Source organism: Bidens hawaiensis, unplaced genomic scaffold (assembly GCF_021521415.1).
Source record: "Bidens hawaiensis isolate Kalapana, Puna unplaced genomic scaffold, B.hawaiensis_p1.1 tig00013810_1, whole genome shotgun sequence".
In the NCBI taxonomy this organism is placed as follows: Eukaryota; Viridiplantae; Streptophyta; class Magnoliopsida; order Asterales; family Asteraceae; genus Bidens; species Bidens hawaiensis.
In genome coordinates, this window is record NW_027492181.1 from 153,134 (window position 1) to 222,326 (window position 69,193).

At 34.6% G+C, this 69,193-nt stretch overlaps 4 protein-coding genes across 5 annotated transcripts; 3 read left to right on the forward strand and 1 right to left on the reverse strand.

Moving 5' to 3' along the window:
• The first annotated feature begins 21,713 nt into the window (after positions 1 to 21,713).
• Positions 21,714 to 22,604, forward strand: LOC143545033 (protein neprosin-like). The gene is made up of 4 exons (XM_077036989.1): positions 21,714 to 21,736; positions 21,828 to 21,884; positions 21,963 to 22,109; positions 22,206 to 22,604. Exon 4 carries the CDS (start codon positions 22,230 to 22,232, stop codon positions 22,602 to 22,604), a length of 375 nt encoding a protein of 124 aa, XP_076893104.1. The 5' UTR covers positions 21,714 to 21,736; positions 21,828 to 21,884; positions 21,963 to 22,109; positions 22,206 to 22,229.
• A 4,333-nt stretch (positions 22,605 to 26,937) lies between these two features.
• Positions 26,938 to 29,374, forward strand: LOC143545049 (hypothetical protein At1g04090-like). The gene is made up of 2 exons (XM_077037002.1): positions 26,938 to 27,105; positions 27,725 to 29,374. Exons 1-2 carry the CDS (start codon positions 26,997 to 26,999, stop codon positions 29,308 to 29,310), a joined length of 1,695 nt encoding a protein of 564 aa, XP_076893117.1. The 5' UTR covers positions 26,938 to 26,996; the 3' UTR covers positions 29,311 to 29,374.
• Positions 29,375 to 36,762: 7,388 nt separating this feature from the next.
• On the forward strand, positions 36,763 to 42,247 carry LOC143545072 (protein SOSEKI 1-like). Of its 2 annotated transcripts, XM_077037020.1 has the most exons (6): positions 36,763 to 36,800; positions 38,702 to 38,871; positions 39,041 to 39,110; positions 39,897 to 40,015; positions 40,926 to 41,610; positions 41,977 to 42,247. In XM_077037020.1, the coding sequence occupies exons 1-6, from the start codon at positions 36,763 to 36,765 to the stop codon at positions 42,143 to 42,145; spliced, it is 1,251 nt and encodes a 416-aa protein (XP_076893135.1). In that variant the 3' UTR covers positions 42,146 to 42,247. The 2 variants fall into 2 exon arrangements, 1 of the variants encoding a protein (XP_076893135.1); XR_013137361.1 differs by lacking the exons at positions 36,763 to 36,800; positions 38,702 to 38,871; positions 39,041 to 39,110; positions 39,897 to 40,015; positions 41,977 to 42,247 and adding an exon at positions 40,045 to 40,776 and having other exon boundaries at positions 40,926 to 41,058.
• A 41-nt stretch (positions 42,248 to 42,288) lies between these two features.
• LOC143545073 (uncharacterized) lies at positions 42,289 to 44,636 on the reverse strand. Its single transcript, XM_077037021.1, has 4 exons — positions 44,502 to 44,636; positions 43,438 to 43,698; positions 43,278 to 43,369; positions 42,289 to 43,195 (listed from the first exon to the last, which is right to left on the reverse strand). The coding sequence occupies exons 1-4, from the start codon at positions 44,634 to 44,636 to the stop codon at positions 42,499 to 42,501; spliced, it is 1,185 nt and encodes a 394-aa protein (XP_076893136.1). The 3' UTR covers positions 42,289 to 42,498.
• Between the last annotated feature and the right edge of the window lie 24,557 nt (positions 44,637 to 69,193).

The window sequence follows — 69,193 nt, forward strand, 5'->3', positions numbered from 1 at the left end:
GAACTGACTTGGATGTTGTTTTAATTTAAATTCATGGCTACAACTAATACTTTGTTTGGATCAGGTTGAAACAAGTTGTTTGTGGTGACATGTCATCGAATTCGGGTTCAGATCATGTTGAAGGTTCGAAGTCACAAAGAGGTCCGACTATAAAATCAAAACCTAATAAAGGGAAAATTTTCATTAATTACAATAAAAGAGGGGTCCCAATTGGAGAAGGAACCAAAAAAACTTGCTACTTTCAACTCAAATGTCCAAGAGATTTTTGATAGAATTGTAAGCGGGGCAAAAGGGTCAGCATGTTGTGGGTCAATACTGAATGGTTAAGGGTAAAAGTATATTTTTACCTTGCAAATGGACGTTGAGTTTGTAAAAGATTTTGCAGCAACTCAAGTGTTTTGTTAATGTGAAAAGGATTTTGCTGCAACGTTTGTTTTCCACAAACTCTGTATAAACAATTTATCAACATTCCATTCCTAATAACCATATGATGAACCTTTTTATAAAATAATAATGATGATAATAAAAATAATAAATGAAATATAAACCTTATTTTGACAAATTCAGTTTTTGTTTGGTTAGTCGAGTTGTTAACAGGCTACGGGTCAGCAGGTTGCGCTGTTGCGGGTCAAGAAACTGAATGGTCCAGGGTTAAAAATGTATTTTAACCTTGCAAATGGACGTTGAGTTTGTTAAAGAATTTTGCTGCAACTTAAGTGTTTTATTAATGTCAAAAGAGATTTTGATACAACGTGCTTAAGTGTTTATTATAGCATGATTTGTTAAATGAAATATAAACCTTCTTTTGACAAACTTAGTTTTTATTTGATTAATTGAGTTTGTCACGGGTTACGGGTCAGTGGGTAAAATGAGTCAGCAGACTTCAGGTCAAACGGGTCAGAAGGTCGGTTGCGGGTTAGTGCGCGCGCATGTCAGAATTGTTAGTCAGTGCGCTGAAAAAGTGGGATCCAACAAGTGGGTAAAAGTCAACTAGGTTAGCAGCAGGGTGAACATTTAATTCTTTATTGAAATTGCCTTTTTTGTGGACTATTTTTTTTGTTAGTAACTGTGTTGTAATTCTTGTTTGAATTTGATTATAGATGAGATATCATATATTGAACCCAGACATAATGATCATAGGGTCGGTAATTCCTGACACAACTCGAGCCCGACATGAAAAATATAGGTTTTGGGTCGCCTAACACGGCCTTTTCTAAAAACAGGTCGGTAATAGTTCGGGTTAAACTGTTTTAAATACAGGTCGGGTTCGGTGGACCCGTTAACCCCATTAAGTTTAAATGCTTTAAAATTATGAAACAATGTACAGTTTACTTTTTAATACGAAAAGTATTATATTCTTGTTTAAAATCACTAGACAACTTAATTATATGTCTTAATTATTTTACTGTTTATAATTTTGTAGTGCCCGACTCAGCGGGGAAGTACCGAGTGCGGTTAGTATGTCTTAAACTTAATGAAGTTGGTCGCTAGTGAAGGACTTCAAATACTCGTTAATAACAATCTAAGTGTGACTTGTTTGATTATGTTTATATTGGTTTGTTAATTTGTTTTGATCCGACTACACTTTGTACATTTAATAAATGAGATGTTATAACTCATTTAAAGAGTATCCGGGTTTGGTGTAACATCCTAAATTTATAAATAAATAAAAGAAAGTTTATGATTCGAATCGTGTGTTAATATTTAATTAATATTAAATATAGAAAGAAGTATGGATTTGGATAATTAAAATGGATTAAGATGGTGGGATGGGCCTTAGGTCCATGGGCTTTAAGGAGTATAAATACTCCCTTAAACCACCCTAAAACCCTAAATCCTCATTCCATCTTTCCATATTATCTACACACTCAAAACACACAATACTCCCTACACTATACACGGCCGCGAGCTAAGGAGCAACCCGAGACCAAACCGAGCCTATATCTTAATAGATCTTGCACGTACAAGCTATATACAAGATAAAAGTTCATAACCAAGCAAAACCGTAGCTTTAAAACACGTAAATGTACGTTCTTGATTTTTAAAGTTTATGTTTTCATGAAAGATTAGACACGAAACTTAAACCTAGAGTAGATCAGGTATAAACGAGTATTAAAGTAGCAAACTTGATGTTAAAATGAACTTAACGAACCCGCGGTTATGAGATCGTTAAAGAAAAACCCTAGATCTAGTTTTGAACGTTTTAAGCCTAAAGGTCCAAACTTTATGATTTCCCCGGGCAAGTCTTATCCGAAATAACCATGGGAACGCCTGTGGGAATTGTTAAAATCATGTCAAAGGTCTGCATGTTGTTAAAAACAAACTCGTAGCTGCAGCACGCTAAGTTTGCCACATAAGTTCGTCTCCGTTATGTTCGCCTACATATAAGTTTCCTGCTGTTATGTTCGCTTACATATAAGTTCGCCTGCTGATTAAGTTGCTACTACAAGTTCCCCTACTTCTAAGTTCGGTTACATAGAGACCCAGATACTGTGACACCTGGCTAAAAATTAGCCTAAACCGAGACTAATATAATCTCGAATAGCAATAAAATTTCGTCATTATGAGAAAAGTATTCTTTATTAGTGATCTAGACGTTTCAAAGTCAACAAAAAGTGCAAAAATCGCCACGTAACGGGCCTGGCGTGGAATAACCTCGGGTAACGAGTCAAAAAGTAAATAAATCCTTAGCGAGGCTAAATGATCTCGAAAAATTAAAATACTTATTAAAGTAGTCGAGACAATGTATAAAGTTAATTTTAGAAGGCTCGAATCACAAAAATTTGACCAAGTGTCGGTGGACGACCCGGTGAGGACCCAACGTCAACTATTTCCAAAAATTAGTTTCTTAGGCTTGTATTATCAAGAATCCAATTTCGTTCAAAGTCTGAGAAAAATTATTAGGAACGGGATTCGTTTGATTAGCTAAAATTCGTTAGACGTTAAAACGGAAACTTAAGATTATTGTTTAAACACCTACTTACTAACCCAAACCCATGTGCCACCACCCATTGTTTTTTCAAAACCAATACCCACAGATGGCACATGTAATGATTACCATAATCATTACCATAACACTTGGAAGGCTTCACTTGTTAACAACACACCCATCCAATGACTGAACCTTCTAGAAGTTAATGTGTTGTATCATTCTCATCCACACACCTTTCATCTCCAATCATTACCCTAATCAATGTTGTAAAAGTAGGTCTACAAGGCCGAGTACTCTCTGAGTACTCGCTACAAGGTATGGTGCCGATGGGAGTTTCTTTAACTCCGCCTAGTTACTAAAAATTATTCATAGGTGGTCAACATCAGCCAAAAATACATCTAGTCGATTAACTTGGGTCTATTTTTACTCAAATATACAATATAATTCGTATTTCTATAGTATTAAAGAACAAATATCATTTTTTTAATTAATGGTTAACAATTTTAAGAATAATTTAGTATTTAAAAATTTATTTATCTTATTTATATTGATATTCACTTATTTTGTTATAAATATTAGTAAACTTATGATATTTGAAATATATATATTACCCAAAAATTAATTTTCTTTATATTTATCATGTCCGAGTACTCTCCGAGTACTACCCGAGTACTCCGAGTACTCCCTCCAAGGGGGTCGGCCGCCTAGGGACCGCCTAGCGACTTTTGCAACATTGACCCTAATCATTTCCTTTATGTGTTGGCATCCCCACCACCACACATCTTTCAACCTACTCACTCCCTTTCTCTCTATAAAACCCACACCACACCCACACTTTTAAACACACACAAATCAAATTTCAAACATAAACACACATACTAATTAAGATATATGAAGATCTAAATCAAAGAACAAGAGAAGATTAAGCTACTAGGAAGGATTAAGCTAGGAGGCACACTACACCACTCACTCTTAACACCATTTTTCAAAATCTCAAGAAACAAGTAAGTCTTATGTTAAGATTAATTAAGTATTGGTTATGGATATACAAGGTTTGATGTTCTTGAGTTGATTGAATGATTGAAAGCTTGAATAAGTGAATAGGTATGTGTGTGTATATGCCGTGGGTATGTGTGTGTGTAAATAGGATAATCAAACTCATTACACATACACACATTCATCCTAAAGATCCAACATTGGTTGCTAAGCTTGATTTTAAGTATTGTTGGATCTCTTGATTGTTTGTTGTAAACTTGAATAAACTTAATATTAGGATTTGATATTAGAATAGATTTTGGATTAATTAAGGAATTTGGATGGATTGTTGAATTAATAAATGATATATAATAGGCTAATTGAAAATAAGATAGGGTATATGCTAGAATCAATAGTTGGTACTTGAAGATTAACAAAGATTGTTAAAGTTGCTAATTAAGGAAACTTTAATTTAAGAAAAGTTGAAATTTGGATTTGATGTGAATACTTGTGATGAATGTGATGAATATGTGATTAATAACAACATTGAACTAAGATAGGGTGCATGATTAGAAGTATGGATTAGTTAACACCTTGGTTAAAATGGACAACAACTTACTAAAAATAGAAACTTTGTTGCTTAACTAATTGAAAGATCAAAACTTGAATAGAGCATTAGGGTGCGTGAAACTATATCAAACAAGTTGGATAATATAAACTTAAATCCATACTTAATCAAATTTGAAAGATTGAATTAGATTGAATTATCAAAAATTAAAAGTTACTATAGTAGGAAACGTTGTTAGTTAAACACTTAGAAAATTCATAATTTGATTGGTTAATGAACTACTTGAACTTATACATAAATGATATGATTTGAACCTGGACATTTAGGTAGTAATATGATATTGTTCATAAATAAATAACAAGTTAAACTAGTAACATTGTTAAGGTAAACAAAAAGGCGAACTAGGAACCGAAAAACTCGATTAACGTGTCTTATGAACATACATGGTCAAAACTGCTATTTATGGTGAATTATACGTTATTATATGTGTGTTTATTTCATAGGATGATTAGTATAGACTTGTGTAATTTATTTGACTCATCGGTAACTTAAACGGTCGAAAAATCGGCTTTTTAAGCAAAACCGACACAACTATTAGGGACTGTTTTAGAACAGCCCCTAAAGTGTTAAAACACCCATGTATAACATAAGTTAATATATGAGAAAATGACAAGATGATAAAACTTAGTCCTAAACGGTTCGTGTCGCGAAAACCGACACGAAAATGTTAAAAAGTTGCATTTTTAAGAAAATATTAACAAAAATGAAAATAATATATTTTCACAAGTTAACCTGTAAAACTTGACTAATATTTATGTAACAAGTATTTTCTATAATTTATAAGTTACATTTTAAACGAAAAATCGAATTAACGCATTTTAATCACAAAACCGACAAAATCGACGAAACCGTCAAGTTTTGTGAAAAATAAAAGATTAATATTTTCTTAAAAAAAATTCCAGCAACTAAAACTTAAATTTTTTTATTATATTATTTAATTAATTAAATAATAACTAACGGAAAACCGAACTATGTATATCCGCTTATGTGCTATGTGCTTATGTGTACATTAGAATAGGACTAATAAATTTAAAAGGATTTTTGTATAAAAACTAAAATCAAGTTTTTATTAACAAAACTTGTTCTAATATAGGACACGGGAATTTTGGAAAAGCTACAAGACAGTGAGTTTCTCTATCGAACCCCCCCTCGATTTTTAACTGGAAATATTTTCAAAACGATATTTAATTGTGTTTTGGGGGAAAAGCATATTCTTTATTATATATTATTTTTTTCGTTAATGTTTTATAAAGGCATTTTATTTTACAAGTTGGTGTACAATGCGGGATGAGTCTAGTTGGGATAAGTAACAGTTAACCCTAGAAAGGGGCACCGAAATATTGATAGATCTATTGGGGTGACGCCCCCCACTTCCATTCGCGTTGGGTTAAAAGTGGGAATATTTTGAGTATTGTATGTATCGGGTTATCAACTATGATAGTCATACGTAATGTTGTATTCTTTGCTCGTCTACAACAACTCAATTTGTTTAAGAAGTAAAATGCCTATTATTTTGTGATGTAATGACGGTAGATCATTACACACCGATTTGGATATAATTCGGGGTGTGGTGACGATTACACACGAATTGATATCGGATATAATGACGAAGTTCATTATATGGTTGTTGTTTTCGACTCATATATATATATATATATATATATATATATATGTGGACTATTTTAATATAAAGGGAAATTCACCAACACATTGTGTTGACCGATATTTTAATATGCTTTTCAGGTAACTTAAAAGAAGTATGGAAGCTTCGCGAAGTGTGCGGGAAAATAATGACGTGTGTTTGAATGGAAAATGTTGACTTTATGTTGAACTTGTAGTTTGAATAATAATCGTGTAATATGGCACGTGTAATAACTTTGATGGTCAAATAAAGTTCAACTTTCATTATAAATGTGTACTTAGTTATGATTGGCTGAAACGGCGTCTGTCACCACCCGAATGACTTGGTCAAAGTCTTCCGCTGTCTTAATTAAGATTTTCGGGGTGTGACAGATACATGGTGACCCGTACATGTATACGTGCATACACTTGATGTTATGCATTGTAAAGACCTAAGAAGATAAAATACAAGAATGTTAAAATAAAGGAACACTATAAAAATGCTAAGTAAAAGTAAGCTAATACTAGGCCATTAGAATAGATCAGACGAGTATTGATACGTGTAACTTATATACAGTTAGCCGAGCTCAATTAAAGAAGGGGTTAACAATTAACGGAGAAGGAAACAACATCCAGGTGAGTTTCTAGCCCCATTTCCTTGTTATGTTTTTGGGGCTATGTACATACTCAATGTGAATGTTAATACACCTACCTTAAATGGTAAGTGTATGCCTTAATGATGAATATGATATATTTATGTTATATGATGAAAGAATGTTTATCAGTACGTGAACGACCTTCGGGTATTGCACGTATTGTTAAGGGAAGTATATGTAATAAGCATGGAACGTGTATATGAGATAAGGTATGCATGGACAATATATGTATGCTATGTATGTATATATGTAAAATGATGTATGGTTGTATGGTAACGAAGAGGGAACCGAGCCCTAATAATACTCGAGGCAAGAGGGAACCGAACCCTAATAATATTCGAGGAAAGAGGGAACCGGGCCTAATAAACTCGAGGCAAGAGGGAACCGAACCCTAATAATATTCGAGGAAAGAGGGAACCAGACCCTAATAATACTCAAGGAAAGTAGAGTGTAATGCTCTTTAAAATGTAAGATATGAAGGTAAGTAAGTGCATGATAAAAGTATGATAGTATTTATGAGGGTCAACGGACCCTCTTGACCCTCCTGTAGTTCTGCCCCTGATTATATGCAATTTTGTTCCCGCATTGTTATGCATTTATGTATTTTTGTTGTTATTTTGTGTGTAATAGTCAATAGAGAAAATTTCAGTTTCAAGTATATTTATGCTTGTCCAAATTGTGCCATGTACTCTTTCTACATTCGTTGTGTGCTATGAATTTGAATTTGAATTTAAATGCAGTTACTTTAATTTTAGGGACAATTATACGAGGATCATTGAAAATAAAGTTTAAAACGTGAATTTTAAAGCTAATTTAGAATTTGTAGCATAGTTTCTTAAAACTTGAATGAGTTATGATTTTTTATTTTTGTTATGATACTGTATTTTATTATGTTTTAATAGTCTCGGCCTTACCAGAATAACAACCGACCCAAATATATAACGTTCGGTTATAGAAAATCTAAAAAAGAGGACCCAGATAGAAAAAAATCTTGGATCCACATCACTGTAGGTTCACATTCAAAAAATCAATTTCTACGAATAATAACAAATAACAAGAGAAAGTGATGCTATGAAAAGACAAACAAATAACAAGAGAAATTCCATCACTTTTCTAATTCTTTCCATATGGATTAAGACATTCAAGACTTGGACTTAATAATTGTTTGATTTTTGTTCTCCATGTAACACGTACTGAAATTGCATGTGGTTCCATTTCGACCATGTCGCGCGTCACGACTTTTCAAAATTCCAAGTGTAAGAAAAAGACAAATCTAGATATTAAACATCATTTAACTAAATTTACAAATAATATGATACCATTCCAGAAATAAGGAAATGGTGATTACAGCATTGTGTATTCCGCACAACTTGAAGAAAGATTACAAAGGGAATTAATAAGCTTTGAAAAGATTTCATTTTCGACTCGGAATGAGGACCTTTTATCAAGTGAGGATAGAAGGAAAAAAAATCTCATTTTTGACTCTTTTAGCTACTCATTTCGTAAATTACAAATAAAGATAGTAAAGTGATTTATGTTAGTTGCAGGACCGACTCTAGGAGATTAACCTCAAGCTAGGGTTTAGACCCCCACTTGAATTGCACCACCAATTTAGAACAAAGTTAGAAAAAAAACTTACTAAATAATGAAAATTACCTTTAAATTATTGAAAATACAAACAAATTCGTGGTTAGTTTTGTGCGTTGTAACAAAAAAAAAGAAATTCAAAAAAATGCCTTAAATTCTCATATCGTTTTAAATATACAATCTTGTATACCAAAAAGTTGATAAAATTATAAACAAAAATGCTCAATGAATTACATAATTCAAATACACACAAACAAAAAAAAGGTCCATAAAAATTATCATAACAAATGAAACATCTTCGCTTTCATGTGCTTACTCCTCAAAGTAAACATTGAAATCAAACCATTCTGACAAACTGAACCTCATTTCTTATAACAACCATCAATACGTGGAACATAAGAAACTCACTCGAAAATGTACAACAATGATAGCCACATCTACAACATATTAAGCACCACTTTAAAGAAACAGTATAAATCACTGAGTGATGAGGAATTTGTAAAATGATATATATATATATATACACACACAAACACACTAGTTTGATCCTCCCGTGTTACGAGGGTTTATTTAAGTTTTGTTTTTAATCGTTTTCTATTTTATGATGATTTATTATATTATATAACGTGGTTTTGTTTTAATTTAATACATAGATATTAGTTTGTTATTATATTTTTTAGCATTTGGGTATTTTCAATTGAAATGTGTAGGTTTTTTAGATGTTTAACGAACATACATAAACGAACATGAGCATGTTGTTTTTTTTAAATGAACAAACATGAACACACATATTTGTCTAATGGGAAAGGGGACGTTGATGTAGTTGACGATGGTGGGTAGTATCAAAAGTTAACCAGCGATGGAGATGATAGACCAACAACGGAGAACATTCAAAGGAGATAAATTAAATTAGGGTTTGATGATGAAAGTATTTACCAATAAATAAGACCTTATAACCCATTTGAGGGCTATTAGGGTTTCATAAGACCCATAACCCATGTAAATTATTCTTTGATGATTAAGGGGTTATTTACAAATAAATGAGAAGTTATAACCCGTTTAAGGGTTATCCGGGTTTGGTGAGAACCATGACCAACACAAATTATTTTTTAATTATGAAAGAGTTCCACAAATAAATGAGATGTTATAACCCATTTAAAGACTATCTGGGTTTGGTAAGACCCATACCCGCGATTTCGGGTTAAATGAATGAGAAACCTCAATTTGAAAATCAAGCCATCTGGTGGCTCTAGAGAATGTGGGGAACAACGTGAGAGTGACACGTAGGATTTCATGTTAAACAATAATATATATATATATATATATATATATATATATATATAGGGTAAGGATCCTAAGAGAACCCTTTGCAAATTGAGAACTTTGAGAACCATTTTAGACAACTAAAAACACCTTTAAAAAAATATTTTAAAAAATCATAAAACAAAAAATAATAAAAAAGTAAAAAAACCAAAATTCTTATATTTCATTCTGGTTTCATTAAAAAAAATTAAAAAAAAAAACGTCGTATTATACACATATGTATAATTTTATATAATCTTTAGTTACGTAATATACACATATGTACAACATCATTTATCTTAAATTATACACATATGTATAAAAAACATGTAAATGTACATATATGTATATATTATACATATGTGTATATAATTTAGCTAAACCGAGTTTTTTAATGAAACCGGGATGATAAAATAAGAAAGTGGTGAAAACACACTTTCTACACTTCTTAGGAAAAATCTATTTCTTATTTTAACCTTCCTATATATATATACGATGAGTATCATTACAGAACTCTTAAATTATTTAACAACTTGAAAGAACCCTTAAAAATTAATGTTTTCGATAAATTTTTTTGTATGTTAGTGTTCTTTGAGTGTAGTTATATTACTTTTTATATCTATAATTACGATTACAGTTATGAAAAATAGTTTTTACACATCTTTAAACTTTCTCTGCATATATGTAAATTTGCTATTACATAAATTTTACACATATGTAAACTTGTGATTTATATATGTAATAACAAATTTATATATAAAATATGGTAAAACTAGTCTCAAACAATGTTAATATATGAAAAAAATTAAAAAAATGTTTGTTTCTTATGAGTTCCTAGAAGTTCTTAATTTTTTTGGAGTTCTCAAATGATGCTAACCCTGTATATATATATATATATATATATATATATATATATATATATATATATATATATATATATATGATCAGGATCATGAGAGAACCTTTTTGAAATTGAGAACTATAAGAATCATTTTAGACCTCAAAAAACCCAAAAATAAAAAAAAAATCATAAAATAAAAAAAACACAAAAATCAAAAAAGTAAAAAACCAAAATTCTTATTTTATCATCACGGTTTCATAAAAAAACTCGGTTTAGCTAAATTATATACACATATGTATAATATATACATATATGTACATTTACATGTTTTTTTGTACACATGTGTATAATTTAAGATAAATGATACTCTACATATGTGTATATTACGTAATTAAAGATTAAATAAAATTATACATATGTGTATAATACGACGTTTATTTATTTATTTATTTATTTTTTATTTTATAATGAAACTGGAATGAAATATAAGAATTTTGGTTTTTTTACTTTTTTAAAATTTTTATTATTTTTTGTTTTATGATTTTTTAGATGTGTTTTTAGTGGTCTAAAATGGTTCTCAAAGTTCTCAATTTGCAAAGGGTTCTCTTAGGATCCTTACCCTATATATAGGAGTGGGATATAGAGAGAACTCCTCTAAATGAGAGAACTAGAGAACTCAATTAAATATCACTAAAATGCTGAAAATAAAGGGAAAGGAAAAGAAGAAACGTTGTAGGTTTTTTTTAAGGGGAGGGCAAAATTGGGATTAAACATATTTAACTTCCATCTACCTACACAACCTTCGTGCATAATCAAACCCTCCCTGTTACTCTGTTAATGATAACATGGGGTTTCTGTAAATTGGACGATCGATCATCTAATCAATCAAGAAACCAAGCAGAAAATTGAAAAACATTTGCAGATAAAGGTTCACAATCATTCAATTTACGCATAATCAGTGTTGATTAGATCTATACATTTATATAGTATGAATACCCTATTTTTTTGTTTGAACGAAGATCAACATAGTGTCGACTAACAATACATTTTACATTGATTATCAGTGAAAATTAGGAATGATTTGCATATGTAGTATTAGAAATTGATATCAATTTAGATGTCTTACATGATTAGTCGAATATTACATATATGTAGTACATAAACAATGTATTTTACTGCATATTTTTATTTATATTGCACATGTGTAGTATTGAATGTATTAATGTTAATATAACTAGATATGTTTTGTTATAATTCATATGTGTAAATGAACTCCTTTTAGTTACGTTGCATATATGACTGTTCCATTTTGGTGCTTAACTATTCTTTATAGGCTTAACTTATCGTTTGATTCGGTATACCCTCCAACTGTTTGATGAAATGTCTGAATGAACTCGTTTCGGTAATTACATGTTTAATCGATTATTATTTCCTAATTCTTATTTAAGACTTTAAGCTACTCATTCTTTATCAAAACATTATTGTTATAGTGAGGGTTTGTGTGCTTACTTGCATACAAGAAAGATGATAATTAGCAAATCGTACATAAAATTATTTACTTCATGCTGTCACTGCTTGAAAATGAATGTTGTTTTAGTAGTAATGTGCTTAATATATAGTAAAAGGCTCAAGGCCTATTCATATTCTCTAAGAAGATTAAGTCAGTTCTTCAATTTTCATTAGTTTCAGGCAAATCGGTCTTTGTCTTTTAGTGTGTTTTCACGGCCTAATACCCGAACCCAACCCAAGACCGAACTACCATGAACTTAGGACATAAAATAACACGTACACTATGGAACCAACCCAGATTAGGTAAAACTGGGCCGATTCTTTGGTTAATTTCGGGTTGAGCCTATAATACTAATGTATTACATATATGTAGTATTATTGTATCCATATCATTATTAAATGTTTGTTTTTTATTTATACTTAGGTGATAAAGGCATAAAGCGAACAAGCTATTAGTAAAAAGAAGACGCAATGGAGGAAAAAAATCTGGAGTTTAGAAAACAAAGGCGTTAAGAAAATACATGCTTTGAAATTGGAACTTGTTCGTCCCCATGTCAACTGTTTGCTGGTGTTAATGCGGTGTTAGATAAATGACGAGATATTTTTAGAAGATTAGGAGTTGAAATCAAATGTGTTTAGACAATATATGAATATTATGGCCTTTTATATGGCAGTGTTAATTATTGTGATGATAATACTAATACAACATTTGTTTAGGTATACTGCACATATGTAGTATAATGCATTTAACGGTATGGTTTATATAAGTTATAATTACATTACATGTATGTCGTATTATGATCGCATATATGCAGTAGTTCCATTACATATAGTTTTAAACAATTTAATATGATTATATTAATTACATTACATATATGTAGCACTAGTGTATTGCATATATGTAGTACTATTGTATCACATACATGTATTACTACTATATCACATATAAATATTAATTGTTTGCTTGAACTTATAACTAGGTTTTGATATAAATTGTTAAAAATGCACATATAGAATATTTAAAACATACATTATATGTGTAAAACAAACATATAAGCTTGAATGTAAGTTGTAATTTGATTAATAACCATGCTCCTAGTATGATTACACCATTAAATATTGACAATCAACTGATTTTTTCCGTCTTTGTCGGCACATCAAAGTTGACATACACATAGTTATTGATGAGGCAATCGTAGTTATAGTGCATATGTGTAACACATGTTGAACTCGCTTGGGCATTCCGTTCAATAAATTATGGTCTTTCCCTGGAGTAATAACTATTTCTGAACAAATACATGTTGATTTAGGATATATTAAGCATGTGTAATGTTATATTGCATATATGTATTTTACATTGTTGATCAACACCGCCTACTTGCAACGAAAACACCATTAGAATGTCAGAACTTGTAGTAATTTAAACGGATGAACTCGTTGGGTAAAAAATTCATATAAAAAAATGTAATAGTTAATATTAAATTTGTGTAATGATTAGGCAACATTATACATACGAAACCTCAGTATTACACGTGTATAGTACATGACTTGCTTGCCGACTTGTTGTTCGACACCCACAAGTTGCAATAGATTATAATGCATATACGTATTATATAAAAATAAGATGCTACCTTGTTGTTTAACAACAAAAAATTGCAAGAGATTACAAATAGAATTGCTAGAATTTGAAGCAAAACAACATAGGAGCTCTAATTAGGCATTTCAATCAAACATAACATGGTCTTCACTTCGAGTAATAACAATATACTGGTGTTTTATCCGCGCTTCGCTGATCAAGTCCTTGTTTTTTACATTGATTGTTGCGAAACCAGGACCTGCAAAATGTTGCAACCGAAATAAGAATTTATTTAGTTAAACATAAAGGGTAAAAAGTGACATGTAACTATAGTTAGAGGTGGTCAAAAAAACCGGTCCTCGAACCGGTTTGCCGGTTTAAACCGGAAACCGGTTTTTAAGAAAACCGGTTTTTTGTAAACCGGTTTGACCGGTTTACAAACCGGCGGTTTATATATCGGTTACACAATTTGGAGCCAAAACCGGTTTTATAACCGGTTATAAAAAAAAACCGGTTTTTTTTAATAACCGGTTATTAAAAAACCGGTTTTTTTAATAACCGGTTTTTTAAAAAACCGGTTAACCGGTTTTTTTATAAACCGGTTTTTGACCGTTATAAAAAAACCGGTTAACCGGTTAAAAACCGGTTTTTTCCCGTTGAGTAACGGCCATATAGCCGTTTTTTATAATTTTTGACCGTTTTTTTTTTCCCCATTTTACCCCCACAAACATCTATATATAGCTTAGGTTGGGTATTGGTTAGATCACACTCGATTATACAACTCCAAACGCTCTAAACGTTTATTACATACGCGATTATTTTGTTATCTCACGCTCAATTATACCACATTACCACTCCATACGCTCTTATTTCGTAGTCGATTATCATGGCCTCCCAAAGTGCTACTTCATCCGTCAACATGAGTGCCTCGAACACGGGAGAAACGGTCGTTCGGGTCATCCCCACGAAACGAAACCAAGATGTTTGGCAACATTTCGACCTATGCGAAATGTCTAACGGTACCCAAAAAGCTCGATGCAAACATTGTTTGAAGTTTTATGGCAAAGATGCAAACTCCACTTTAAGAGCGCATGTACAAAGGCCCTTTTGCAAGGCCTTGAAGGACGAATCGGGAAGTAGTTCGCAGCCGGAGATGACGAATCAAGGAACGGTGTTTACGTACGACCTTGAAGCGGTACGTCAAAAGTTTTCAAACTTTGTGATTCAAAATACACTTCCTTTCAACCACTTCGACAACCCTCAATTCACGGAGATGATGCAAAAGTATGTTCAACCACGCTACCAACACGTAAGTCGTTCGACCCTTAGAAGAGATTGTCTTAAAGCTTGGAAAAACGCTAAATCCGAACTAATTTCATACTTTTCAAACTTACAAACTGGTGTAAACTTAACAATGGATGTGTGGTCGGTACCTAATGGTTCGCCCGACTCATACATTTGTGTGACGGCTCATTGGGTTGACCCCGGGTCGTGGCAAATGATGAAACGAACCATTGCGTTTCAATTGTTTGATTACCCGCACACGGGTAGAAATATTTTTAAACTCTTGGATAAAGTCATTCGACAATACAAGATTGAAGATAAAATCTTTTCAATTTCGTTTGATAACGCGTCCAACAATACGGCCGCGGTTGGCCATTTAAAATTAAAGTATAAACCTATTTGTGATGGAGCGTTTTTTCATAGCCGATGCATTGCACATATTATCAACTTGGCCGTGCAAGATGGGTTAAACGTGATCGAAACGCAAAGAAACAATTTTAAAAGAATGTTACGAGATGTTTTTAGCAACAATAAAACATTTTCAAGATACAAAAAATTTTGTGATGAAGCTAATTGTCAATGGTTGGGGCCCAATTGGGATTGTCCAACAAGATGGAACTCGACTTGTGATATGTTTGAGAAAGCCATCCAACAAAAAGAATCACTAATTGCGTTTCATCAAATAATGTCAAGTAGGGGTAAATGTGCACCGTACGATCCTAGAAACTGGTTATTGATTGAGATCGTTACGGAGGTCCTTCAAATTTTTAAATCTTGCACAACTAGTTTATCCGGGGTTTACTATCCAACAAGCCCCATTGCTTTACCAAAAATTGCTGTCATGTGCACAAAGTTGAGTGAACTTCATTGTAGGGGTGCACCTTATTTTGATATGGGTGTAAAAATGAAAGAAAAATTTAGAAAATATTTTCAACAACTACCCGCTGTTTTGACATGTGCTGCTGCGTTAAACCCTTGCATAAATGTTGGTGGTGTTGAAGCTTTAATAGAAAAAATTTGTGATGAGCTAGAGTTAAACGACGATCAAAACCCCTATTATAACCAAACTTTAAAGAATGCTTTCAACACCACCTTGTCTAACATGTATGATGTTTACCTTACAAAATACGGGTCGTCTTCCCAAATTCATGACTCGTTAAGAGCTGTTGCCCAATCCCAATCCCAAACCGACCTTGAAATGGGGATGTACTACATGATTTGGGAAGACGCCGGTAAACGTCAAAAGGTAAATACCCCAAGCAGTGAACTTGGAAGGTATGGTGGTACCAACTTTGTGAAACACATGACTCCAGATGAATTTAGAAGTCTTGATTTGCTGGCTTGGTGAAGAGGTAAGGAGGATGAGTTTCCGATCCTCGCCGCCATGGCCAAAGATTTACTAACGGTCCAAGCTTCCACGGTAGCTTCGGAGTCTGCTTTTTCTGTTTCTGGCAGGGTTATATCGATTAGGAGGACTCGACTCACTCCACCAGCTGTAGAGATGTCTATTTGCTACAAGGATTACTTGGACTCTTTAGATAGGGCACAACATCAACGCTCACTCGAGGGGGAAATGGACTATGAGGCGGGCTTGTATGAAGACGAGGTCAATCAAGGACACACTCAACCAATGACCGATGAAGAAGCCGCGTACGACGATTACCTAAGGAATAGCTCGGGATCGGGTAGCGATGAAAATAATGAGTAAGAAACAGCAAGTTGTTAATGTAATCGTGTCTAAGCATTCTTTAATGTTTGTATTTTTGAGTTACGAATATGCGATAACGATTTAATGTTTGTATTTTTAATGTAAAAGCTATAAATGAAAGTTATGTATTTTTGAGTTACGAATATGCGATAACGATTTAATGCTTGTAGTTACCGGTTTGCCTTGTAGTTACCGGTTTGTTTATACTGTGAAAAAATAATGGTTATTTAAAAAAAAAAAAAAAAACCGGTTAACCGGTTAGACCGGTTATCAAAAAACCGGTTAATAAAAAAACCGGTTTATTAACCGGTTCCCAACCCGGTCCTAACCGGTTTGACCGGTTATGGTTTTCATACACAAAAACCGGTTATTAACCGGTCCGGTTATTAACCGAACCGGTTTTTTTCCTGGTCGAAAAAAACCGGTCCGGTTAATAACCGAACCGGTTTTTTTAAAAAAACCGATTTGTGCACCTCTAACTAAAGTCACGTTCAAAGAGAAAATATATCCAACATAGCAATATACCAAAGTACACATTAACAAACATCAATACTATAAGACACAATTATAGTTCCCGAAAAAAAGCATTTACTTGAACACATGGTATGCACAAATTTAAAAAAAATAATCCTAAAAGCAAGTGTCTACAACAACAAAGAACAAATGCAACATGCATATAAAATATAATAATAAAAAAAGTACGTTCATTCAAAAACAACTCCAAAGCGCACACTTCAATTACAAAAAAAAACACCCGGACATTTAGTCGCACCTGGTGTGATATTCGTAAACCGCCTTTAACAACAACAAACAACAAGGACACACAAACGAAAAATATATAGCTTCTTAGCCATTATAATACACGCATCTACACCATGCACTAGCAAAATAAGTAAAAGAAGGTTTGGCGGTTACAACGACTGAAAAACTCATGTTTCAATAACAGATTTCCGAACAGACATTTAGTCGAACACCTGGAATGCAGTCTGTAAAATACCGGCAATGACAACAAACAACGTCACGCAAAAAGAAAACGTGCAGCTTCTAAGCCATTAAAATACATGCATCTACAACTAAACAAAGAAGAACTCACAAAAGGAAAAAAAAAGCAAATCAAATTACTTTACCTGAAACAAATTTGCGACCAGTAGTCGACATATCAGACGTATGAAAACAAAATTTAACCGCACTCCTGTTTATCTACAGTAACTATAATACATGTAACTATCTATGAGATAACTGTCACTTCATGTCTAATAGTAATATAATGAGCAAATTAATGTTAATTAAGTATATATTAATCACATGCAATTGTATATTACTTATGTGTAACATATAAAATTATATTACATGTATGTAGTATATAAATAAATTGTAACCTTGTTGACTTACACCAACAAACTACAATATTATACCATTAGAATTGATAGAATTTGTAGTTACGTGTCAATTCTAATGGTATACTAGTTAAAAAACACGAATCAACAAAGAAGATAAACAGTCGAATAGGAAATACCTTCAATTTTCATGTTAAAACTACTGAAATTATGTTGAATCAATCTTCAATAGAAATCTAGATGTAGCAACGCACGAGTAGGGAATCGGTCTTCAATAATTAGGGTTAAGAATCATCGAGTATGATGTATATTGTGATCCGTTTGTTAAAAGCATAACACATGGATAGGGTTTCATTGAACAGGGGAAGTTAAGGTTCAATCTCACAGGGGAAGGAAGCAACGTGAGTACAGACCTATTGAAATGCAATTTTACAAATATAACCCTGTAGTTAGGAGTTCTCTAGTTCTCTTCATAACTAGGAGTTCTCTCTTGATCCTTCCCATATATATATGATGTATATCATTACAGAACTTTTAAATTATTTAAGACCTTGAATAAACCCTTAAAAATTAACGTTTTTTTTAAATTGTATGTTAATTTTATTTGATTGTAGTTTTATCATTTGTTATATCTATAGTTACGATTACAATTTTGAAAATTAGTATTATAAATATCTATGTTTTCTTACACATATGTAAATTTATTAGCACATAAATTTTACACACGTGTAAACATGTGATTAATATATGTAATTAAAAATTTATATATAAAATATATAAAACTACCCTTAAATAATGTTAATATATAAAAAAATTAAAAAAATGTTTGATTGTTAAGAGTTCTTAAATGATACTATACACACACACACACACACACACACATATACTAGTTTTTATCCATCGTATTACGGGGACTGCTTTACATTATTCGTTTTCAGTATTTATATGTTTTTTAAAGTTTATTTTATTTATTGTAAGGAAATTTATAATATACTTATAGTTTGATGATAAAAGGGTTTCATAAATAACTAAGATGTTATAACCCGGTTTAAAAGTTATATGGGTTTAGTGAGACCCAAGACCCGTTTATTTTTTTACTATAAAATTGGTTTTTTAATTATAAATAATATATATATATATATTTAAATAAATCATATTTTAATTTTTAGTATATCCCTACTTTATAGGATTTTTATATCAAATATTTGATGATATTAGTTTTTAATTTTATGAAATGTTACAACCCGTTTAAAAAATATATGGGTTTGATAAGACTCATACCCGTGAATTCGGGTCAAATGCATGAGAAGTCTTCATTTAAAAATCAAGTGAATCTGGTGACTCCAAAAAAAAGGGGGAACGACCACGTCGCTATCTACTTATACTAATAAAAGAAAATAATTCTGGACACATGACATTCTGTGGTTAATTTTCATTATCAAATTCCCGCCAAAATCACTTCTATTTTATTGATGGAAAAGAAAAAAAATCTTGGTTCTAAATATAATATTGATTTAAATTCAACATACCGTATTAATTTGTCAATCTCCATTGATTGAATTATTAATGCCATAAATTATATTCTGAACATACTTAATATAATAAAAAATTATATAATAATTACGTATCATAAATATATTTTCTTTAAAATTGAAATGTATATATAAAAGAGTTTATGTATAAAGAGTACATTGTTTTAACATTTAATTTTTTTAGTCATCTTCATATTAAAGAAAACTATAATATTTTTTTTTTCAAATATTCAATCTTAAAATATCATAGACAAATATTTCATTTTTTATATTTATTATAAGGCTATTGTGATAGTTGAACAACAATGTGTTTATAAGGAAACATGAAAGTTGTTCAAAAATGAAAATTTGGTGTCTCTTTTGTCTATGGCGGGATATGGAATGTATAACATTTTTGTGAAATATTTTAGCTACATTTTTCACATCGAAAACCTCATTATTTTAAATGTTTCTTTCAGTGCCATTGCTTCATCATTGTATCCCGATGGTAGAACAACTCATTCTCGATTTAAAATTCAAATATATTTGATGATATAAAACAACTATATTTATAATACACTTTTTTACATAATATAAAGAGACTCAATTATCTTTTTTATTTATATTAAATTATTCTTTGTAGTTTATACATTAATTTATCTCGTGTAATACACAAGTTTCTAAAACTAGTAATTAGTATATGCCAAATGCATCAATTTTTATCGACCTGGGAAACAAAGTAAAATTCTTTAACTTAAGATTAACGTGAACAAATAATCCTACCATAAACCTTTGGTAACATGTCTAATTTATTAACAATAATTTTAACTGGGTGGATTTAAATTAAATCAGCATGTTTCAATTAACTACGTGATATATAGATAAATATCAAAACTTTGTGACGCAATAATGTGATTGGTCCACATGGTCGACGTATTATTTTTTTGGCATTTTGTTTGTTTCATTATACTTGAGACCTTTCTTTAAATTTATATTTATATGATTTAGTGGCGACATAGCCAATACCGGCCGAATTCCCTTCCGTTCACGGTCACAACACGCGGATTTTGTTTTTATTGATTTTTTTTTCTAAATATGTTAAGTTGTTGTATTTGGACGTTAACTAATTTAATTTTTGGTTTAGTTTCGGTGTTGCAACCCGATACCGATTGTAAGTAATATTTATATAAAATTATAGATTATGATAGAAATAAATAAATCTTTTGTGTGTGTGTATATATATAGTTATAAAATAGAGAGAGAGAGAGAGAAATTTATTACATCATCAATAAATCAATAAATGATTAATGAGTCAAGCACGAACTTCAAAATCATATAACGAGCCTAGCATGAGGACAACTCATGAGCTGAGTTCAAGTTTCCATGGTAGAGATTTATGTGAGCCGAGCTCGAGCTGTCTATTAAATGAAGCGAGTCATGCTCGGGCTAGCTCGCTGGTTTACACCCTTACAAAATGATTTATCAGTTATCACTGTCAAAGTCTTTTGATACTATGCCAGATTTCAAGCCTATATAAACAACTTGCATGGGAAATTTGAATTGGCAAGCAACTACATTTCCATAGCCACAAACACATTGCAAACTAAGCTCGGTAAGTATGAAGTATCTATATTTTTCTTTCTTTCTTATTCAAGAGTGTAGATATTCAAAGTGATATTTCTGCAGGATAGTCAAGATGAAGTTAGAGCTATTTTTCCGTTTCGTGGTGGTGTTGTATGTGTTTACGACGGCACGTTTGTGTTATGCAAGTAGCTTTCCCGGTTCCATGGAGGAATTTGAGGTTCGGAAGCATCTGAATCGTTTAAATAAACCTCCGGTTAAATCCATCAAGGTCTGTTATCCTTCTTTGTATAATTTTATTAGTTTACCATTCTTCCAGTCATGGTCATCTCAATCTTTTTGGAAGACCTAAAGCACATAATAAAATTGAGGCCCTTTTTCATAAGAAAATTTGTTTTCAATCCTATACTCTCATGTCATTTATACGTAAGTATAATTATACACCAGAAACCCTATCGTCGAACAATCTCAAAACCAAAATTACCTACACATAATTTTTTGCCTTTTAGCATTTAGGGCCTCTAGAGAAGTGATTGCTTTATTTCACTTCTCTTGCGCCACCCTTGGTTCGAGTTCAACTTTAGCTAATGTCATAATTTGTGAACTTTTTAATAGAGCCCTGATGGTGATATAATAGATTGTGTTCATATCTCTCATCAAATTTGAATACCATTGAAGCTGGTTGGCACGTGAGTCCTCCTCCTTCACTAAAGTATAGTATCAAATAATTATATATTTAATTTAAAATTAAAAGTTATTCTAACAACTTTTAAATTACAGGTGGATCCGGAGATATATGGTGGAGACACCAACACGAGGCTCTTCATCTTCTCGACTGTAAGTTTATCAAAATTTGTATTTAGTATTTACCTTAGTTAAAAAAAACTGTGGTTTTACTAATTATATTTTGGACAGAATGATGGATATCAAACACCAGGATGTTACAATCTTAACAAGTGTTCCGGGTTTGTTCAAACCAACAGTGAGATTGCAATTGGGGGCAGCCTATCCACTTCACAAGTTGATGGTTCTCAATATGAAATCACCATACTTATCTGGAAGGTATATATTTCTTCAGTTGTTTCAAATTACATCATGTGTACAACTACTAAAGTATAAGGGGCAAGTTGCATAAGGTTTTTACACCATTGATGGTAGGACACAAAACAAGGAGATTGGTGGATGCAAGTGGATGGAAAGGAAGTAGGATATTGGCCGGCCACACGGTTTTCATACTTAAGGGAGAGTGCATCAACTTTAGATTTCGGTGGGGAGGTGGTTAACAAAGGCATAGGCGGGCAACATACGATGATACAAATGGGCAGTGGTCATTTCCCCCGAGATGGAGCTGGGAAAGCAAGTTACATAAAAGATATTCAATCAGTCGATGATACCAACACTCTAAAGCCTCTTCAAGATCTCACCGCCATGACCTATCCGTCAGCGAGTTGCTATGATATTGTGAAACACGACAATGACAACTACCTTTTTCTTCGGTGGACCTGGTCGCAACGAGAACTGCTCGTGAAAGGATTGAACAAACCAGCAGCGTATTAATAGATATTATGCCATATTTTCATTTTCTACATTGTTTATGTTACACTATTGTACCTTCTGTAACGATTATGTCTGCAATACATGCAGAAAAAAACTAAATAATTGAAGGTTAATCATGAACTATTACTAAAGTTAAAGGTTTATTTTGTTATGTTTTATTTTAGTTAATTGAATTGTAATATGACGTTTATGAAAGGTGTGCCTTGGAGAGAAAGTTAATTATCTTGGAGAACAAGTTTAGTATAACTATAAATAGTGGTCTAGGTTATTGGTTTTTGTGTGTGTCAAGAGAAGTCTTCTCCTTGTATGTTCGTGGTGTTCGTTTGTATAAAGGTAGGGTAATAAAAAGACGCAAGGGCCCATGGAATAACATTTGCGAGTCACTCAAGACACTCATGAGAGTCACCCGCATATCATTTTATAATACCCATGGATCAATCACATTATCCGCATAAATTACATATCAAAGATAAGTCCAAAATACCCTTCCAGAGTGAACACGGAAGTCATCCGCAGATACGGAAACGTTGATCTGTTCATCCAACTCGAAATATCGTAAGTAAGAGAAGAAGAAGAATCTGACGCCCAAAATTCCCATGCCTTTCTTGGTTGGACCAACCGACGAAAGAAGTCTTCCTGAATTGGAAGAGCAAGAACAAGTCTCTCCATTTTTTTGGGGGAGCAGAGCAGTCAAAGAATGTAACAGATCAAATGAATGTTCTAGAATGGCTATTTCTCACAATTGCTCCTTGTGATGCAGCGGAACCATGGCAATTAGGATCTCAAGACGTAGCAACACCTATGATGCAAGGAATAATAGACTTACATCACGATATCTTTTTCTTCCTCATTCTTATTTTGGTTTTCGTCTCACGGATCTTGGTTCACGCTTTATGGCATTTCCAAAAAGAAAAAAAATCCAATCCCGCAAAGGATTGTTCATGGAACTACTATCGAGATTCTTCGGACCATATTTCCTAGTATCATCCTGATGTTCATTGCTATTCCATCATTTGCTCTCTTATACTCAATGGACTAGGTAGTAGTAAATCCAGCCATTACTATCAAAGTTATTGGACATCAATGGTATCGGAGTGCGCCTCTTCACGAGGGTGATTTAAGTGCAACGAAATGCCTTAAGAATATGCTTCGCGAATGTAAGGATAAATGGACGACTTCACTTACACGAAGGAAATGTAGTTACAACTAACTTCGTTTTAGAAGATTGGAGAAAATATTTCCTAATAGTTACATTTACCTCCTTATAGAAAGCACGTGATAATACAACCAATCAAAAGAAGCTAGCTGGACATTCTATTATGCTCATGCACATGGCTAGCTATCATCTCTTATCAAAAGCAGTCACGTGTCCATTCAGGTAGAAAGAAACATCTTTTAGATAGTAACAACTCCAACAGTCATTTTCCTTTATCACTGGCTATAAATACCTAACTTATCATCATGAGATATTCATTCACGCCTCATATATACGCCTCATATATGACATCAATCACTTTGTAATTTCTTTCTTGATAAGAACTATACTTATTTTTACCCCGAATGGTGGTTACGGGAAGACACCCTACAGGGGCGGACCCACGTAGGTCCGATCATGGTCCCGGGACACCAATATTTTTTAAAAATTACTTAGAGACGATATATTAAATTTTTTAAGGACCTGATAAAAATTAATACTTGGAACCTATACTATTAGGCTATGTGTAGTGGAGGGGCTACAAATGGGGGCGAATTATGACACGTGGCGCCCAGTCAGCATGGGGTAAGAATTTGTTTTTGGGGTGTAATGGTGTAGGGGCTACAAATTGGGCCCACAGTATCTTTTTTTATTATTTTTTTTATAATTAAACTAATCAAATAAAAACCAATTTCTTCAATTAATTAAATAAAAATGGATTAAAGTTAAAAAGAAATACAAAAAAAATACATAACTAAAAGTATAAAAAAACATATAGCTCAGTTGGCGTATATGTTTAGGTTCGGGTCGGGAAATTGAAACGGATAGCTCGGTTGGTTTAGGTTCATCGGGTTCCATTGTAAGTTCACGTTCGGTTGGTTTTGCGAATCATGGTGTTAACCGAAAGGAGGGAATGGGTGGTTCGGTTGGTTCGGGTTGTTTCTAAGATTCATTTTGCATATACATATATATACACACACAACATATATACATATACATATACATACATATATATATATATCACACACAACATATATACATATACAAATACATACACACACACACATATATATATCTCACACACAACATATATACATATACATATACATATACATATACATACACATATACATATACAATAGTAATATAATAATAATACATAATATAATAATAATCTTCATCTCTTCCAGGCGACAATCTAACCCCGCCCCCGCCCCAATTCGCCCACATATCGCCCGGGGGGCGGTGTTCTCGCCCCTTCGCGCCCACAATTCGCCCGAGCCCACGCCCACTACACATGGTCTTAAGGCTTAACTGGTTTAGTAGAAAGTCCCCTGCTTTTCCTTTGAGAAGTTGCAGGTTCAAGTCTCACCATACTCTTTTTGTTGTTTTTTTTTTGTTTATTTAATATTCTAGTCATAGTTATTTAGTTAGGGTATTTGTGTTTTTCGTTAGTTTCTCTCATATAGTCATTATTACCATGCAACATATATAATGTCAGCATGGGTTTTCATATTTTTTTTTTATTATTTATCTTGTGTATGTATATTATAATTAATCATTTATTTGTGTTAGAGTTAGTTTTTCATGTTTTGGTCATTTATGTAAGACCATTTTATAGCTTACGTTTATGTTTTTCGAGTATGAATAAAAATGAATTAAAAGTGTATGTTCTATATAGTTTCTAATCTAGATTCTTTCTACTTACTCGTTTCCAATGACACCATATCTCTGTGTTTTATTATGTTCCTCGCCTCGACCCGACCCGAATAACAACTGACCCGAAAATTTTGTAAGCCGAAAAAATTGGGACCCCATTGGCAAAAGATCATGTGTCTGCCACTGACCCCCATCTTGTCATTTTCGTAACGAGCTTACGGTGATCTATTTTGCATTATTAAGATTCAGATCTAGTTGGATTATGCACTCACTTTAGCCCATTTCTATTCGTCAACTCATACCCGGTGGATATAAAGATCTAACCATAATCGGTTTGGATATGTGTTTCTTCAGTTTGTTAAGTTCGTTTGATTATATAGAAAAGATCGAAGGTTGTCACTCCAATATCTTGTGTTTGTATGTTTATTAGTTTGTTTGATTTGTTTTTTTGATCCAACAATAATATTTTAACAAATGGTTAGTTCTCAAGTAGTTTAGAATTCAAGTCCTACATATGATAGACACATGTTTATATGTAATAATGGTTACATACAAAATAGCATATGGTTCTCAATGGTACCCACTTGTTTGCTTATCTCATAACTATGTGGATATAATCCATCGAAACATGGTTCTTCGATTACGAACTCTTTTTCATAATCGTTTTTAAAATTTGACAATGCATGCTAAAAAAATATCAAAATCAAACAAAATGACAATTTTCTTTTCTTTCCATGAACCAAAATAAATAATAATAATAATAATAATAATAATAATAATAATAATAATAATAATAATAATAATAATAATAATAATAATAATATACCTTGTAGGAATCGATAGATCGAACCTTCAAAGGTTATTTCGAATCACTGAAACAATGGTTAAAAATATGAATATTTTTGTATGTTAAATTAATCAATAGTGGGAATGATTAGTTCAATCGAGGATTGAAATTGATAATTTGATTGGAATACGTCGCTTATCGTTGCAAATGCTAAATGGTACTAAATCTGTCCAAAAAATCGAAAAATGTTCTTGAAACCTGAAAAAAAAAAAAACTTTAGAAACCAAAGCCGTCGCATGGTTCTAAAATTTTTAGCTAATTCCACTAGAAACGTACAAGACGTTTTATCTCGACTCAAAACCGTTACAAAATTAGTAAAAAAATAAATAAAGTACACAAATTACATGAAAATAGTTTTGGTTTTTCAAAACTGATAAACGATCGTTTCGTGACAATTAGGTTATGCTCTCTTTAAAATATTAAGAAACAAGCAACCCAAAAAAAGTAAAAGAAGGATATATAAATATCATATATGTAGTAATGGGGTTGATAGTATCTTGGACGGCTTACCCAAAACCATTTAAATGGATACCTTGCACGCCATGCACTTCTTGTTCTTGACAAAGTCTGCTTTTTGATTTTGATATTCTCTTCACATTTTTGTTAAATAATCATTTTTCAGAATTATTACATCATTAAGTGTTAACCTCTATATATTGTTTGATGAAGAAAACACTTGCCATCCAAAAATATGGGGTTGTTCTTGAGTTTATTGGCAAATATATTCCAGAAAGGTAACAAGCCTTTGCCCATTGAATCTATATTCAAGCTTCCTTCACCAATACCCAAGTTTCCTCCAGGTAACTTCATATATATTATCATCTTAATAAAGGCTTATGGTATATATGTAGTATACATAGCTAGACATTGCAATGGGCTTTTTGCTTTTTGTGTTATTTTATTAGGAAGTTAGTAAATTAGTATATATGCAGCGTTTAAAACAACATTTCTAGCCCCTTTAATTTCCTCTAAAAATGCAACCAAAAAACCGAAAATAAGATCAGCGTGCAGAGCTGATACGAGGCTGATCCAAGATGAAAAGAAAGGCATAACTTGGCTATAAGTGTAGTTACGGAGCCCGTATGCAAATGGATGGAAAGGTCTCAACAAACTAGATAACCGTCACACCCAAATTCCATAAAATAGAGCTCTTATCTTGTCATTGAAGATTTTCCGTATTCAAAACGCAGGGAGTCCCCACACCACACTTGGTCTTATAATAATTTACGTGCGTTTATTTATGTCTATAATTTCATCAATATTTCAATTTCAAAAATTTGATAATATGTGTCAAGTTTATAATCCTATGTACTCTAATATATATAATGTTTATCATCGAATATTTTCAATTTCAAGAATTTGACAATAATATATTAACAAGTTTTAAAACTTAACTAATTTTTCTTGCTATGATGATAGGGGATGGTTTTGCAACCGGAACTATTGATTTAGGAGGGTTACAAGTTTGCCAAATCACTTCATTCGACAAAATTTGGTCTGCGCTCGAAGGCGGACCAGACAACAAGGGTGCAACATTCTACGAGCCATCTTCAATACCAGATGGATTCTCCATGCTCGGTTGCTACAGCCAGCCCAACAACAGGTCTTTATTTGGATGGATTCTTGCGGCAAAAGCCGTCTCAAATGAATCTATCTCGTCACATACTTCCTTAGCTAAACCAACAGACTATTCTCTAATTTGGATTAGTGAGTCTGAAAAACTAAAACAAGAAGGTGGCAACTGTTACATTTGGTTACCGGTGCCTCCTGAAGGCTACAAACCCGTCGGTTATGTTGTAACAAACTCGCCCAAAAAACCATCCCTTGAAAAAATCCGGTGTGTCAAGTCAGAATTCACTGATGAGATTGAAGTTGATAGATGGATTTTGGGGTTAGACAAGAAGGTTAATAATAATAATAATAATCTCAATGTGTATGAAACAAGGCCAAAAGATAGGGGTGTTAATGCTCTAAGTGTGTCAACAGGATCTTTTGTAGTTCAAAATGTTGGTGCACCTGCTGACATGTCACAAGTTTGTTGCTTGAAAAATATAAACAATAATCTTATGGCTATGCCCAATTTGTCACAAGTTGAAGCACTAATTCAAGCTTACTCACCTATTATTTATTTCCATCCTGATGAAGAATACTTTCCCTCATCAGTCAATTGGTTTTTCCAAAATGGAGCTTTGTTGTATGAAAAAGGCAAGGAAAGCGAGCCGAGAACGATACAAACGGATGGATCAAACCTACCACAAGGTGGTTCTAACGATGACTCGTATTGGTTAGACCTACCTATAGATGGTTCATCTAAAGAAAGGGTCAAGAAAGGTGATTTGGCACATTCTTGTGCTTATTTCCACATAAAACATATGTTTGGAGCGACATTTACCGATATATCCTTGTGGGTATTCTACCCTTTTAACGGCCCGGCACGGGCAAAAGTGAAATTTTTTAATGTTAAGTTAGGAAAAATAGGTGAACATGTTGGTGACTGGGAGCACTTGACATTAAGGATTAGTAACTACAATGGGGAGTTGAAAAGTGTTTATTTCTCGGAACATAGTGGAGGACAATTGATTGATGCTCCGGATATTGAATTTGAAAATGGGAACAAGCCCGTGGCCTATGCATCGTTGCATGGTCATGCATTTTACTCGAAGCCCGGGTTAGTTTTACAAGGAAGTGGAGGGATAGGGATACGAAACGATGCATCAAAGGGCGAAATGGTGATGGATACAGGTGTCAGAGCGGTGGTGGTGGCGGCCGAGTATTTGGGGCAGACGGTTGATGAACCAGTGTGGTTGAAGTATAGTAGAAAATGGGGTCCGAAAATAAGTTATGACATAACAAATGAGATCAAGAAAGTGAGGAATGTTTTGCCAATGGTGTTAAGAGGTGCATTTGATAAATTTGTTAAAAGGCTTCCTAATGAAGTGTTTGGGGAAGAAGGCCCTACAGGCCCAAAAATGAAATATAATTGGAGTGGGGATGAGAAATATTAATTTATTTATTTCGTGTAATTATCATAACGTGTGTAATTACATTTACTATTTTATGGTGTTTCCCTTTAATGATTTTGATTTTTAGATTAAAATCTATAGGCACATATCGATGGGAATATGAACACAAGGCATGTCACCTCATCAATAAAAGAAAAGGGTGAACTTTCTTAAGATAAAGTTTGATGGTACCTCATATAGATATCCTAAATTCTGTACATTTTATGCAGATTTATTTCATAACTTTAGGGGGTAATACAAATAGGTATAAAATCTGATAGGTTTATATTGATTATAGAATAATCCCAAACAGGAACCAAATGTAATACAACATTAAGCAATAGAGATAGGAATGGAAAACATATATAGGCAGTGGCGGAGCTACCTATTGGAGTTCTAGTTCGCCAGAATCTAATCAATGTTCAGATTTATATAGAATGTATGGTACCGTAATGAATGAACGCATTCTTTTTCGATGATTGAACCCATTTTTATTTAAAGAAATATATGAACCCACCGATTATGAAAATTATAGTTAATTTTTTTAATAAATTTCTTTTTTATATAAAATATTTAAAGAAACTATATAAATTACTAAACTCAACTATATTGACCTCATAAACTATATTAAAGAGAACCCCAAATTACTATAAATTACAAAAGCCAATGGAAATGGCCGCCTAGTTGATCAGCAACCCTCACCCCTCGACTTTCAATGACTACCCTCCTATATCAAATCATCTTTATTCGTTTTCTACTTGTTTGTTCGTCAAATCCGGCCATCAAGAGTCACTGCTCCAATCAAGTTATCAGGCAATCATCATTGATTTCGATTTTCAAATACAGTTATTGACTCAATTTGAATAAAAGAATCAAGCTTTATTTTGTTTGATTGAAGTAATTATGTTTATCATTTATGTGTGATTGTAATATGTTTAAGCTTGATTAGGTCATTAAGTGTATGTGCTTATGTTTAGAATTATGTGTTGATAATTTTGAATTTGTGCATTGGTTATTGGCGATCTTTCTAAACAAGGACCACCAATTTTGCGTTTTTTATGCAATCTGACCCGAATAATTTGACGCCGATAGTAATAAATCCAAGAATCGAAAAATACCGAATTCATAAGAAAAATTTCTAACTCCGCCGTTAAAATAGAAGATGAAAAGAAGTCAACAGCATTCTAACAATATTCATAACACCTTATTCTCTACTCTAATCTAATTGCGCTTATAACCTCAAAATATCCTTCCCAAACGTGTGGGCCTTATACTAGCAATGAACTTCAACTTGGACTAGGCCCAGTAGTGTTCAGAACATTTTCCCTTTAAAACGGATACAAAGATACATTAAGGTTCTGTTTGGTACGAAGTAATGGAATGAACGATGGAATGGAATGAATGTGGTAATGGAATGGACAAAGGAATGGAATAGGTTATTACCATTCCAATGAAATTTTTGGTTGCCACATGGGAATGAAATGATTACTTTGCATAGTTTGGTATGTAGGAAAAAAAGAAAAAATAAAATTAAAACGGTAGTGAGTGGTGGTGGTGGTGGGAGGTAGGTGGCGGGCGTGGCATTGGTGGGCGGTGTTGGTGGTGGTGGGGTGGGTGGTGAGCGATGAGAGATAATGGTGCTTGGTGGTGGTGTTGGGGTGGGTGGTGGTGGTAGCGGTGGTGGGAAGTGGGCGGCGAGTGGTGGTGGTGAGGGGCAGGGGTGACGGTCGATGGTGGCGAAGGGCGGCTGGCGGCGGTGGGGGGTTGGCACTAATGGAGATGGTTGGTGGCGGTGGGTGGTGGTGGCGGTAACGGTGGCGGTGAACGGCTGTGGTGGTGGTTGGTGGCAATGACGGTGGTAGGTGGTAGGTGGTTAATGTTTATGGTGGTGGGTGGTGGTGGTAGGAGGATGGTGGATGTGATGTAGGGTGAAAGAGGGAATGAATGAAAAAAAAACATGGGGGTATAGATGGAATGAAATTGAGGTGTTTTAGTGGGAATGTAATAGACTAGGTAATGGGTCATTCGATTCATTTGATTAACCAAACACATTTTTCTCCATTCTCTCACAATGAATCATTTCATTTCGCCCTTCATTCATGCATACCAAACGCTACCTAAATTTGACACAAAAATAGGGCTTCAGTTTTTAAAAACTGGTTTAACATGATCAAGGGGTTAAATTGATTGCCAAGCAACGATATTATATTATATATAAGCTTTGAAGTTTGGGATTGCAAGGACTTTATTGGTCCACGTGACGGCACTAGCATGTACCACATCATCTATGGGTTTTTTTAGTTGTAAGTTTGTTTTTTATTTCAGTTTTGGTAACATAACCAAAACTAGCTCAATTTGGTACATCATCTATGGGTTTTTTTAGTTGTAAGTTTGTTTTTTATTTCAGTTTTGGTAACATAACCAAAACTAGCTCAATTTGGGTCGGATCGTCATGTTGCAACACCCGAGTTTTACCGACCAAATAAACTCTATTAAATATGGTTTGTTTGTTTTTTATGGTATCATAAGTTATGCATTCTGGCCGTTTAGTAATCTAATTTTTCGGTTTAGTGTCAGTATTGTAACGAACCTAACCGATACCAACGAATCCGTGTTGTTTTGATCATAGTTGGCAAGAAATAGGAAACCTCGATGGTGTGGTTGCAAAAAATAAATATTTTGGACTAAAATTGCATAAATGACCAAACTTAAGAACGATTTTGACACTTTACTCTTTTATAATATATTAAACTTTTTATTATAAGTTATACGAGTGTCATCACTACTTTCTACATTGGCATATTAATTTTTAATAACACGCGTCCCGTGTCGGTATTGTAATGAACTTATCCCATATCAACTGATTTTACATTAATGCACCTTTACAGCACGACGGGTACAGAAGGTAGTTTAGACTAAACGTTGATAAAGGTTGATATTTCTAACACAAATAGCTCACCTTCTAAATGATGATCATTACCGCCTACCAAAGGCCAAGACAACGAAGGCTCAACCTTAAAATATTTAATTTCATGTGATATAGCTTTCTATAGAATAATATTGTCAATATATATATAACAATCCTCATGAATCATGGATCCTATTAAATATAATCCTAGAATCATTTTTAAAATGGTTTTGGATCTCATCAGTTGTATGTCCCTCTCTATGGATACACAACGTTTGATTATTAAACTTATAAATTAAGTTTTATGCAAATCATCTCTCTTTAGCCAAGCTGCGTACGTTTAACAACAACTATATTCTTATTACTTATATGCAAAAAAGTTAAAAAAATAATCATTTAAAATTTGGTTAATGGTTATTACTTAAGGGTGTCTTGGACTTTGGATAATGTGAATATGAAATTATGACACATATAAGGTGTTTGGTTGGATGATTGAAATAAAATCTTTTAGATTGGGTTGTCTCCAAACATTCCAAATTAAAGGGTTTGGTTGGTATGGAATCTCATACATATATTCTCATTCCATTATGTTTGGCAGTTGGGGTGGCATTTGACTAATTAGGTGTTGTTTGGTTCATTCAGATTTAAATGAGCATTTGTCTCATTCAGCAATAACAATAAGTCTGAATGATTCAGGCCTAATTAACCATTCAAATGTTTTTCTGTTTGAAACAAACAGTCTGAAGTCTGAATGAATCAAATGTTTACATCTGAGTGGTTCCATTCAGATGTAAACAAATAGTCCCTAACTTCGTACAATTGTACATAATAGTTCTTTAACGAGAGGTTTGCAACAAGTTATGAAGTATCCATCCACGATGGACATAAGAGGACTAAGATGCAACCATCGTTGGTGTTACATATCGAAGGTAAGATACCAAGATCATCCAAAAATATAAGGACTTTTAGTACTGAGATGTGGTCAACGTCTAGCCAAACCAAATACAAAAAATTGTTCTTTACATTAAGAAACATAAACACAGAAAACAAGATATAAAAAGTGTTTATAAACAATCACAAGAAAGAATCGCTTAAATTTGATTACCCCCCTTAATAACAAGATTAACCCTTTAAGTGTGGACTTCCAAGAGAAATGGCTCCGGTGAAGGTTACCAAAGAATACACCTCTTCAGAAAGTTGTTGTACATGACGACCTCCTTAAGTCGTTCAATGAAGAAAGAAAATATGTGGGATCTAAATGTATTTTGTAAATGGTACCTAACAAACTTCTTTTTTGTTTTGGTAAATTATATGAGATGATATAGCTACTTACACCATGAAAAATATATTATCATCAATTCCTCCATGACAAATAGTCGTAACCCACAATTATGGGTGGGGGAGTGTTGGAAGCCGGGATAAGAGTTGCCTCTCTGGCTTCGATAGGGCCGTCCAAACCGCTCGTCGCTCGAACTCGCTCGCCGCTCGCTCAGAAATTGCTCGGAAAATGCTCGCATCGTTTTTCGCTCGATTGAAAACGAGCCGCTCTGCTCGGTTCGATTTGTAAACGAGCAAAGGCCTGCTCGGTTCGGTTCGACTCGAATATTTTTAATTTATTTTATATATAATTATATATGAAAAAATATATAAATATATAGACAAAACACATAAATATAAGCTTACAATTATTTTTACCCATTTAAATTGTTCATATTCCGTCAACTTTATTGTTTTATTTGTTCGATTCAAGTTTTAGAATACCAGAAGTTTGTTTACATTATCATTATATCTCACTTAAAACTTATTTGTAATAAAAATTTACAATATATTACACGTTTTTCTAAAAACTACTAATTTATTTATGAAATATATTATTTACAACCTTTAAATTTTTTATTATTGAAAATTTTAAAGTGAAAAAGAAATAAATAATGCTCGAAATCGTTTGATGTTCGATCGAAAAATGCTCGATTCGATTTTGGCTCGTTTTGGTTTTCGCTCGGTTCGAATTTCAGTCGTTCCATTCGGTTGGAAACGAGCCAAGCAACGAGCAAGCCTTCGCTCGGTTCGGCTCAGCTCGTGAACAGCCCTAGGCTTCGATACAATCCATGATCGTTATTGTGTCATCACAAGAATATCACACGCTACTCACCTAGATCCAGAGGTATATCGTCAAACAAACTACTAATCACTGTTTAATGTTTTGAAAATTACAAACATAAAAGAAAATTTGGAGCCAAAGGGTGTTGGAAAATTTCTGCAAACGATTATCGTTGGATTTCTGAGTGTCGTGTAAACACTATCAGATCAAAATAATTTGTGGTTTCCAAATATTTTGGCCGGATGAAACAAAAATTTGAGAGCAAGAATCAAGTATGGATTTATGTATGTTATGATGAACTAGAAGAAAATTCGTATAATCAAAATAATGTTATATTAGGGTTTGATACATGGACAACGAGAACTGCTTTCAGTTATCATAAAACTGAAAATACGCTCTTGTTATTTTATTAAACTTTGTAACGAAAATTAGTTAATTAATTTTCTAATACGTATTTACTAAAGCAACATATGTTCAAAATACGTTTTTAATAATGATTTGCAGTTATAATAAGCAGCTCGACCCCAGCCAGGGGCGCTGCCTCTTGGACCCTGCTACCAGGGGCGTTGCCCCCTTGGAACCCCCATGACTTAGCATTATAATAAGATCAAATAAGCGTGCACCCCGCACCCGACTTATTTAGATTCATATTGCAATTAACTTGATCAAAAAAGTTAATCCTAATTACACTAAAATCACTAACAAAAGGGAACTAATACAACGAAATATGGAGGCTCTATGACTAGGTGTTTATGCGATAACCACTCCTACTAACCATGGAAGAAATGTTGCAATGAAAGGAGTCATGGCTCCACAACACGTAAAATGTCCCTCTAACTAGCTAGATTTTTTTCTTATCTATATTTTATTTTATATTTGTCTAAACCTATTTTGTATTTAATTTTTATTCTAAGGCGATATTTTTATTCACACTAGTTTTTTCTTATTATCTGTGTGTTTTATTTAAATTTACAGAATACTAAACTTCTACTTTTTTTAATTAAATATATTACCGACAGAGAGCGTAGTCGGTAATCCGTCATCCACTCATCCGTTGATAATTCATCGGTGAATACATCCTCGTTCATTCGTTGAAACTGGTAATTTTCACCAACCGTCATTGGTAATCCGTCTCCATCATTAGTCTTGAGAACTTTCATCGATAAATACATTACCATGATATATTTACCGACAAAGTGCCACAAGTGGCAGCCCAACGTTTTGAGAGGCCTTAAGCGAACAAAATATTTGAGGCCTTTTTATAAACTTTTAAAGATTTAAAACAATGATCTGTAAGGTTCTTACACAAATTAATTTATGTTATAATGTAGTAGCAAATAGCAACGTAATGTTCTAAACTTTAATATTGTCGCAAATAATAGATGTAATAATCATTTGTTCTAATTCTAATACAAATCAATGTTCAAATACAATAGCAAATAACAAATTAATGTTCTAAACTTCTAATGCAAGTAGCATGTAGGCAAAAATCAATTTTCATTCCTACACTACGTTGTTATTCAATATCTCTGCTAAATAATTTAATACATTTAAATAAAAAATAAAAAAAATTGGAACCTTACGTTGTTTGGGGGCCTCTAGCCCTTGCTTGACTTCTTAAAGCACTTGGGCCGGCACTGAGTGCGATACGAAGACCTTTACCGACAGGATACATTAGAGTTCTCCAAAAAGATATTTACAATACAAAGTTACAAACATTATGAATAGAATTTATCTTGTCTATGTTTTTAGCTAGGATAAAGACCTTGATACCTGATTTTATATATACATACATCATACATGTGTTTATTTTAATGAAACGTAGATTATAAACCATCATATATATCATTCTGAGGTCATGAAACGGCACGCAGACTTTTGAAGATGCTGCGTGGATTTCACCATCAACCAATCAACCACCACCATCTTAACAACAACCTCTTTCTGGCTGTCTTCTTTTGTGTGTCATGTGTGTATATAAGCATACACATAATTAACCTTCATTCTTCCAAACACAACTTTTGTGTTAATTGGTTCTGTCTTTAATATGATTTGTTTATTAACTTGGGAATAACAGGTGAGAACTCAGTCATTAGTTATTTCGTTATTTTACATCGAAGTAGAAGGCAAACTAGCAACAAGCTGCGCAGCTATATCAAGACCTGCATACTTTTGAATTGTCTATCCAAATCATGTAGGAAATTTTGACCTTGATTCCTTTATTTTTATTCTAAATGATCGCCTAACTGTGTTTTATAAATTAAATTCAAGAGATTTTAATATATATGCATGTTTTTGCAAAACCCTACTTGAATTATATGATTTTGTCTCACTAAGCATCTTCTTTTTTTAGTTTTTAAATTCTTTTATGATTGTTGCTTCGGAACTAACTTCGAGAGTTACGAACAGAAAAACTAGAAGATTAATCTTGTGATCGTTCAAGCTCATGGAAGAACCCGGTTTTGCAAAACGTAGCTTCAAAAGGTATGATTATAAACTATGATCGAGTGATAACTAGTTTGAAAGGATGAATCATCGTAAACTATAAAATCAGATCATATGAAGGAGGTTCAATTTCATTTAGTTCTAAATTTCATAGAATCAGTAGAATCATGACATGACCATGACCGGTTCAACCCTTTTGAAGGCCTAAAACAAAACAAATATTGAGCGCCTTTTTCAAATCCATGACTTATTATCCATGTATATAACTTGTGTTTGTATGTAACTAATTTTTTTCTTTTCTTTTTCTAACATAACTTTTAACGGAAACTCAAGCCGTACGTGCATGGTAACTAGTTATTTTTAAAGAAAATTATTATTACAAATTACCTTTTTGAAACTTATATACTATTGTATTATTAGAATTTGCTTTAAACTATTAATATCCATGTCAACAATAACACGTAGTGTTTAGTTTATAGCAATTTGCGAAATAGGCCAGAACATATCAATGTCAACCCAACCATCTATCATTATTTATATAGCTAATATATTTTTTTACCATCCGTCTACCTTTTTGGCCAACCATCAACAACCGGCTTAACAATGTTACAATAACAAAACCTTGAACTTTTGTCTCGAATAATTCGTTTTGTATAGCTAGTTTATTATTATAATCATTTAATAATTAGATATTAGATGTAATAAATCATTATAATTAAGTTTTCATCATCATCATCATCATCATCATCGTACTCAGTATATCCCACCAATAGCAAAGCTATGTTAGGGTCTGAGGAGGGTAAGATGTAGACAGCCTTACCTCTACCCCATAAGGATAGAGAGACTGCTTCCGGTGAGACCCCCGGCTCGATAGTAGTTTTGCATCAAGCCTTGGACATAAAGCACATAGCACTCAATCATCGGGATACCGGCTGATTGGTGCATGTACCCTCGTCTTTCGGCTATCAACGCCACCACATGATGCCTGATTAACCTTCCGCCACTTTTAACGTTATTTTCACGAGATTAGTAAAATAACATCAAAATTAGTGCAATTTCACTTTTGCCCACCCGAGGGTTTACACATATATACATAATATGCGCGCACCTCAAGCAGGGTGTAATAATTAAGTTTTATAAAGACAATCTCATATAGAAGTAAAAGAATTAAACTGGTTTTTTGACTTCAACAAGTAGACTGTCTTGGGGTTGTTTGTTTACATCTGAATGAAACCATTCAGATGTAAACACCTGATTCATTCAGACTGTTTGGTCCAAACAGAAAAACATCTGAATGGTTAAAATTATGTCTGAATCATTGATACTTATTGTTGTTGCTGAATGGGACAGAAGCTTATTCAGATCTGACTCATTCAGAACTGAATGAACTAAACAGCCCCTTGGTAGGGTTCGTAGATTAACATAGCCTCGTATGCGTAGGTTTCTTATGTATAACGACAAGATCGTTGGAAAATCCGTTTGTTTTTACTTTTGTGTCATTACATGTGTACTTTACTACGAAAGTATTTATCTTGTCTATCTAGAAAATTACTCCACTTCACCATTTTCTTTTTTTGTGAAATTGTGTAGGATCATCGAAACCATCATTCCCGACCCATTTCCAACTAAAACTGGATTATAGGAAACATACTCGTGGGAAATATTTTTCTTATCATTGAAAAAAACTTGACCCTAGAATTATGCCGTTGGAAGTTTTCAACACACATAATTAAAACTTTTATTTTCACTTTTCTAAAAATATTCATGTAGTTAAATTTTCATGATTATTGTTATTATTACTTTTAATTTTACTATTTGTATTATCATTAAATGAAATATAAAGTAAATAGTAGCTATTCTTATGTTTTTATTTTCATGATTATTATATCTTTTATATATTTTTGTATATCAATCTTGCTTTGTTTTATCCTTTCACGCAGAAGATCAATGGAGGCACAAGCCACCAACGTTAATGGTGGTGTTGGAAACGAAGTTGGTGGTGAAGTGAGAAAAGTTCATATTATCTATTACTTGTGCCGCAACGGGCGTATTGAACACCCTCATCTCATTCGCATACATCATCACTCCCGTAACGGTGTACACTTAAGAGGTCAATAATTTCTTAACAAAGTAACTAATGGTGAAATGCATATACATGTATTTACTATTTAGAACTCATGTGACTGTCATGCTTTACTATGTTTATTATTATTATCCTAGAAAACAAAAAAATATATATGTCATTTTCTAGGAATCATCAAAAAGTTATTGATTTGTAGATGTTAAGAGGTGGCTTGTGGAGCTAAGAGGAAAAGACATGCCAGAAAGTTTCGCTTGGTCATTCAAGAGGTTTGGTTCTTTTTTTGTTTTTTTATGTTTATCTATTCACGGTAAAAATAAACACATTTTTAACTTTTATCGACGAAGGGAGACGCCTACGTTTAATGAGATGAGAGAAAGTGAGAAACTTAAGAAATATCTCAGTATACAGAGGTGTAAAAGAGTTAAAATATAGATTCTACGGGTGTGAATTTATTAGTTAACACGAATCTAACAAGAAATATAGGTTTGGGTGTTATAGTTTCGGGTTGAATCTTTTACACCAAATTAAAATTTTTTAAACTAAATGGTCATTAGTTGTACTGTTTAAATACAATTGTTCCCTAAACATATTTTTTAGTAAATTTGCAGCTTTTGTGTATTATAAGAAAAAAAAGATATAAACAAAATATTTTTTCAAATTAGACAGGTTATATCTGTATCAATATGTGAATATGCATTTTGTGCTTGGCTTGACACGGTTTTTCAGTTTCTTACGCTCTATGGTAAGTTTAAAAGTTGTAGGTCAGTGTCGATCTTAACCCATCAATCATCAACACGGCACCCCTAAGTTCTTCGTTTATTACGCATTTAGTGTTCTTGGTATCCTACTATACACTAAAACTCTAAAACATTATATTGTCTGTATCCTAGTAACTGAAGAGTGAAGATGAATAATATAACGTTATGGTATTTATTATAAAAATGTCAGAAATAAATGATCATTTTAGGTTGTCGAATGTCATTAATACCAAAAAGCTTCAAATATTTAAATAATTTATTGTTAGTATTTATTTTCTTCATAACAAATTACAGAAGGTACAATAAGAGATATGTTTGGCAAGACATATTAAACGACGACCTCATTACCCCGATATGTGACAATGAATATGTTCTTAAAGGGTCAGAGATCTACTCAACAACATTAAACACTGGTACATCTTCTTAATTTCTTGCTTTTATTAGTTTCTTTTTTACTATATTTTTCATTGTACCATTCAATTAAATCATACCCAATATTGAACTGGTAATCATATCATTACTAGAAAACAGACTTCTACCGACGTATATTCACCAAAGTCCTCTAATTTGCGGCATGAACAAACCCATTATTAGATCACATTGTAACTAGTAATTATTTCGGATAGTATTATGTAAATATGGATTATATTATATGTTTATATAACCCCTTAATTGTAATCCTTAATTACAACATTATTAACACAAATCACAATTTTAGTCTTTACTGGCATTCCAGGCTATCCTTCTAGATCAGCTACATCTATCGACACTCAGTCTCCACAACAACTTCAGGCTCTTCAAGAGATGAAAGCTCAACATGGCTTTCAACCCATGCCCGACACTACACCACAATCCTTCATTGGCTATCATTTGCCTCACGATCATAGCAGCAGCAACAACAACAATCACAAACGAAGTCATTTTTCTTGGGCATACTCTTATAACACCGTTTATGGGTCGTGCAAACAATGTGGTATTGGTCATATTCCTAGTGATTGCCCAAACCGAGACCCATCTACATTTCATGCCAATCCAACAGCCAACTTGGCATACACCCGCTACAACCTTGCCGATAACAAATCTTATGTTGGCACGACTAAGTACCCCGGCAATGAAGCAAACAGTCATGTAATACAAGATCTACAACCTCTTGACAATTTGGAGGCATACTATGGTAATGACTTACGGAATATTTAATCATTTAAACAGAACAATATAAAAGAACAATATGCAACTTATTTTTTTATTTTTTTGTCTGTTCTTTTAACATATTCTTGTTGTCCACGAAATAAAACTCTAATTTATTATTTGATTGATTAACAGACATTGATTCATACGAAGGGAAAGAAGTCTTTGAGTTAAAAACATCACCACCATTTGAAGGCAATATAACTGGTCCAAAATACCCTTCAATGAGAAAAGAATATTCTCTAGATTTCTCAACAAATACATCTACAGAAATAGAAGAATCTTCATTTGGCTCCAATGTTACAACTGAAGACACAACAAAGAATCAAGATGAGGACAAAGACAAAGAAGTCGATGTAAACGAGAATAATTCCTTTCACGAAACGTTATTGAATGATAATATGGATGATGATGATGGTGATGATGATGAGAACAATAATGATAAGAGTAAGAAAGGAGGTGATAAAAGTGAAATAAGTTATCTCAATACCATTCAGTCGCCAAATTACTCGTATAGGAAATCAGGTCAGAAGTCGGGCATGTTTCTTAACTGGATCACTTGTGGGACCGCTAACACCCATGAGAAGGCGGTGGTGGTGATCAATAAAAGAAACTGTAGCGTACCTTCTACGGTAAGTTCGGTTTCTGAAAAATATGGTAACGAAAATAACATGGGGCAAATATGTAAAGAACAGAAGTTGAGGGGCTTCGAGAAAAGATTTGACACGAACGATAGATCAAAGAAGAGTAAGAAGGAGGATTTCAATAACTTGAAAACCTTTGGAGCTGCTTATAAGCCTGTGAACGGCCCCAATTGCTCGTAGGTTCAATTCCTAGTTTCAAACTTTCTATATTACATTGACTTTTATAGTCAAATATGCATGTTTTGACTTTCAAATTAACATGAACTTTTTTTAGAACTTTTTAAAAAGCTCAACCAACCCATTTAAGTTTTAGTTAGTTTATCCAGATGCATGTGAATTTGGTGTTAATTTGAAAAACTATAGATTTGACTCAAGTCAAACCTATTGTTCTTATTGCTTTAGTAGTATTTGTGTTAATAGATATAGATGCTAATGTTTTCATAAACACATGTTTTGTTATGATCAATATTCTTATGTTGAGCTCTATGCTTAAAAATCAGTACATGCACTAATCGACCCAAGTGTTGGTATGGTTAATGCAGGCAATGCGGAAGGCATTTCAATCCGGAGAAGCTTCACAACCACATGAAATACTGCAGAGGGATGAAGTCAAAGGCCAAATCTACCAATTCAAGACTTGAACCAAACACAAGAAGATCACATTCACCTTCTTCAAAATCTATGGATACTTTTTTCTTGACAAATAATTGAACACTTGTTTGTGCCAAAAAACTACATTTGTATAAAATCAAAGAAAGCATGGGTGTACAGAAAAATTAATTACTTTAGTCAACATTTTGACTTTGTGATGAATCTTGAACCAATCTTTAAAGGGTCACCACTTTAAATCATAAATATTGAGTCTTGCAAAATAAAAATCCCTAAAACAAAACAAATGCTACATTCTATTGGTTAAACAATAACTACCATTCATTAGTTTTGGTTAGAACAACAATTCTCAAAACCCTAACAACTTTCTTGATGATGTGAAATGACATATTTGCCCTCACATCCACAACTTTAAATCTTTAGTCAGCAATCAGCAATCTGTATCTTGACCTAAACTACATGCCTGCTTTCTGGACATGATCAAGCAAAAACCTATAAATATTTTTTCTTAAATTTTCCACGTTTTCATCCCCGCGAACTGATTCATCAAGCCAACGGTTGACCCGTTTAAGTTTACCCAAAAGACCAACCGCAGCACCGGAATCTTCTTCGTTTGTTAACCAAAACCCATTGTTCAAAGATTCCTCCAAGTAATTCAAAAACCATTTTTGCGACACTAAAAGCAGTTCTTCAGCCAATTTAGCAGTCTCCTTTAATCCGCTTCCTTTTGACCATTTTACCCTTTCGGGACTTTCATTTTTTGCTACAGGACTGGAACCCACACGCCTCACCCTTGAAGCAACAGGTTCTTGGGTTCTCGGGATTTTCTTGTTTCCTGGTGACCGGTTTTCCGTTTGGATTTTATCTGAAGTGTTTTCAAGGACAATATGGTAATTTGCCTCACTATCTTGAATCTTTCTGTTGTCTTCCATTGTAAACAAAGTAAACTTTCCTAGATTTGATTCTAAAGCAGCTTGCACCCATAATGCACTATTGTTAGGTTGACCTTTTGTTTTGACATCAGTTGACTTCGAGTCAATTAAGGCGTTGACTGCGGTGGTTGACGTTTGAAGGTCGTGATAGAAGTTCAAGAATTGTTCAACAAGAGGGTTTCTAGTGGTCTCAGCAAGTTCACATATTTCCCCAAACCGACTGCATAAATTAAAATTTTAACCGAATTAAGTTATAAAAATTAAATGAATTAAATTTATAAAAATCCTTCCTTATGTAGTACCTCATGCATTGAAGGATGCTCTCGATGGCTGAAGATTCTTTTAAAGCATGTATCGCAGACGAAAATCCAAGATTCCTGTGACAAATAGCTTCCTGAAAGATAACATGTTACAACATCATTAAACAAGAATAAAATCTTGAATAATTTGACAAATCAATACCTTTCCAAGTTGACGAATTGTAGGCGAAACAAAATCCCATGAAATTTTTGAATCAGAGCATGTTCTTGCATTGAGTTGCACTTTCATAAGGTTGTTTGGAACATGAATGGTGTCGAATGAGGTTTTCAGGTCCTTTTTTACAGGTTTGCTGATTGATTTTTCAGAAACCATCACATTCTTGCTTTTTAGAGGTGCTAGATTCATATTAGGCTGTTTTTGAACAAGATCTTTCACTAAAGATGACTTCCTAACCGAACGAACCTGAAAATCAAGAAGTGTCTAAAATAAGGACTGTAATAACGTCAAGTAATTTAGGTCCTGGTAGTCTGGTACACCACCTCCAAAAGTGTACGCTAACTTGATTGTCACATCATATGGGCCACATGACTTTTTCACCCTATCATATTGTATGATGTCATATGGGATGTATGACTTTCCATCCTATCATATGTGCCGAATAATGGGGTGATGAAGGTCCTACTTCCAGTATAGATTTGTAAGTACTCAGTAGACATATAGTCATTTTTGTCAAACAAATCAATTGGGCCGTAAATACAACTTGTATTACCTTTTCCACGTTATCATACATACGGCCTGTTTGAGCACTTTTTGTCCTATTATACAACTCATATGACACCTCATATGTAAGTTTGAGTTTGTTAGTCAAAAGAAAATCATACAGCTCATATGATTTGGCCTCATACAAGCCGTATTAGTGTATTACCGTTTTTGCCCCATCATACATAATAATTGTATGACTATCAAAACGGCCCGTTTGACCACTTTTCGCACTTTTGAAACGGCTCGTTTGAACCCTCATCCAAACACGTGTTGATCATATGTCAGTGGTGTTTGTATAGCTGCCATCATAATTTTACGTGCTAGCCACATATATATCAAAAATTGTTAAAGCAATAAAGTATCAATGCTATGAAGTTAATGAATCGGTCATTAATGGCTATTCAGAAAATACCAAAATGTACAAGTATCTATGCATAGAGTACAACTGTTTCATAAAATAAATAATTTGACTATAATAATAATAATAATATTTTAAACATTACTGGAGTAGAACAGAATGGAGACGAAGGCTCTCTGACTTTTATACCCGACCCGGTATTTGCTTCTGAAACAGACCTCCGGTTTTTCACCGCTGGACTCCGGTCCCACCCCTTCCTCGCCGGAAAATCCAAACTCATCCTTAACCTTAACCTTCCCATTCGACAGCGACAGCCTCCTCGTATCCTTAACAGCAGCTTTCGCCCTAACCACCAGCAAATCACTCGAAATCAAATCCTTGGGATCTCCGACACACGCCCTCCGTTTCGGCACCGGTTTGATTCCTCTGACAACCGGCACCGGCGACCCGGGTTCGAAGCGGGTGACATGCACGAACTGACCCAGTTGGATCTTATCGTTCAAAATCAAGTCTACGTCAGCATCGGGAACAGACACGTAAGCGGAATGAATAGAATCAGATAATCTCAAATAGAAGCCTCGGTTGTTGTTGTTCCGGTTGGTAAAATCGAAGATGTCGTGTTTGGGTAGAATGGCGATGACTTGGAGGAGAGGTGTGCGGTGGTGTCCTGCGTTGGGATTGTGTAGGGTTTGGAGAGAAGCCATGTGGGTGGTTGAATGATGGTGATGCCACCATGGCAGGAATGAAATGAAGAAGGTTGAGTGTAAATGGAGGGAATCTCAAAGTGACATTGGATTGATGGATTAGAGATTTGTGTGTTGGCCGGCTTCAAGGACGGAAAGATGCAGGTTATGGGGTTTAAACTTTAAAGTGGTCAGGGCTCACGTATCATAGCCATGTGCAGGGTTTGTGTGAAGAAGCTAATACCGACAAGGATTAACACCCAGGGGATCTCCTTTTTACAAACTATATCTATCACATCTCGCCGGCTACGTATTATTATTATTATTTTTTATTTAGGTTATCGTATTTTTTAAATAATCTCAAGTTCGCAAATAATAGTCCCAACTTTATACTTGCCGGTGACTGTCCCAACTAAACATGTATTTGTTTTCAACGGCCCGTGACTAACAGAATGTTAACTCCGTTAGTTTGATGCTTACGTGACATGCCTAGTTGTTAAAAAACTGCTTATGTGGTTGCTTACATGCCATGCCTTGTTAAAAAACTGCTTATGGGGCTGCTTACATGGCATGTCTCTCTCCCACTCTCTCTTCTATAATTTGCCAATAGAGCATCGTTGTTTCATTTTAGTCAGAGTATGTTGTCTTAACCGGGCTCACATTGGCTTTTAGAGCTTGGCAAGCGTTCCCCGATAAACCATAATGTCAGTTGCCACTTGACAATCATTGTGGCGCCACAATAGTAGAACTTTCTTGCGGAACACACAATGAGATGAAAACTCGGGTGGGCTCGGGATTCAAACCGGCAACCTTACACAAGGCCTAGTGCAAACTCCTCATTATCATAATCCACCAAAAGTGATACAATTGGGGATTGGACTTGTTTCTATAGGAAAAACCAAGACTCCTACTACTATGTCACATGTGACTGAAATAGTAGGAAATAATACTTTTTTAACAAGATAGCCAATACTTGACTGGGTTTTTCCTAAAACAAGGTGTAAACTTAATACTGGTTTTGAGGCACACCTTAGAACAACATTAGTTCTCTTTTTTTTTTTTTTTTTTTTTGTTCTTTCTTTTTCTTTCTTTTTTTTTCAACAAGCTAATATATTCATTCCAACCAAAACACTATTTATTTACACTCCGCAAGAATCTGAGATACACACCAGAAGGACCAATAAAAAAACAGAACCAACAACCCCATAGTGCTACCAAAAAAATTCAACCACCAACTCAATTCTCCCAAAGAAAATCCAATGGACTCTATGAAGCAAAACCACCTCAACATCATAGCTTTTAGAGTACCTTGAATTCTAACATAGCCAACCCCTTTATCGCATATAATCTGATTCCTCCAAGCCAGATTACCCACTTAATGAGTTAGATTCAAGCTTGAACTCTTAAAGATCATAAGCCTCAAACTGCAATCAGTTTATTCAATTTATTCAACTAAAAAAAGTAAAACAAATATTTAAACTAAAATAATAGGAAATGATATATTTAACTCAATTTATTTAACTTGACCCACTCTTCTTAAGTTTTACTCATATAGTAAGGGTGGGTTCGCCAAAGATAAATAAAGGAGAGATGTGTAATTGGTCTTCTAATTTAATTGTATATTAGTGATTGTTAAGGTTGTCTCAGGTTTAAAATCTAATTTAAAAGGGGTTTTCTTTTAGTAATGGACTTTTTCTTTAACAGTGACATAATCAATATAGATAATTTAGATCTCATTTCATAAACAGTTGCAAACTCTATTAAAAAAGTTAAGAATAGATGTGATATATCACATAAGTTTAACACAACCTATGTTTAGCACAACCTTATTGATCAGTCAAACATACCAATACATCATCTATTTTTGCTTGTTGCAGTTGTTTTTCTTTTGACTTGTCACACCAATCGATATTATTCTTTTATAAAAATCTGTATATTGTCGGGCGATGTAATGAATATTTAAGAGGAAAATTTCTAAAATGTTCATTTTAAATAAGGTACTCAAGGTTTTGTTCATAACCATTATAAATTCTTTAAGTGTCAATGATTAATACCGTCGGATTCTCTCTTAAACTTTGTCAGACTCATTTATTTTAAACCAATAGCTATTTGTCATGTGTCATACATTCCGTCGGACTGCCATATATACCGTCGACCTTACATATATACCGTCGGCCTTGCAAAAATTTAGGAAATGATTTAAAAAAATAATTTTTTTACAAAGAAACTAATAAATTAGGATCCGACGATATATTTGTGAGGCCGACATTATATACCATCTTCCGACGGTATATAAGTAAGGCTGACGGTATATACCACACGTGGCAAGTAATTATTGGTTTAAAATAAGTGAGTATAAAGAAGTTTAAGGGAGGAGCCAAGATTATTGGTAATGGACATTTAAGGAATATATGATAATGATAGACAAAAGTTTGATCACATTGTTTAAAATGGACATTTTTGGGGGTTTTCCCATATTTAGGTTGTTCTCTACGGTGGGGGCATCGAAGCCCCTCCACAGTGCCACATCATCGCCACGTAAGAACGAGGCTTCGAAACCCTTTTTCATAACGTTCTGTTGTGGTTTAAAGCATCTTTAGCGCCTCATTACACACACACACACATATATGTGTGTGTGTGTATGTGTGATGGAGAGAGAACGACGCCCATCGTTGTGAAGTCGTCCCCCTTCCACACCCTTGGTGGTGTGCCGCGCCTTTCGCGCCCATAACGGACGGTCTTAGAGCGGTACATTTAGCTATCTTTTAGATAAATACAATAAATAGTTAAATATTTTTTTTAAGCAAACATGCTTTTATAATTATAAATGTGTAATTAATTTACTAATATAGCATATTTAAGAATAGAATAAGAAGGTTGATAAATTAAATAACTAATTATTTGATGAAGGTATGTTCCATTAGTTGGTAGGAATTAGGGATGACAATTTATACGCGAGACATTAATACATGATACGTACCTACGCGACTTTAATATGTAACAGGTAAGGCCTTAACATGTTTCGTGTACTAAACAAGTAGACACGAAATTTACCTGTTAATTTTCGTGTCTAAAAACAGGTAAAATACCTGTTTACCTGTTAAGTACATTGTTAGATTTATATATATATATATTTAGAATCATGTGAAAACTATTTTGAAATTGAGAACTTTAAGAACCATTTTAGACTACAAAAAACAGTTTTTTTAACAAAAAAATAAAAAAATTATAAAACAAAAAAAAAACTCGAAAATAAAAAAAGTAAAAAAACAAAAAAAATATTTTTCATCCCGGTTTTATAAAAAAATTGAAAAAAATATCGGTTTAACAAAATTATACACATATGTATAATACTTATTTTTAAAATTTTATACATGTTTATTATACACATATGTACAATTTAAGGTATATGATAATGTACATATGTGTACATTACGTAGCTAGAGGGTAAATTATACACATGTGTATAATACAAAGTTTTTTTTTGTATTTTTTTAATTTTTTTTTATGAAACCGGAATGAAATATAAGAATTTTAGTTTTTTTACTTTTTTAAAATTTTTGTTATTATTTGTTTTATGAATTTTTAGAGGTTTTTTAGTGGTCCAAAATAATTCTCAAAGTTCTCAATTTTCAAATGGTTCTCATAGGATCCTTACCCTATATATATACATATATATAATATTGTAGGGTACGATATTGAACAATGTATTCATCTCCAAACGTTGAGATTATGTTACCGCCGTAGTGCGATCCCAAAAACCCAGGACCCAAATCCGCAACCTCGACTCGATCTCCTCTCTTATACTTCATTTCGCTAAAGTGTAGTTATGAGATTGATGGATCGGAGTTATAGATATAAGAAGATATAGATAGGAGAATAAAAGAAGATTTGAACTTACAAGATAAGAAACTTTGGAATATGAACTTGGAAGACGAAATTCAATCAAAATGCGTCTACCAAGACGAAATTAAAAAAGCTCAAATCTCAAGGAAAAATGAACGGACCAGATGAGAAACATAAAAAAACCGTCTGGAGAGTCCGGTTTTTTAAAAAGTTAATTAAGTTAAAAATATGGTCGGACCAGACGGGATTTTCAAATATCTCGTCTGTTGTGTCAGAACTTTACACATGTCACCTTTTGATTGGTTAAAAAATACCGTCGTTTATTTTCCCAACTCGTCGCATCAGTACATATTTATTGGGTTGTTTTGGGAATGTTGACATAATTAGGATTATTTATTTTTCTCTCTCTTGTTTTGGATCATTTTGGGAATTTTCTCTTTAATTATTGATGAGAGAAGAAAAAATGGTTGGTCAACTCCTTGATGAGCACAAGGACATAAGGTACAATTATATAGTGATTACTAAGTTTTCTTCTCTATGTGATACAAATAAGACACTGGTATGTCTTAAAAAGGGCTTTTCTAACCATACCAGCGGTGTGGTTAGAAAACCGCACAACACGCGACGGTAAGGACTAACCGTTGCGGTGTGGTCAATCAATCAAATCAACTATCATCTCACCGTTTCAAATCATCATATTATTATCATTAATATTAATATTACTAATATTAACCTAAGTTGATAATTATAAGAATTTGATTTAAATATAAATTTGTTTTAATTATATGATTATGATTATTATGATCAAAAATGATATATATTTAAATAAATATATAATTAAATAAGTGATTTTAGTCTATAATATGAGGTGTTGGCTATTAGTTTAAAAAAATATTAAATGAAATATACATCTTCATTTTGCTTTGATTTTTGGTGTTTTGGAATCAAAGCTCTCCTTGTTTTCTTTTTTTGTTTGAAAAATACATCTTCTTTGAAGTCAATTTTCATAAGTTTATTATGTAGTTAAACTAATATTATGATCATGTTTGTGTTATTAGTTGGTTGGATTTTAATAATTGTAACCTTTCAATATTAGAAAGCATAAAAAACTTAAAACCATGTGATGCAAAATATAAAAGTTCATAACAAGTTCCATAACAAGTTCATAACATACAAAATATTAAAGTTTGATAGAATATAACAAAGTAGTGTAAATCAATATTTACACTACCGTGTCCCCGTCTTCGTCCCCGTTGGTTGAGGCGCCGGCGCCGGCCCTTGATGTGCTAGCCTCGTGATCAAAGCGTGGGGGAGGTAATGTGTAATCCTCACCGCGCTGTCGACTGGCCTCCCTCTCCATCATCCAATCGATTTGACGTTGCATCCGTAGCACCGCGTCCTCTACTCTCCGTAAGCGTGCATCCGTGGCGTGGTCTAAACGCACAACGCGATAGGTGCGCGGTGCGTGCTGCGGCACCCGTGGCTGGCATTAAAATGATAATTAAACGTTAATATTTAGACGAAACAAATAAATATAAACGAGTTATAAAAGTAACCTAAACCTGCTCCGTTCCATCTGCCGCCTCATCCTCCCCCTCCCCTCTGTCGTCGTCCCTCGATTTCTCTTCGTGGTTGTCGTCGACGTGCACCTCCGGGTCAATCAATGGTGGAGGCTCAACTAATGGCACCTGTATGTACGGTGGTTTGTTGAAGTCCGTAACGAGACGGTCTACTCTTCTCCCGTCGGGGTCCTTAAACTTGAGAACAATACGCATGCCCTAGGCGCTACCACGGGCGAGCTCGCGGGGGGATATTGTCGGGATCGTAAGGGTAGCTAGTTGTGTCTGAAGTCCCAAATGATGCGCGATGCGCATCACGTAGGGGCCACCGAGCAACGATCCTCGTCCCTGCCTGTGCGGGTATGTGGCGATGTAGTAGGCGAAGCCATGGGCGAGGTTGCAATGGATCCCCGTCAGAAGGCACCGCAAAAAAAACAAGTCTGAGAGTTTGCAGTGGTCAGCACCCAGATATCGACCTCGTATTGACGAGGCTATCAGCCTGTGTAGGTACATGCACAACGAAATATAATATAAGGTAAATACAATATAATGTAACGTAATATAATACAATGTAACGTAATGTAAAGTAACATAGGTTCACGTACCTGTACAACGGGTCAATGATGCAGGAGGCTTTTTCTTGGCTACCGGATGGGAACGGCTTACTCGCAATCGTGCGCCACCAAACGCACAGATAATCGTTCGCGGCCCTGCGGACGCTCGCGGTTTAGATTGGCTGCTGGACCTCCTCCTCGGTGTAAAAGCCGATCGCCACGACGAACTCCTCCAATGAAAAGTATCGGTTGACCCCAAACATCTTGAATGAAACCTCCCACGCCCGACCCTCTGGGTTCTGATCTCTCATCTGCACCTCTGGCCTCCCCGCCTCCCGTGGCCTGAAATAAAATAAACAATCTGTTTTGAATATATTAAAGTAATGTGTAGGCGGTAAACATAGTTAAAGTAAAAAGAAAAAAACCTGAAACGGAATGTTGAATAAACCTCTAGCGTAAGCTCCCGGTGTGCGGGGTAGTTCATCGTAAACATCCTCATCCACGGCGTGTCTTTGTCGACATACTCATGGAGTCTGTTGTCCGCGCCAACTGACTCCAAAAAACCGAGGCTTAAAATGGTATTCGGCATAGGGTTCATCAATCGGAGCTGGAGGTACCAGTCGTGCTCGAGTGTCCCGAGAACAAACTGTGTGTGTGGGTAACTCACCAACACATCATCCCCTTCAATAGGTTTTGGCGGCTGTTCTCTCCGCCGCCTCCGTCGTGGCCGCTGCTCAACCTCCTCCTCCTTATCCTGCTGGTAGATGATGTCTTTCTCTACGATGTCCATCTGTTTATCATATATATTAAAAGCCACATTTTAGTTTTCTCAATAAACACAACTGTTGATGGATATTTTAAACAAATAAGATTACGGTTTCAAATTTTCAAACCGACCGTATAAAACCGTACCGGACGAAAGATTTAATCGTATATATTAACTGTTTAATATTTCATAATATATAGAATTTCTTTAAGTTTATTAAAAAAGGTGCATTGTATAAACCCCAAACCATGAAACCAAACCGTTAATAACGGTTCGGTTTGGTTCGGTTTTAAATCTCAACGGTTCGGTTATTAGTTTTGGATAATGTCAAACCGTTTGGGTTCGGTTTGACCCGAAAACCGTCAAAACCGGGCCTTGAACACCCCGAGTTGAGTCGTCTAACTAGGTCAACACAATGATTATCAAACCTATATAACCTGATTATCAAACCCGTAAATAACCCGCTCAAGTAAACCTATATAACTTGATTATCAAACCCTAACCGGATTAAATACTCTAATATATACGAGAGTAAACCCATACAAACTTCAACATAATCATTTAACAAACTTCAACATAATCATTCTTACTAATTGTAATTTTAGTAAACAAAAAAATAATAATTGAACCAAAACATTAAAACATACCTTATTGGTGAAGACTGGAGTGAATGAGAGATGGATAATAGGGATGGAAAGGAAGGCTGCGGACGGTGTGGCTAAAAGAGAGACGGCCGACGGTTGACTGCTGCGGTGGTGGGGGTTAGGGTTTGACCTGCAGTTGTGGTGGGGAAGGGAAGTTGTGTGATGTTTTTGTTTGTTATTGCTGGATAAAAATAAATAACCTAACTTGCTGGGTAAAAAAAAGGAAAAAACTGGAAATAAAAAAATAAGGTGCTGCAGATGAGAGTCGAACCCGGGTTGACAGGAGGGTTGGCTGGATTAAAGGGAGGAGTATTACCACCAGACCAGAATTCCAGATTGTATATGAGTTCACTTTCAAAATATATATGGGTTCACTGTCACATATATGAAACAAATTTTGAGATGAACTTCCTTTGTATATTAATTATAGAAACCGATTCTTTATGCACGTCGCCTTATGGCCTGCTGGTTAAGACTTGAAGCTTTGTGGGTAGAGGTCGCGGGTTCGACCCCTGTACACCACATTTTTGTTGGAAAGTTATGTTTTTATTTCCTTTAAGCCACAATTAATCATATTAATAATAATAATAATAATAATGACTAAATATGAATTATTTCACTAAAACCCGACTTTGTAAATACCGTTAACCCGACCAAATATAAATAATAATGACTAAATATGAATTATTTCACTAAAACCCGACTATGTAAATACCGTTTAACCCGACTAAATATGAATAATGAGTAAATATAATTATATTATGTTTTTATTAATTAAATTATTATATTTATAATAACCATAATAAATCCCATCCGGGCCGATTGCAGGCATAGTGAACTCCATTCAACCCTGGAGCGGGGAACACCGCGCACTGACCACCTCAAACTGTCTACTACTTAACGAGGGTGTACCGTGGCTCTTAATGAATTCGGTGCCACCTCAAAAATACAACCATGAAGTGATCTCACATAGAATGCTACCGTCGTAGAGCCATAAATAGTGGGGATAAAAACGCTATAATAACGATTATAAAGTGGTGGCATTCACTTTGTAGAAGAACAACAATAGTTGTGTTATTTTTGAACATAAGATAACCTGATTATGATGTTTTTGGAGCAGTGGTCGTTGTATCCGACTTGTTTATATGCTATTTTTAAGTGTTACCGCAACGTCATCATATCATTATCATCATCATCATATCCACTTCAGCATATAATCATATTGTCATCATCATATTGTCATCATATCATCATCATCATAACATCATCGTCATCATCATCATCATCATTATCATATCATCATCATCATAATATTAGTTTCATATCATCATCATCATAATAATATTAGTTTCATAATATCATCATCATCATCATATCATTATCATATTGTCAACATATCATCATCATCATCATAACATCATCATCATTATCATAACATCATCATAACATCATCATCATCATCATAATATTAGTTTCATATCATCATCATCTCATCATATCATCATCATATTGTCATCATATCATCATCATCATCATCATATCATCATCATCATGATATCATTATCATATTGTCAACATATCATCATCATGATCATAACATCATCATCATAACATCATCATCATATCATCATCATCATTATCATCATCATAATATTAGTTTCATATCATCATCATCATAACATCCTCATCATCGTATCATCATCATCAGCATAACATCATCATCATCATATCATCAACATCATCATATCATCCACCAAAATTGAGAATGACCGACGTTATTTATGCAACCTTTGTCATTATACCCCACCTTAAAGTTTATACGCGACGATTGGTGTGTACCACATTATTATTAAATGAAAAAAATGTGGTAAGCCGATTTCGAAATTGGAGTAGTGGCCGTTGTCAATAGGTTTGTTTAGATGCTATTGTGAAGTTTATTACAGCAACGTGTATGACCTGTGTCATCAGTTTTAAAATTGTTAGCACTATTGTAATTATTATAATTTGTTAGTATGTAATTAGTTAGTCGGAAGTAATTGTTTATTGTAACACACTTTTATTATATTTTGTAATTTAAATATTAGATGTTAGCACTCTGACCTGTCTAATTTGTTTAAAAAATGTTAGCACTGTTATTATTATAATTTGTTAGACTATTTTCATTCACAAACGAACCAAACCACAATTTTTATTATAAAACTAATATCTCTCTTTTCCACCAATTTAATCCAACAAAACCAAACTTCATTAATTTTTATTAAATAAATATAAGTTATAAATATTTTTATTAGTAATTGTTGTGTTTTTTTTTAAAAAAAAGTGTTTATAATAGGTTAAAATAATTTCTTTATATAAAAATAAAAAATATATATTTAATATAAAAATAATTTAAAAAATATTTATATTCCTTAGAACAATTAAACGAACAATTTCATCATCAACATCATCATCATCCTACGCCGCCGTAAACGCTTACCGGGGCGGTTAACACGCTCCTCTTGTAGTGGTTGACAGCCTTTTACAGCTTTATGGGATTTTGAGTTACCTTCATAAGCACCGTTAAGGTCGAACCGCGGCGTGTAGAAGACCACAGAAACCACTATATAAACACGCGATATCTATAGGCTCCATACAACAAAAAATTGTTAATCCCCCACCCATACATTACCGTAATACTTTGGAAAATAATAACAATGGAGCCCGAAAATAGCATCTACACAGCCATGAAAATTTCGGTCTGAAATAAACAAGAAAATTGTGGTTGTGTGAATGCTATTTTGGGGTCCATTATTATTAGTATAGAAAACGGTCTCATCGGTCTACGATTTAAGTCCGCTCATCAATATATTACCCTGGAAACTAATAACGATGGAGCCCGAAAATAGCATCTACACAGCCACGATAAATTCGGGCTGAAATTAAGAAGATAATTGTGGTTGTGTGAATGCTATTTTGGAGTCCATTATTATTAATATAGAATACAGTCTCGTAGGTCAATTTAACGTGGTTGGTCGAGCGGATATTGGTGGCTGTTTAGATGCTATTTTGTAGTCTTTATTAAAATCAATATAAAACGAGGGGGATGAATGTGCCTAGAGGGCCCCCTTCATGAATCCCAACTGTCCCGAAAATCCCAAAAGGTTTAAGGGATTTTGGAATTCAGTCAGCTAGGAGTAATGACTGGTGTGCGTCATTACTATTAATCGATGAACAAAAGGTTGCAGGCGGATTTTGACAATTGAAGCAATTGTCGTAAATGTTCTTGTTGTGTAGATGCTATTTTAAAAATCTTAGGACTAGTTTGTAATTAGTCGCTCGTTCGTTCTAATGTAATTGTAAATTGTGTAACACTATTATTATATTTCACATTTTAAAGATTACATTATCATTGTATATTACGTAAAAGACGAAACGTTTGAAACAAGGACATATTCATCGCCATTTAATATTAGTATACTTTGTATATATATATTTTATATCGAAAATGAGATGATTTTATAGTACTGGCTTAACTTTTGAAATTCTAATATAAATGTTACATTTAAAAAGAGCATATAAACAACAGCAAATATGTTACAAGTGTTTGGTTTGTTGTGATAGGGGGTTCGGGGTTTTATACACAATTTTCCACGTGACCTATATACGCAATTTTAATAATTATATGTTAAAATAAATATAAAACGAGGTGATGAAATAGAATTACAAAATAACACATACACGACAACTATCTGGCACAGTGATATCATCTTATCAAATAGAATTAGGTTATAACATTGCAATCCGTACGTCGCTGCGTGTTTTATAAAAGAAATCACCCAACATATATCCCGCTTGTAAGATGGTAGCATTCCATGTGAGATCACTTCATGCTTGTATTTTTGAGGTGGCACCAAATTCAATAAAAGCCTCGGTCCATCTTCGTGAAGTAGTAGGTAGTTTGAGCCGGTCCGTGCGTTGTGTTCCCCGCTCCAAGGTAGAATGGAGTTTAATGTGCATGTAATCGGCACTGATGGGATATATGAAGGTGGACTAATTAAGAGTTCCACCTTGCCACGGCTACCCCTACGACTACATGTCTCCACAAAATAGCGTCTACACAACCACTATATGGTTTTAAGCATATTGGCTTGAATAATTTAAACAGGGTCGATGATTTTTCAATAAATTGTAGGTCGAGAAGGAAATATTGTTGGTAAGAAACATTTTTGAGGGGGATATGGTAGACTAAAGTGTTTGTGTAAATGGTTGATGGTAGTCGTTTTTATAGTCAAAAGTTAGGCGCCGCGTTAAGGGCTTTAGGGGACGTTAAGTGTTACCAATGATATCATTATACGCCACGGTTGTGACTTAACGCCGCGGTTATCACCGACGGTATTTTTGCATGCTTTGCAGACTCTTTACAGTTGTTTCAGTCGTTACAGGCTTTTCAGGCCTTATACGTCGCGGTCATGCCTCAACGCAACGAACGGTAAGAGCCACTTTAATTTTGCATGCTTTGCAGAGAGATTAAATACACTCCACGCACTTTGTAGATTTCCATGTTACCCATATACGGCAAGGTGAGATCTTAACGCAAAGGTTAACACCCCTAGAAACCATCTATATAACATTTAATAAACTACAAGCTAGGTGCAAAACTAGTCAATCTGGTACACCGATTTCGATATTGGAGCAGTGGTCGTAACACTTTTATTGTATTTGTAATTTAAAGATTAAATTATGATTATAATACATTACATGATGATCGGTTTCGAATAAGTAAATGTAATTGATAGTCCTGAGAGTGAGATTAAAGACATGTTGATAACATTCTCGGTCAACGAGGATAGAGGATTGGTGTGTACCACATTAGTATTAATTTAAAGATTAAATTATGATTAAATTTACTTTTTCATTTAGTTGTTTACTGTAACACTTTTATTATATTTTGTAATTTAAAGATTAAATTATAATTATAACACATTACATGATGATCGGTTTCGAATACATAACTGTAAGTTTAAATTATTTATAACACCCTACCAATATTACACTAAAAAAATTTCTAAAATTGTTGTTGACATCTACGAAACGTTCTTCTATCATTTCGGGTGGTTCTTTAGAATGTCGTGTGGAAACCGTCTATTGGAACCCTAGTAGATGATGACGCCTGACACGACCGAGGAGGAGAAGTATGACAGACATGTCTCCTCCGTTGACCCGTCTGTCGGAACACAAGTAGCTGACGGCTGGCACAACCGAGGAGGAGAAGTACGATAGACAAGTCTCCTCCGTTGGTAGCATTACTAGTTGAGATCTACGATGACCTCAACTTGGCTGCTACATCGGGCCGCGACAACCCTCACCACCACATGTTACCTCAAAATAGCGTCTACACGGCCAACATGTGGCTTTAATAGTAAACGACTTCATGAGTAAAATAGGAAGGTGTTGTTAACAATCTGGGGGTGCTGAGATAAATGTTGTATAGAGGAAAATGGAGGAGGGTTTTATGATTAACATGGAGTAGAGTGTGTTTTATGTTCAAGTTTTGTGTTAGAAAAAATAGTGAATCGGAGGGTGTGTTTGTAGACAAAAATGTTTAGTGTTTGAAAAAATGGTGAATCCTAGTGGGGTTTTGTAGACAAAAATTTTGGTTCACAAAAGGTTGCGTTAACAGCATAACACTACGTATATATGACCCGTAAGTTTTCAGAATCTCAGATTATTTGTCATTCCAATACTTTTTACTAAATCAATATATTTTTTAAATTGTTTTCTATTAATAATAGTTGTTTTAGTTATTTAAAGTGTTTAGAAATATAAAAAATAACTTCTTTATTTAAAAATAAACACCCTTAAATAAAGTTAACATATGTATTTACAGATGTATAATAAATACATAAAAAATAACTATATTAAATATATGTATTTACATATGTATAATAAATATATACAATAGTTAGGCGCAGCGTTAAGGGCGTTAGGGGATGGTAAGTGTTACCGACGTTATCATTCTACGCCACGGTTATGAGTTAACGCAGCGGTTGTAACCGACATTATTTTTGCAGGCGTTGCTGACTCTTTGCAGTTGTTTCAAGCTTTTCAGGCATTATACGCCGCGGTCATGCCTCAACGCATCGGTAAGAGCCACTTTAATTTTGCATGCTTTACGGAGAGGTTGAATACACTTCACACACTTTGTAGATTTCCATGTTACCCATATACGGCGAGGTGAGATCTTAACGCAGAGGTTAACACCCCTAGAAACCATCTATAAAACATTTAATAAACTAAAAGCTAGGTGCAAAACTAGTCAATCACATACATCACCACACCCATACAACAAGATTTAATTCCTTATCCTAGACAGAATACCATGCCAAAATAAAATAGAATATGGTTTCGTTGGTCAATCTAACTCGGTTGGTCTAGCGGATATTGGTGGCTGTGTAGATGCTATTGTTAAGCATTTCTTCAAAACCGGGAATGATAAACATGTTTATTGGTCATTGATAGCCCTCAAAGTGAGATTGAAGGCATGTTAATAACATTCTCGGTCAGCGAGGAGCGACGATTGGTGTGTACGTCGATTTCGAAATTGGAGCAGTGGCCGTTGTCTTCAAATTTGTGTAGATGTTATTTTGAAGTCGTTGTTAATTCTCATTTAGTTGTTTATTGTAATACTTTTATTATATTTTGTAATTTAAAGATTAGATCTGTATTGTTTAATTTTAAATAAAGAAATTATTTTTTATATTTTTAAACACTCTTAATAAAAAAAACACAACAATTATTAATAAAAAACAATTAAACACTTTTATAACTGAAGATTGGTTTAGGGTTGTTTGTGAATGGGGGTGGTAAACATAAGTCAATAAAATGTGAACATAATACTACAATCAAATACAACGCCATCTATAAAGTTGGTTTGCCATGTGATGACGGTATCTAACACATGCCTCTTCAACGTCATCTTCTATCAATAGAGATTTGTTTCTAACAAGGTTTTCCATCATCATGCAAACAAGAACCCCGACAGTAGAAACATTACCGTTATCTTGAGGAACATCTATCTCAACCAAACCAACAGACATTTCATACTTCATGTGGTGAGTAGACCTAGTCCAATAGTGAATAGCATCAAGAAACCACGCGAAAAACAAAGTAATCATCTCAATGTAGTACGCAACATAACGTCGTTTTTCATTCCTCCACCTCGTGTCGGTCCAATATTGGGTAATTACCATGGTACGCATATCAATACGAATGAGGAGCCAGTCCGATTGTTCAATCCATAATGGGAGATAAACGTAATCAACCTCCCAAAATGGAGGGTATGGTTCTTTATCACCGGCCATCTCCCTAGCGGCTAACAATTTCGCATCTTTCATATGAACGTAGAAATCAGGAGGCAACACCGTCCAACGTTGTTCTTCGCTTGGATATTTTAATAGCCTTGACTGTCTAACACGCATCATTCTAAGTGTCCATGCTTCAACATGCTGTACAATTTCGTGATATAAAAATAATATGTAACAATAATACATGGTCTATATAATTTGTTGTAATATAATTTAAATTTAAATAGTCACTCACAACAGATGACAAACACCCGTTGGACTCGAAACCTAGCAGGGCACCCCAAAAGTTACGATCTAGTGGTTTGGTGATGAAACGAGTATGGCAAAACGGTGCATCCCCGATGTGATAAAAATCAACGACATCCTTCGACTAGCTCCTAGACTCTTCAACTTCAACCGCAAATATCTTTGTTTGTTGGGGGCGTTCGACAGGATCTACTTCGTCTGGACCTCCCGAATGAGTACTTGACGACCTACCTGAAACGTCTACGATAGACGGCCTCCTAACACGCCTCCAAATTTTGTTCGTGATTCTTGCAGATTTTGGAGCCGGTTGAGAACAGAAAAACCCGTCGTTATTTTTCTCCATATTTTGCGGATTTTTTGGTGTGTTGGATGTAATGGTCATGTTAGTATATATGTTACACACAAAAGTCGGGGTGCATAAAGTATGTTAACATACTATACGTCGCGTTAGAAACTTACCGTGAGGTTAAACGTACATCAGTCAGGCTTTGAGTACTGGAAGATTCCTGACATGTCGGAGACCAGTTGACCAAAAATACGCAGCGTTAAGTTCTATACGTAACGGTTAAATATAATTAGTCCGTAAATGTGAATCAGCATCTCAACATATAAACATATATGCAACTTGAAAAATTGCTAGTCCCCAAGGAGAAAATGTGGTACGTCGATTTCAAAGTTCGAGCAGTGGCCGTTGTCATCAAATTTGTCTTGATGCTATTTTGAAGTTGTTAATTCTCATTTAGTTGTTTATCATAACACTTTTATTAAATCTTGTAATTTAAATATTTTAAATATTAGATCATGATCATAACACATTACACAAGAACACAACAATATTTTCTTATCAAATGCAATTCTTTCGTACATATTTTGAAAGTGTAGTCATGACAAACATCATCGTCTTCACTATCATCAATTCTGAGTTATAAAGGTACAGGACCTTAGAAGCACTCTTAATTTAGAATACACTACAAATATTAAATTCAAAAAATAGCAGTTACACAACAAAGTATTATGTTTATAAGTGTTGTTGACATACACGAAAATGTTCTTTTAAAGGAATTCACTCATCTTTACGGCGCCTCTCGGGTGGTTCTTTTAGATGTTCATTGGAACCCGTCTGTCGAAATGCCTAAACTCTTCCCTCCATCATTGGCGCCCACAGTCCCTGTAAACGACACTGTTAAGATTTATGACGAGGGATATCTAACAGTTCCATCGGGCCACGAAAACCCCACCCTTGCATGTCACTCCAAAATAACATCTACACAGCCAACAATAAGTTTTAATAGTAACCGACCCCATGAGTAAAAGAAGTTGTTTCTGGAGATTTGGGTGTCGTGAGGAAAACGTCGTCCACATGAAACAATGTTAAAGGCTTTATGGAAAACATGAATGAGGGTGTGGTTGAACGAATGGTAATTCGGAGAGGCTTTTGTAGACAAAATTTGGAGGTCGTATACGTCGCGTTAGGTTCGCAACCCGGCGGTTTAGGACGACAGGTTACTATATGTTACCAGATTTTATATGTACTTTGTTATCTTTATACGCGCCTTTGTTTCACGCTTATGATATATAAATTTTTAACAATAGTATTTTTTCATGCCGGTATGATATATAAACTTTTAACAATAGTATTTTCTAATGTAATCGTTTAGAAACTTAAAACAAATGTTTTTGCCGAGCCGGTTCTATTCAATATTGGAGTAAGCCTTATACGCCGCGTTAATAGCTTACCGCTGCTGATAACACGCTCCTGCTGTAGCCTTTTCAGACTTTTTCGATTTCGAGTACCCTCATACGTCGCGTAAAGGCCTTTACGTGGTGGATAAGGGAGTCAGAGACCAACTATATAACAACCGATAATCTATGGCTCAATACCACAATAAATCGTTAGTCCTCAACACCACCCCACCCATTCAACACGATAATAACATGCAAAATAATAACAATGTAGCCCGAAAATAGCTTCTACGCAGCCACAGAAATGTCGGCGTGCAATAAACGATAAATTGTGGCTGTGTGAATGCTATTTTGGAGTCTTTATTAACATTAATATAAAACTAGGGGATGAAGATGCCTAGATGGCCCCCTTTATAATTCACAAAAGTGCCCCAAAAACCCAAAAAGGAAATCAAAGGAGGGTATCTAACATCCAAGCCCAGTTAGGAGTAAAGACTGGTGTTTGATATTACTATTACTTGTTGACTAGAAATTTGCAGGCGATTTCGAAATTTAAGCAATTGTTGTTTGTCTCCGTCATGTGTAGATGATATTTTGTTACTGCAATGTCTATCTCAATGTTTAATTTGTTTGAAAACTAGTTTGCACCACCGTTTGCTTTAGTTTCATTGTTTTTTTAACTTTTTTTTTCAAATAGTGAAACAAACTACTCAAAGTTTGCTAATGGGAGTAGTCTAAAAATTAAAGTATCGTAATATACTACGTAAAGGTGGCATCTTGAAACGAGGTCATGTTTATCGGCATTTGTTATTGGAATACAATGTATATATATATATTGTATTATCAATGAACGATATCGATAAAAAATACCAAACAAATATCGTATTCGAAATAATATGTTGTCATACATATTTTTAAAGACAGAACTCGACAGCCGTTATCGTCTCCACTGTCATCAAATCTGAACTACAAATTTAGAGGAATATCTTTCTTTGCAACTTTTTCTAGGGCTCAAAAATTTTATTATCATTTTCACCCCGCGTTTATGTCTATACGTGACGGTTAAGACCTACATTATTTTCTGCATGCAAACACAGGTTTTCTCTTCAAAGTGAATAGGTGAGTTACAGGCTTTTCAGAGTTTGTAGATTTTCCCCTTACCTACATACGCACCGTTAAGTGCTTGATGTAGCGGTTATAGATATTTAGGCAATCAATAGACACAAAGGTAAGCGCTTTACGCAGGGGTAAAGGCCATGCAACTATATAACGGATTGGCTTTTTTAGACAAAAACTAGGGTTTCTCAAACGCCACGTTCAACACTTAACAGGTCGGTATTGACACGGTATTTTATTAAGAAACTAATTTCTCCTTTTTTATTATACCTATATGTAATATGATTAGTTTTTATCTCATATAAAAAATATAAAACAAAACTGTATATTCAGATTTTTTAGAAAGGTTAAATACTATAAATTATTGACAAAATATCAATTTACAGGTGAAATATAATAAATTATTGCCAAAAAATTAATTTTGATTTTTATTTAATTACAGGTGCCAACCAAGCTAGTAAAAGGTTCACGAATGAGAATGGTCTTATAAATGACCTCCGTAGCAACAACATTCATCCTTATTTTCATCAACGCAATAGATTCAACATAGAGATGATTACACAATAACATTTGTCACATGGATTAAAAGACAAAAAATCATTATTAATTACAAATTAGAAATTCATTTTTTCTCACGGCCACTTCGTATCACTATACCCTGTTTGCAACGGTTGATGATTATTTTAATGTAAATACGATACCAAGAAAATCATACAAACATTACAACACATTTAATCATGTCAAATTTAAGTAACACATTATAGTACATAAAGCATCACAAACCAAGTACAATACTACTTCCAATGACAATCATCGTTTGACCAGTCAGAATCCCACACCGGATCATTTTCATATGGATCATGATAGTAATCTTCCTCCGGCTCACTGGTGTAGTCGAAAGCTGCTTTCAAAACCTCAGGGTCATAATAATCACCCGGATCTATTTCATGCTCTTCACTTGGTCTAAATAATTCATCCTCTTGCACCAAATAAGCAATCAACTCATCTTCTCCCAATTGACATTCTTTGTCTTCCATTTGACTTGCTTCATTGTCAAAGTGAACTACATTCACAACATTCTCAACATTCACAATTTGATCCTTCTCATTTTCATCATGGCTGCAACATGACTGATAATGTGGAAAGTAAATAGATGAAACATGAAACTCTAAACATTAAACAACAACAACAAAGATTGCAGTATCCCATACTACAAATACGATGTTATCAGCTAGTCAATAAACACAAACATAGACAAAGAACAAAAACCAACTAATTGCTAGCAACATCTTCAAGCTTGTTACTTCTTTGGTTTTAATTCTTGCAAACTCATCTTTCTTGTTCATCATATTCACCATTGCTTGAATTACCTTTTCACAACTAGGGCATGTGGGATCATCGGCCCATTTTAGCCATCCACAACTCCCCTTCTGTAATGGACTTAATATATCAACAAACAAAAACCCCTAATTCGATTAACAGACTAAGAACACTAACACCTAAATTTGAGCTAAGCCAAATTAAAGGAATCAGCGTCGATTAACAGACTAGAACCCTAATTCGTTAGTAATTAAAGACTTACACAGCACAAGAATCGACGACCAGGGTCTGCATCGGTCCTGGATATCCGGTAACATGTGGCGGCTCCACATGGGCATCTCACACAAAGGTCATCTGTACGGGAAGGCTTGGAAGATGACCCAGAGGAGTGTTGACTAGACTTGGATTGAGACATCCGTCAATCAATCGCCGGAAGATGGAATAATACGGGGAAGAAGGGAATCGGTCGCGTGAACAAGAAAGATAGACTGAAAGAGGGGGAAACAATATTTGACATGCTAAAAAATAATGGAACACTACCGCCACGTAAAGGACTATACGTGGGGTTATTGGTACCGCAAGATTAATGACACGTCGGAAAATAATGGGACAAAACCGTCACGTATACCTCTTAACGTGGCGGATATAGATTTTTTTTCCGCGGCTTACAAAGCCAATACATTTAAAGCATCTCAACAACCTCCCCCCCCCCTCCCCACCTCATAAACCATATATCACCAAAAACAACAGCGTATGACACCTCTCTCCAAACTCATTCACCAAGTTTCACCAAAACAAATACCAAACGTTTTCAAATAAACTAGATGTGGATGTTACAAGAATATTGCACCCGTAAAACATTCTAAAACAGGTGCGAAGACTACTAATGGTGGACGTGTGGATGCTATTTTGGACAACTCTGTCATCGTGTTCGATTGTTCTTCATATTTAATGATATTCAAGGCGGGACCGGGTACATATCTGTCACAGTAGTTTACCTCGTGGATATTTACGAATATAATCCATATCAACACTACACGTAGACCAGACAGTTTCTTTATTTCATTCTAAACACGGTGCATATATATGAATGTAATAGCTCCTTGATTGGTGTTACATTAGTACATAAAATTACATATTTTTATGTTAACTTAATCGCACAGTGCGTATAATATTAAGCTGTGATACATCGATTTAAATATACAATCAATCGTTTAAATCAACTGTATCACACTCGACTCGCCAACTTGACATGATTCTCACGTACTCGTTTATACGATTTTCATACAAGGACCTCCAGCCGTAAGCCTCTTTTTTGCAAATCTCGCCAAAGTACGAACCGGCAAAGGCACCGGGAAATCCCCTTCAAGTTGTATATATAGCCAATGAGTATCCGTAACATTAGCAATGACCAGTACCAGATGACCACGAAACCGATCTGGTCCCTCTCTCATCGGAAAAAAGGTCTGGCTGCTATGCGGCTCCGGAAGAATCAGAACGCAATTAAATGCTTGAGAAACGACGTATCCATGGGCGGGTAACTGAAACCAACTGTTGCGGGGCGCATCTTGAACCGTTTCAAAAAAATCTAACCGGCTGCGGGTCGTCTCAAAAAACTTCGGTTGCTCCGTATTTAATCTTGCCCTCCACCAATCTGGGTTCCTATCCATCTCATTCTTCATGGCAACCCTAACCTCCCTCCAACTATTTTGACCCATTCCTAAACCCTCCGCAATTTCCCGAAAACCGCAGTTACTGTCAGGCTTTACGTCTATGATCCTTGAGATGTAAGGGTAACTCCAGCTTGGAACAAGGCACTTATACCGATTTACCGCTGCAACATCCTTCGGATAAACCACTAAAGGAAAACCTATGGCAGCTCCAGTCTCCTTTTTCTTAGACGGCCATTTTGAAGGTTTAGGAGGGGGCATCTTAAGTTGTGAATGGGACTGCGACCGCGAACGCTCCAAGAATGAGGGGGTTTGGTCAGTGTTCTGTGAGGACGAAGTGGGGTACGAGGAAGGGATATACAAGCTGTGCCTCGTGGCCTCGACCTTTTTTGCTGGTTTAGGTTTGGGCGCCCGCGAGGGTCCTCCCGTCTCTCTGGCTCTTTTTTATTTGAGTTGCCGGGAAGAACGGAACAAATCTTCGATAAAAGACTTCTTTTCTGTTTTCGATCTTTACGTATCAAAACCGTCTGTTTAAGCTCTTCCATTTCTGCCTCGAAGTCTTCTTCTTCTACCTGTGGGACCACTGGATCAAAATCAAGCTTCCTCCAGAACGGGTCTATCGATTTTAGTGGAATAGGTACCAAAGTATCAACGTGACGCTCCACCTCACAAACACACGGCAACCCCATAGACGTTCGCAACTGGTGTCGGCACGTATGTCCAAACTCGATCATCTTTTCAAGCTTTTGTTACTCCTTTTCTAGTAGCGTAAGAGCCTTAATCGACACTTTATAATGTAGCCTGTAAAAACCTGAAGGTTATGGTCTCTCTTCAACGTAATCCGGATTTTTCAAATGTTGCTCCGATTTCAACCTTCCGGGCTTCTATAAGCTCAAGGGCATAAGCCGTAAGTGCGTGGAGGGTGTTGTTGGCCCCGTTAAGGTGCCTTTTCAAGTTCACGTGCTGACTCTCGACTCGGTTTGTTGTAGTCTCGCCGAAGTTTAACCGATCGGCCATCCAGCAAGATACAAACTTTTCCTTGTCTCGTAACAGCCAGCTATGATGGATATTGTCCCATACCTCTGAAAACGAAACAAAAATAAACTTATGAAATGTACTACTAGATTAACACTTATTGTATATTAATAATCAGAACGGCTTACTTTCTTTCCCAATATTGAATAACATTTCTTGCAACTTTAAGCAGTTATATTCGTATTCATCGAACGTAGGAAACTCACACAAGACCGTCCATAATAGAGCGAAATCTTCTCTTGCCTCGCTGTCATATATACCCTTCCACTTTTTCTTTATATTCTCACGTATGTGCCACCGGCATAGGTTTCTAGTAGCACAATAGAATCCTCGAGCATACCTTTGAGGTGACTATGACGCGCGGCTCAATAGAATCCTCGAGCATACCTTTGAGGTGCTCGAGGGCCCATGTGAAATCCGTCTGGCGTTCCCTAAGTAGAACCGCGTGCGCGATACAGAAAGACTTCGACGTCGACGTCACGCCAATATACTGAACAAACGGCCACTTGTACATGTTTGTGTTGTACGTGGTGTCAATCGGCAGCAAATGGGAGAACGCACGCCACATTTTATGCGACGTGTCATGACAAAAGAATACGTCCTCTACGCGGTTTGTGGCAGGGTTCTCCCGTGTGTAATAAACGAACACGTTATTAATCAGGAAGCTTTCAAATACCTGCAACCGGTTTTATTTGACGTTAACATATTTTTTTGAACATCCATTGCAACAAATCAAATTCAAAAACGTGAACCTGCATTGGGGTATCGCCAACTGTATTTTTTCTTCTCCAGTTCTCTATAAGATTGTGTATGTCCTTGTCAATAACGCAGGCTCCGGGAAACTGTCTGCGTAACAGTGGAGCTATTTTTTATGTCTTCAAGCCATCCGCGTGTAACCTCGCAACCATATCAACCATGTCGTCGGTCATTCTCCTTAGATACGCGTGACCCTCCTTAAAGACGAACGGGTCGTGGTTGTGCGTCTCGTTTACGACCTCAAGCTTCCAAAAATTACCAACACGGTTGTGCCTTCCTTTTAGCTTAAACGGACAGCCCTTCTTTATACTGCATGTACGCCTGATTGTGGCGGTGAGTTTTGGTTCGCCGCCGTGATTGCATCCAAGATCCACGACTTTTGGCCTAAAACCGCTGGACAACAACAACACACCCATGCTCCCGACCTCTTTTCTTCGCCCACTCCTCCAGCTCCTCACGGGAAGAAAATAACTGAAACAGTATTAACGTCAAATTTAAAACAAGTTCAAGCCAACTACTAATTACAAATTATTTTTATTAAACAAAACATATGCTCTCGTACGATATCCGTTTTATATGACACCCTAGCCTCGCGAATGCAATTATCGCCATCGTCGTCAGAATTATGTCTGCCGTAATCTTCATCAACATTCTCGTGGGGGGTTTCAAGAATATGGTCTGGTTCTGGTTGTGACCGATACGCATCACCTACTGGTAATGGGTACGAACGTTGACTACATGAATACGGCTCCTCGGTATTAAAATGGTACGAAGGCTGGGCAACGTAATGCGGGTCTCCTGATAAATGGTATGACGGCTGACCGTAATCATGTTCAGGCTGTGACAAGTACGAACTGCTGCTAGGCGCCAAATACCAATCTGGTTGGTCGTGCATAAAATATTCCTAACAAAATATATTGTTAACAAATCTAATTTCAGAAATTAATGACGACGGGTAACCCAAATAAACATGTGACGATACCTGGTTCAAATTTGGTAACGCCCCCCCCCCCCCCTTCATAATCTACAAACCCCGGCGGCGCTAGATTCAAATCCGGAATACTTGCCTCGTCGTTTGTCCTCGGCGGGCTCGGAAAATAACCGTCGAACATCCACGACATTTTCTTGAGTTGGGAATTTGGACACTTTGTATGTAATGTATCCAAAATTTATGTTTGCATGCTAATGTATACCACCACAAGTCTGGGAATCAACCTAACTAATTGAGGGGTGTAAACGCAACGTTAAGGTCTATACGCGGCGTAATTGTGGACAACGACAGACTTCGCCAATCAAATCATCCGTCGACGTCGAGGTCATCGATCAAATCAGTCACATCGAATAAACCTCCACGGTAAGGTCTAAACGCGGCGTCTGGTGGGGTGTGGGGTGTGGTTAGGAGAACCCCTTAAAAAAGGACATTGGTAAACTTGTTTTGAATTCTTGCTCCTGCTTATTTTCTATTGAGTTGACTCTTAGATCTCCTAACTAACACTCTTTTCTCGTGCATTTCGTTTACACTAAACAACAATAATGAAATTTGTCTACTTTTTTTTTTGAATGTTTAAGCTTGCCTCCTACTATTTACAATAAACCGTCAATGCCAGGGATCAAAC

Excerpts from the sequence above, each read along its gene's own strand:
- LOC143545033 (XM_077036989.1), top strand. The coding sequence starts at position 22,230 with ATGCAAGTGGATGGAAAGGAAGTAGGATATTGGCCGGCCACACGGTTT.
- LOC143545049 (XM_077037002.1), top strand. The coding sequence starts at position 26,997 with ATGGGGTTGTTCTTGAGTTTATTGGCAAATATATTCCAGAAAGGTAAC. Across the intron at positions 27,106-27,724 it reads AATACCCAAGTTTCCTCCAG|GGGATGGTTTTGCAACCGGA; the intron begins GTAACTTCATAT and ends CTATGATGATAG.
- LOC143545072 (XM_077037020.1), top strand. The coding sequence starts at position 36,763 with ATGGAAGAACCCGGTTTTGCAAAACGTAGCTTCAAAAG. Across the intron at positions 38,872-39,040 it reads TAACGGTGTACACTTAAGAG|ATGTTAAGAGGTGGCTTGTG; the intron begins GTCAATAATTTC and ends ATTGATTTGTAG. Across the intron at positions 40,016-40,925 it reads CTCAACAACATTAAACACTG|ACATTGATTCATACGAAGGG; the intron begins GTACATCTTCTT and ends ATTGATTAACAG.
- LOC143545073 (XM_077037021.1), bottom strand. The coding sequence starts at position 44,636 with ATGAGTTTGGATTTTCCGGCGAGGAAGGGGTGGGACCGGAGTCCAGCG. Across the intron at positions 43,699-44,501 it reads CTCCATTCTGTTCTACTCCA|GTTCGTTCGGTTAGGAAGTC; the intron begins GTAATGTTTAAA and ends CTTGATTTTCAG. Across the intron at positions 43,370-43,437 it reads CAATTCGTCAACTTGGAAAG|GAAGCTATTTGTCACAGGAA; the intron begins GTATTGATTTGT and ends GTTATCTTTCAG.